At 35.9% G+C, this 72,089-nt stretch overlaps 1 protein-coding gene across 1 annotated transcript; it reads right to left on the minus strand.

Moving 5' to 3' along the window:
- Positions 1-11,954: 11,954 nt before the first annotated feature.
- Positions 11,955-35,155, minus strand: Rgs21 (regulator of G protein signaling 21). The gene is made up of 4 exons (XM_052736578.1): positions 35,145-35,155; positions 30,830-30,906; positions 26,575-26,741; positions 11,955-12,158 (listed from the first exon to the last, which is right to left on the minus strand). The coding sequence occupies exons 1-4, from the start codon at positions 35,153-35,155 to the stop codon at positions 11,955-11,957; spliced, it is 459 nt and encodes a 152-aa protein (XP_052592538.1).
- Positions 35,156-72,089: the final 36,934 nt, after the last annotated feature.

Below are 72,089 nucleotides of genomic sequence, written 5' to 3' on the forward strand. Positions count from 1 at the left end.
CCATGCAATTAAATCTAAATGAAGCCTTTGCAGAAGATTGGTATGTTGGTCTGGGAACAAACTTTTGTTTGGAAGAACTTATTTTAGAAAACACCTGCATTGTAATTAAAATCTATTTTTTAAATATGAAAATGTTCACTTTTAAGGAATGAGTAGCATTTAGAAATCTGACTTGCTTTTTTGTATTATGACAACAGGACAGTTATATTTTTTCATAGAAAGGGACCAGGACTAGCTGGGGTTCACTGAGGGTGAAATTCCATCACAAAGAGACACTTCTCCCCTATGATTGATTAGCTCAAGGACCCATGTGGACATATGAGGACTGAGAAATTATGGAGGGAGAGTGTGTGCTTTTTGGTCTGAATGTCTGAAGTATTGTCCTTTCTGGAGTTTAACACAGGCGATCGCCATGAGTAGTCTTAAGTGCTGACACCATACTAGATTGGGCTGTCACATTGGGAAGACAAGACCTCTAATAATTTCTACATTCAGATCATTTCTTTAAGTTTTCATTCCTTTAAAATAAGTTACAATGATAAACTGGAGCATTTCTTAAATGACTGACATGAAATCAAGAGATAAACTCTGTGACGCTGAACCTGAAAGCACAGAATCACCTTGTAAGAATCATGTTTTAGGTAACACATATGATTTACTAATTGCTATCACTTCCTAGTCAACCTGGAGCTGATCAGGTTTAATAAGATGTTTCACAGGCTGATAAGGAACATAATCATTAAGAAGAATAAAGGTATAGAATAGATATTTTGTGACCTTCTGTTAACCTTTGATTTCTTTTTTTTTCTTTTTTTGTTTTTTTTTTTTCGAGACAGGGTTTCTCTGTGTAGCTTTGTGCCTTTCCTGGAACTCACTTGGTAGACCAGGCTGGCCTCGAACTCACAGAGATCCACCTGGCTCTGACTCCCGAGTGCTGGGATTAAAGGGGTGCGCCACCACCGCCCGGCAACCTTTGATTTCATGACAGTTACCTGGCATCTTAATAAGAACTGCTCTTTATCATCACCTCTCATGCAGCAATTCGCAAGATACAAATGCTTTCACATAAAAGGAAAGAAAACTTTGAACCCTCACAGTTCTCTTTAGGAACTAAAGAGTTTTCAATTTATTAGTGGATTTTTTTTTTTTTTTTTTTTTTTTTTTTTTTTTTTTTTTTTTTTTTGGTTTTTCGAGACAGGGTTTCTCTGTGTAGCTTTGCGCCTTTCCTGGAACTCACTTGGTAGCCCAGGCTGGCCTCGAACTCACAGCGATCCGCCTGGCTCTGCCTCCCGAGTGCTGGGATTAAAGGCGTGCGCCACCACCGCCCGGCCTATTAGTGGATTTTTAATATAAATTTGGAATTCAGGTGTACTTATGGCCACTTGTGAGGATGCAGAATTGGATCATTTGCCAAACCTTTATCCATGTCAGCAGGCTATGGTCATAGAAAAAAATTGTTTTCAAATTCTGAATGGTCATAACAATTTCACCAAGGGAAGTTCAACATGGTGATATTAAAGAAGCAATAGACTTAGATACTTGAAATGAATTAGTCAATGATACAGGTCATATTTTAATATTAGCGGGGCATTAGATGGTGTTGTGGTGGAAGAGTGGAAGCAAAGTCAAAAGACGAAGACGATATAAACAAGACTTGTATTATTGGATGGGTTATTGCAAATTTAAAAGTGTAGCAATTATCTTGAGGAGAGACTGTCCACTTAAGATTTCAAGAAAGGAGAAGACCTGATAACATTTTCAGCTCAGAACATACTCTTAGGCAAAGAACGAAAGTAAAATAAACATGCTAAGAGTGTCAGAGAATGGGCCAATTAGTCAAGCCTTTAGAAAAGCCAAAGGAATGTGATCCATGACTATTATCATGGCACTGTTGGTGGGAGGGAGGTAGAGATTCAGTGGTATCTGTCGTTAGTTACGAATAATGTTGAAGAACCATGAAAAAATGACCACTGATGCTAAGCTTAGGAATCTAGGCAATAGGCAGCTGATAACGGAAGGAATGTTTGAGAATATCATATATGTTCTAGACTGAAAGCAAGATAGTAAATCACTTTCGGTTATGCACCATCGAAAGTCTTGAGTAATAACTACTTGTTGATGATCATCAGGTTACATAAACTTTACTCCTCAACTGTGTGCTTACATGGAGAGTATTTACAATATTTTTCCATGATGATTTTTTTGTAAAGATTTCAAAAGTTAATAAGAGAATACTGATCAGACAATGTTTTCATGATGCTTGTTATGAAGAGTGTAAACCAAACTGGTTATAGAACAGTGAGCAGTTTTATGAGAGAAGAGAGAGTCTCTTCACTCAAAAGTGAATCAATCATCTGTGTACTTCTAACTGTTGACAGAAGCTGGATATATTAGCTGCACCACACAGCTCTTCATACCCTTGTTAAGCATGCGATGGAGGGAATAGCTCAGCTCCACAAAGGAAGTTCAACAATTTCCTCGCAGGTGACATCATCACCTTGATTCTGTCAGCCTGATTCTCTACCAAGAGATTTTGCTATACTGCAGCATTATTATTCCATTCTTTCAGGGACAAAACCTACAAATCAACATTTGCTTGACTCGCTTGGCTTATTGCAGGATGTTTTTTGTTCATTCTCATTATTTCTTTCTAAGTCTGCCATCTTCCCACCTTCTGTATTCTGCATCCTGTGCTGCACATCCTGTTTCCTGTGTACTATGTCCTGTTTCCTTGTGCTCTGTATTCTGTTTCCTGAGCTCTATATCCTGTTTCCTGTGCTCAGTATTCTGTTTCCTGTGCTTTGTATTCTGTTTCCTAGGGTCTATACATTTTTCTCTGTATCTTTACGTTTTGCTCTTGAGTTCTTTGCTCTCTTTGCTAGGTAGCCACTGTATTTACCACACATTGATTCATAATTTCCTTTATCAGCTCATTTCATTGAAATGAGCTCAGTTCTTCATTGTTATATACTAAGAGGTGGCAACATGAATATAAAAATTTATATGCAATCATATTATGATCTTATTTTGGCTTTAGTTATTTTAGTGATATTTTTCTTTGAGCAGATATTTTAGACTATAACACAGGGCTTATTTGGTTTGTGGTATAATTTTATATTTTTTTAAAGATCTTTTGTAACAAGAACCTTAAAAGATCTTATTAATAAAAACAAACCTGGAGCCAGGTATTGGAGTGAACGCTGAAAGATCAGAGGAACAGAACAAGCTATATCCAACCTCACCTTGCCGATTCCTCAGCTGATCTTGTTTTCCTCAGACTGAAAGCCTCTGAATCCTCATCCAAATGGATCTCACCTGAACTGCTGCTAAAAGCTAAAAGCTCAGAAAGGTTCTAGTTCCTGGTTCTCATGCCTTATATACCTTTCTGCTTCTTGCCATCATTTCCTAAGATTAAAGGCATGTGTCTTTCCCAAACAAGACATGAGATCTTAAGTGCAGGAATTAAAGGTATGTGTCACCCCGCCTGGCTGTTTCCAGTGTGGCTTTGAAATCACAAAGATCCGGCTGGATCTCTGCCTCCAGAATGCTAGGATTAAAGGTGTATGTGCCACCATTTTCTGGCCTCTATGTCTGTCTAGTGGCTTTTCTGTTCTCTGACCCCAGATAAGTTTATTAGGGTGCACAATACATTGAGGGACACAATATCACCACAATCTTTTGTTATTCTTATAGCTTACCTCAAAAGTGTTTTATTAAGAAATTTTGAAGACTCAGAGTTGTTTTGATTTGCATTTCCCTGATGATTAGGGATGTTGAGCAATTCTTTAAATGTCTTTCGGCCATTTGAGTTTCCTCTGTTGAGAATTCTCTGTTTAGTTCTATAGCCCATTTCTTAATTGGACTGTTGGGAATTTTGATGTCTAATTTCTTGAGTTCCTTATATATTCTGGATATCAGTCCTCTGTCAGATGTGGGGTTGGTGAAGATCTTTTCCCATTCTGTAGGCTGTCGCTTTGCCTTGTTGACTGTATCCTTTGCTCTACAAAAGCTTCTCAGTTTCAAGAGGTCCCATTGATTGATTGTTTCTCTCGAGTCCGTGCTACTGGTGTTCTATTTAGGAAGTCGTCTCCTATGCCAATGCGTTCAAGACTACTTCCTACTTTCTCTTCTAGCAGGTTCAGAGTAGCTGGATTTATGTTGAGGTCCTTGATCCACTTGGACTTAAGTTTTGTGCACGGTGATAGATATGGATCTATTTGCAACCTTCTACATGTTGATATCCAGTTTTGCCAGCACCATTTGTTAAAATTCTTTTTTTTTTTTAAGATTTATTTATTTACTATGTATAGAGTATTTTGCCTGCATGTGTCTCTGCAGGCCAGAAGAGGGCACCAGATCTCATTACAAGTGGTTGTGAGCCACCATGTGGTTGCTGGGAATTGAACTCAGGACCTCTGGAAGAGCGGTAGGTGCTCTTAACCACTGAGCCATCTCTCCAGCCCTTACACCTGTCAGAGTGGCTAAGATCAAAAACACTGAAGACACCTTATGCTGGAGAGGATGTGGAGCTAGGGGAACTCCCCTCCACTGCTGGTGGGAATGCAAGTTTGTACATCCACTTTGGAAATCAATATGGCCCTTTCTTAGAAAATTGGGAATCCATCTCCCCCAAGATCCAGCTATACCACTCTTGGGCATATACCCAAGGAATGCTCAACCACACCATAAGAGCACTTGTTCAGCTATGTTCATATCAGCATTGTTTGTAATAGGCAGAAGATGGAAACAACCTAGATGCCCTTCAACTGAAGAATGGATAAACAAAATGTGGTACATATACATACACAATGGAATACTACTCAGCAGAGAAAAACAATGGCATCATGAGGTTTGCAGACAAATGGATGGATCTAGAAAAAATCATCCTGAGTGAGATAACCCAGACTCAGAAAGACAAACATGGTATGTACTCACTCATAGCAGGATACTAGATGTGGAACAAGGATGACTTGTCTGCTACTCACATCACCAGGGAGGCTACCTGGAAAACAGGACCCTAAGAAAGACACGGGGAACACCCAATGACAGAGAAATGGAATGAGATCTACATGAACAGCCTCGACATGAGTGGGGATAGTGAAAGGCGAGGGTCGAGGGAAAGAGAGCTTGGGGGAGCGGGAGATCCCAGCTGGATCAACAACAGAGAGGGAGAACAAGAAATAGGAGACCATGGTAAATGAAGACCACATGAGAATAGGAAGAAGCAAAGTGCTAGAGAGGCCCACAGAAATCCACAAAGATACCCACACAACAGACTGCTGGCAATGGTCGAGAGACAGCCCGAACTGACCTACTCTGGTGATGGGATGGCCAAACACCCTAATTGTCGTGCTAGAAACCTCATTCAACTACTGAGGGATCTGGATGCAGAGATCCCTGACTAGGCCCTGGGTGGATCTCTGCGAGTCCAATTAGCGAGAATGAGGAGGGTTTATATGAGTGAGAATTGTTGAGACCAAGGTTGGATAAAGCACAGGGACAAATAGCCAAATGAATGGAAACACATGAACTATGAACCAATGGCTGAGGGGTCCCCACTGGATCAGGCCCTCTGAATGGGTGAGACAGTTGATTGGCTGGATCTGTTTGGGAGGCACCCAGGCAGTGGGACCGGGTCCTGTGCTCATTGCATGAGTTGGCTGTTTGAAACCTGGGGCCTATGCAGGATTGCTTGGCTCGGCCTGGGAGGAGGGGACTGGACCTACCTGGACTGAGTCTACCAGGTTGATCTCAGTCTGTGGGGAAGGCTTTGCCCTGGAGGAGATGGGAATGGGGGTGGGCTGGGGGGAAGGTGAGGGGGACGGGAGGGGGGAGAACAAGGGAATCCGTGGCTGATATGTAGAACTGAATTGTATTGCAAAATAAAAAAAAAAAATTCTGAAGACTAGTTCGACAGTAGTTATTAAACACTGAGTATACTCTAACAGTCCTTAACGTTGACAAGAAGTGATCTCATGTTTCACAATTCATGATTGTTTTTTAATTATTCATAGAATGATAAAATGAATAAATTATATCCTATTTCTCTTATTTTAAGAAAGGAATTGAACAGGAAAATAGATCTGATTTGATTAATATTGTTTCATTTTATGATTTTCCTAAGGCTTTAATCTTATTTTAATTAGTACATTTTGTAAAGATTGAAGTCATTAACTTTCCCCAAAATGGAAACTTACATGTAAAAACTTCATTAAGTTACTATGTATGCTGTTCATGCATATATATGTCTTTAGATTTTTCAACAGGTTTTCAAATTTTTCAAAGTCATTATGTTATGACATCAACTTTCTACAATATAAAATCCATATTTGGAGAAATGAATTTTACTTGCCTAAAACATTGTTGGAGTTCAATCTGTATCCTTCAACTGTTAGGATTTATTTAAATTTTAAAGAGATTGCTTCTAGAAGAAAAACCTGAAAATATATCAATGGATTTATTTTACAAGAAACAATTATTTTAAGGTTAAAGTTCTGGAGCTCAAACTTAAATTCAACAATGTAAATCTTCCCTAATGTGTCCTGGTTTTTAAACTAAGAGTTGTGGCATATTTTCATAGATTTTAAACTCAAATTAATTACTTAAATGGCTAATATTAAAGCCGTACTTTTTCCTATATAACAATAGTGATTTTTCTAAAGTTCTGTGTAAAACACATGATTTTGAATTCAGGATTATATTTATAGAGTAAACAATACATATTTGGAAAGTAGAATGAAAACAGTAATTCAAAGATATTATGCACAAAATATTTATTATTTAAAGACCTACACTGACACTGTAAAAATAACACTATTATTGAAAACTACAAGGAATAATTTTAAGCATTCAGTACAACTAAATTGCAAAATCTGTATTATTTCTCATTAGCTTTTATTAAATGTACCAGCCATTTATTATCTTTGTCTAAGTCATCATCATTTCCAACATTAATGTTTCAAGTATTATAAACTCCTTTTCTAAATACATAAAGAAATAAAGTCATTTGAACAAAGAACCTACACCATTGGAAAGAACTAAATGTTTCAAAAAAAATTCTTACTTTTGAAAACAGAAATAAATGCTTAAAGTTATGTAAGTAAAACATGGCATTGAATAAGAAAATTTTCAGGGCTGTGGAGATAGTACAGTTCACACATGCGCTTGCCACACAAGCGTGAGGACTGTAGCTAAGTTACTCCATACTTACAAGTGCAGGGTTGGTAATGAAGCAGCTCCAGCCAGGCTAGCTAACTGAAGAGTGCTGGTTTCAGTTACAGATCCCCTTCTCAAACGTGAAAGTAAAAAGCATCAAGAGCCAATCCGTGGTGGAGCACACCTTCATCCCAGCACTCGAGAGGCAGAGGCAGGTAGATCTCTGTGAGTTCGAGGCCAGCCTGGTCTACAGCGCAAAATCCAGGATGGGCACCAAAACTACACAGAGAAACCCTGTCTCGAAAAACCAAAAACAAAAACAAAACAAAAAAAAAACCACAAACCTAACCAAAACAAAACAAAAAACCAAACAAACAAAAACAAACCAAAAACTAAAAACAACAACAACAACAAAACCCCAAAAATCCCGAAGAAAGATACCTGACATCACTTCTGATCTCCATATACATAAATACACATGTGTGCATTTACATGTACCCATGCACACATACGCACAATGATAATTTTTATTTCTTAGGAATATTCAAAACCTTTAATATTGATATAATGCTAAACATAGCTATTTAAATGGCAGAATAATAACTTGATTAAATGTCATTAGGATTTTTCTGTTACAATACATCCAGGAATATATATGCACACACACACACACACACACACACACACACACGCACACACACAATCTAACTTAGGTAGTCCTCAAACTTGAGCTCCTCCTTTCACAGTGGTAGAATTAATAGCATGTGTCAATGTACATGGTTTACAACCACCCTTACTTAAAAGGGGAAAACATGATGTGGTTTCTTAAAAGTTAAGATCTTTTGTGAAAATAGAAGGGGATGTTGGGGAGAGGGACAAGAGAGGATAGTGGAGGGTGAGATGACCAAAGTGATCAAGGTATGTTATACATCTGTATGAAATATCACAGAGAAACATAGTGCCTTGTTCAGTTAATATGCACTAATAACAAAGAGGAAAAACAGCCTTTGTTTCACTTATAGACAGTGTCTACGCATTTAAAATTAGAAGTAATTATGCATATATTCTGTATTCTAACACAATCTATAAATAGCAATTATTAAAACACTTTTTTTTTCTTCAATGGCATTCTCTAAGTAGCTACCACTTAACATTCATTCCTGATATTTACCCATTAAAATGCAATGGAAAAGCTGACAAAAAGAGGCACATGGCCTGTGTGACTCTTTATACACATAATAATTGATTACTGTTCTGACAACACCACACCTTTTTACATAGTTGTAGAAAGAGTTCATTTTAAATTAATTGACAGCGCTATGAAATAAATTGCTTTACTATGTGGCTGGAAAGTAAAGCAGGCCAATATCAACCATAATTGTATTCAAATTGCTATATAGGGCTTGTGTGGGTGAAGGCTAGAGACAGATTTTTTTTTTTTCATGGGAGGCAAATCTGAGATTAGTGATGCTGATACCGAACATTCTGTGTAGTTCTCAAAGAAAATATTTTTTTCTGTTGGTTCTCCTCCCCCTCCCCACAAAGGTTAGGTTTTTCTGTAGTGATCCAAACTGACTGCTTATGTTACAGTTACATTACTGTATATCATTCATGACTTGGAGTATCATCCAATAAGTATTTAACAATATTGTAAGGTTTTTTCTTTTCCTATTGTTAAGTTGAGAGAAACAGAATTAACACTTCCAATGTGTGCTGAGGAAGTAAGAGAGGCTCACTACTGAAGGTCTTTGATTGGGAATGCATGGAGTTTACCAACACAGAATAAGGGGGAAATTTATTCTAAATTTCAAGTCTAGGATAACAGAAATGATCTCCTCCTAAATTTTTATGGAAAAGAAAAAAATCTCAACTATCCTCAATGTTGTGGCCCTGAATGTTACTATTACTTAAAAAGCCAGGATGATGCTAATATTCATTAAAGGGGTACTGGAACCAAAACAGAACAAACAATCCTTTGCTTTTATTAAGCAACATACACCCTTATCAAGAGCACGTTGGAACACAAAATTACTAGGCCACACATCTTAAGAACTACTACAGAGAAAATGAAGCAATGAAAGTAATGGAGTGGATTCTCTTTATGATAGAGGAAAACAGAAATAAGTTTGGGAAAGTAATGTTGGAGATTACATCATATTTGTAATGCCAAAAGGTTTAGAATTTGATAGTATCCAAAAAAAGTCTGCTGATTTTATCTTGAAATTGGAATAGATATTTCCTACTTAGACATAAGAAACTACATTTGTGTAAGTGGAAAATTCCACATTAATCAAATTACTAATATTTGATACGTAAATAATCTATAGTAAATTTATGATTATTGTAACACATAAAATTATTAGAGTCTAAGGTTCTTTTAGAAAATAGATCATCTGACTTTCTTCAGTGTAATCTACTGACGGGAAATCTCTCCTGCTCACACATGCTCTGTAAGAAGTGTTGGAAAATAGAAAAGGCGAGGACGTGGATGAGATGGCTCCTGACTATGATCCCAGTAGTCAGAGGTCAAAGCATGAAGAGTGTGAGTTTGAGGCCAGCCTCAGGGACAGAAACCTTATCTCACAAAATAAAAGAACAAACATAAAAGCTAAAATAATACAAAGAACCCTCTTATAATATGAAAGTCATTTCTGCTCAATTATCTTGTAATGTTATTAGCTTAGTTTTAGATTTTAATAACCTCATTTCTTTAAGTCAGTGGAAATACTTTAAAATGGCATTACAGCACTATTGAATATTTGATTTCATAATCAAGATGTTTCCTTTTTTTCACATTTTTAAGGAATCTTTTCATCTTTCATTTACATTTATGGAGTCACATGATAACTATGGATTAAGTTTCATAACATGTAGTATGAAAGAGTCATGAACAGAATCATGTATAGAGGAGGTACTCATGATATTTTCCTAAAATCCTCATTACTGAATATTTCAAATTCTTGTCATTGAACTGTTTTCTGATTGGAAGCCCTAGAATTATGACTCAAGATAGAAAGTGAGCAGAGGTGGTAGAAAGAAGGGTCTTCTGTGACAAATCCTAGGTTGGTATTCTGTAAGAGGTCATTTAACACTCAGTTTTAAACAATCCATGCTGATCTCAGTACATTGCTATGTGATACATCTAGCTCCTATGGCCTCAAGGTGGTGAATATGGGATTGGAGGCTCCTTCACTTCATTAAAGCCAATGATAAAAGTTTTGCTGTTTGATAATAAGCTACAAACCGACTGTAGAGATGATTCAAACATTCGTGGCACCCTGCCAGAGTGTGGGAGGATTTGCAGGAGTTCAGATTCCACACTTCAGTGCAAGTCAAGTGGAAAGGGACGACACTGCTGTCTTGAATCAAGCGTCAGTGTGACAATGTGGTGACATCCACTGCTCTTACAGCTCTGCCACTCACCAGATGTGTGATCTCAAGAAACAACAGAGCTCTCGGGTTTTTTTTTTCCTCTCTATTTGGAAGTAAGAATATGATTTTATGATTTTTGGATGCCTTACATTTCCTGGAATAAGTAAAATATCCCATTTTTAAAAAGGTACTGACGTTAGAACCTCTAGAATAAATGCTGTTATAGTATAGATATACTACACTTGTGGACAAAAATCTCCAAACGTGTCAGTTCATTTGTATTACGCTGGGCTTGGAAGAATTTGCAAGTACCCAGGGAATAGTCCATTTGCATGTGTTTAAGTGTCGGTTTTCCGTGATGAGGAGGAGGCAAGATTTTTGTCTACCAAATGAATAGTTCATGGAAACAAAGTAAGTCTCTGGTGTTTTCCCTCCATTTTAAAACTCTCAGCCTCAAATAGATAATGGCAGTGGGCATAAATAAATCTGTGAAAATAAAATGGAAACACAATGATGTGTTGAATCATTACAACCTTTCATATACAGAAATAATTTATTGTTGTCACATTTACATAAATAAATCATTTAGGAAAATAAAAATTTTAAATTTTATTCGGATATTATGGGCAAATTCCAGCACTGAGTGAGCAAATAGATTCTTAACCCACAATGGAATAGATGATACTGCAATAACTTTTTGCTTTATGGGACAGTCCCTGTTACATTAATCATCATTTGCAGTTGATTGTGCCTCTTTCATCTCTGTTTCTCTTAGTAGAAGAATATAAAATCCACCAATCATAAGGTTCTTTTCATATACACACATCTATGTCAGGTGATTGTTGAGCCAAGCAATAGACTTTGAAAAAAATTGGTCTCTGGAACTATCAGGCTTAGGCATAAGTGTGCACACATCCACTAAAGTTTTCTTTTTAACTTGAAAGCCACAGTAGTTCAGACAATCATCACATTATCAATTATAGTTCACAAGGAACAGCTGAATCCAGCAAAGGAAAAATTATGTTTACGTTCAGAACTTTTCCTTTTACAGAAGTGAGGTTTTTGAATAATGCAAATGGTATTTAAAATGTTATATATGACGTTAAGCAGTCTTCAACTCTGTGACATGAAGATATGTATATTTTTCTTGAAATTATAATGTATAAAATTATTCACTTATGGTTGAAAGTATATTTATCTTCACGAACTCAATCTGTATTCTTCTAGTAGATTTCTAAGTACCTGATAAAGTGACTAAATTTGTAACACACAATTTAGATATTCACATATATATGTATGCATATATATTCATATATATATATGTATTCTGATGAAGTAAAAACATTTTCTAAACCCTAAAATGTTTTTTATTGTTTGTATATTTTAAATATTGTAGCCTTTTAGTGTACTATTTTCATTTACCTTCTTCACAGGAAAGGCAGCCATCTTTTATGATTTCCAACCTGTTGGCTATTTACAAGTTTCTTATAAATTTCTGACTTTAGAAAACGAGGAAATGAATCCTTGGCCATGAGACTATAAATTAGTTTCTGAGCCTCATCAAAGCATTTTGGAGTTGGTTCAGCAATATTCCTTGAGATGAGATCTCTGGTACTGAAGTCAATGTTAATCTGTAGAAAACAAGGTTGCATGTAATTACAAGAGATTTTTCAAAACATGCATGGCTTATCAGGATACATGTATTGCTGAATATTTCCAAACACAAACTTATTTGATGGAAAATATCAGCAAGATCATGCATTTTTTTCAACATGATAAACACGTTCTTGGTTTTAAAATTGGTCATAGCTTGAGAGGGGATGACATTGACAGGAAACAACTGAAGCTGACTTCTAATATTTTAAAAAGGCAAAATGAAAATGCACACAAGACACATTATGATTTGAAATATCTTTTCTTTCATACCAGTTTATTTTTTCTAACATTGATCTGAATTCCAAATGGGTACCTTACCTAGGAATAACTATAATGTGCTAGATGGTGTTTTACCACTCTCCATGTATTTAGCAAAACTTTTGGACTCCCATAGCAATGCTTTCCTATTTTGTTTCTTCCTATTTGGCAAAATGAAATCAGATTATATCTTTTCTTCACTGCCATTGTACCTCCTGAAGATCAAAATGAGCATATGTACAAGTATATACACACACACATACATACAATTAAAAACAAACAAACAAACACCACCACCACCACCACAGCAAGAAACCAAAGCCAATGTTGTGTCTCAAGAATAGTCTAAGAGTTCTATTATATTGGAACACATCATTCTCCAGAAGGACCTAGTAGAGTTCTATTATATTGGAACACACCATTCTCCAGAAGGGCCCAATAGGGTTCTATTTTATTGGAACACACCATTCTCCAGAAAAACTGTTAAGGTTCAGACCAACTTCTCTATCCATATTTGAAGATATTTTAGCAGCAGCAGTTTTATCCAAGGCTGCTGAATTAAACTAAAAATATTCATGACATATAAAATATATTCGAATCTTAATATTGTAATCTCCCCAAAGACAGGTGCTGTATCTCATTTATCATCATTTCTAGTACTTAGCTGAATACTCACCACATAATAAGAAATCAATAGATATTTATGGAATAGAATGAGAACATCTCAGGAGAAAATGTGAGAGCTGATAAAGTGTTACAATTTGGGAATTTGGTAAAGGAAAACTTATAAATTCCACTTATGTAGCATTGAAATGAGGCTAAGTGATAGGGAGACAGAGCTGCAATTAAATTCAATTCAGCCTTGTGTATAAGAAAATCAAATCTGTACTTTCAATTTTCCATGCAAAAAAGAGAACAATAAGGGCTCTTAAAGAGTTTTATTTATAAATGAATAAATATTATAAAATATTTTAGTGACTATTATTTTAGGGAAAAGATTAATAAAAAATAATGAATTGAGAAAGAGTCATCAAAAAGAGCATGATCAGGCCTCATATAGTTTCCTTTGATGAGGATTTCAGATACTCATTGGTCCCAGATCCATCTATAATTTTATCTTTTTGATCAGTTTTTTGGTCCTTCCTCAAAGATCCAGATAAAATGTTGAAACTTCATTAAACATCCTCAAACCTGGAATCAGTTGCTCCTTCTTCATTTACTAGGGCACATGATCATTTCAATTCTATCCTTTAACATTGATGCCTAGTCTATTGATAGTCAGATGATATAACAAGAGGGAGATCCATTGGTGGATCCAAATGATGGGGCTGTCTGTTATGTGCCAAATGTTTTCTCTATTTTTGCAACAGACATCTGATGAAATAAAATTTGTCATAGTTAAAACTGAACAATACAAAGTCAGATCTAAGAATTTGGTGAAAGATTTCTGACAGATCAACAATGCAAAATCCTGATGCAGGAAAGAATTTGAAGTTATAAAGAGATACTTGCCTGGTTTGCTGGTGTGTAATTTGCAAGAGAAGAAGCCTGACTTCTGTGTAGTGTGAGATTTGAAGAAGGCCAAGCCAGGTAAAGTATGTGCTGTGATAACGAATTTAGCCTTCACTGTAGTAGAATGAATGAATGAACAGTGACTACTCTCAGGAAATTGTCTTGCAAACACCCATGCTAACCTGTTTCTTATAAGTATCTTGTGTTATAGAAATATGTGAATATAAGTTACAATTTGTTTCTTCAATGCAGAAATTCTTCAACAGCATCTTTAGTGATTTATATCCCCCTGATGATATGTGGAACAACTTAACCTGTTATATTTAGACATTCTCCAGAAGAGGTTTGACTGACCGTAGCATTAATTGGTGCCTACTGAATAGTTATATATACTGTTTCCAAGTCACTATTATCAACACCTTCACTATCATCATCACCACCTTTGTAATCACAATCATGTCTGATGTATGCATTCATGACCTTTGCGGTGTAGTCCTGAGTTACCCATTTTGTTTGTTCTATATCCACTCTGCAGCCAACAGCTCTACCACTGAGATATACCCCCTGTTTCTATGTACACTTCATATTCTAACAAAACTAGAAAATTCCCAGCATATTCTCTATGTTTTGCTACTTCTGAACATGTTTTTCATATTATCCTGCTTAACAAAATGGCTTTTCTTATATAAATCTTCCACAAGACTTTTTGTCTTTCAGATTAAACTCAAGTAATATTTTCCTTATGGGATTATGAGCAGATTAAAAAAATTGTGATCTCACAAAAGGTTTTTCATTACAGAGAATCTGTCAGATATTTACACTTTCTGCATTCCTCAGATGGCTAAGGACCCAATAAACACATATTGTAAAACTCAAGTGAAGAAATGGTTGTGTATTTATTTAAAATCATTCCAAAGTTTAAAAAGAACTCCATTTAAATCCATTAATTCTAATTAATATTATTACCAAAATGTATTCATTTCTGATGTGTTTGCTTCCCAGCCAAGGAACTGCCAGCCTCAGCCATTGATAACTCAGTGATGAGCATATCTTTGTTCCCAGGAGATAATCAGTAGCGTTATGAAGATGTGTCTTAGCAATTCAGCTTAATGTCAGTGACAAAAACATCACACTCACATGTTTATATAAATGTCATTATTTTCTTCAACTTGTTCAAGCTTGACACACAGGAGTCATCCTTGACGCCTCTTTCTTCTCTAATTATTACTCTGTGTGTGTGTGTGTGTGTGTGTGTGTGTGTGTGTGTGTGTGTGTATGTGTGTATGTATGTGTGTGTTTCTGAGTCTGTGTAAATTGTGTCTTTGATCTTGGAGCCTCACAGTAATTTTTTTTCATTTTCACTTTTATGCCTACAGTTTAGGTTTTACTACTTAATGTCTTTCCTTTCTCTTTGATGTTTCATATAAGATCTTTTCTTTGCAACACTGTGTAATGTATTACTATATCATTTTTACCAAAATGCTGTTAATTATACAAATATTATGGAATTCCATTAATTTTCTGTGATATGTATGTGAAACAACTCACTGTGACATCTGAGTCACAGTATCACAGAAGAGATGTCTCTGTTGTTTTCTTGTTATTATGTATAATTTTGATGTAGAAGTCTTGAGAAATAAGGCTTATGTTTATAAACAGATTTGTGAATGAAAGCTTTAGTTATTGTTAAGAGTTTAATTTTGGTTATCCGAGAAAGGGAACTTGTTACAACAAAGGCATTCAACAGTTCAAGGGATGGAAATTAACCTGTCTTTTATTTTCTATCTCTTCCATTTTTTTCTAAATTGTTCGTTTTCTACATCTCTCAAAAATACCTGCAGAATGGATATTCATTTCCAGTAGACTGTCCTCTTTTCTTTCTAGTTTTATTTTCCTTAGCAAGTCTGTTTTATCCCATGACAAAAATTTTGAAAAATGAATTCAATTAAAAAATAATTTGCAAGAATATATAAAGATGATTTAAAATAGGGAAACAATTTCAAGTGGAATGTAAATACTGATATACTAATTGATCTCATGTGTATCTTTTATGTTAACTGTCACATACAACTATAAAATGATTACATTTATGTTATTATTGTTTAGGAAAATGTACCATATATTTTAAAGCTAGCCATTTTATGTATGATATTCCCCGATTTTAACTCATTTAGGGCATTTATTAAAGAGTTGTGTAGAACTGTGCTAGAATGTGAGATTGTGAAGAAAATCATAATGAGAAGTCAATCCAAAAGAAAAAAAATATGCTTTCTAGAAGCAGGTCTCTCCCAAGAAAATGAGATTTGAAACTGGCCTTTGAAGTATCTTTATGAGTAGGAAATATGAAATCTGGGGCATGCCTGTGGGAGGACTCACTGAAAGAAGTCTGCTGGGCTTCAAAGGGGGAGAGGCAAGAGCTGGGTGAGTTAAGCAGGTGGTAGGCCCTGGAGCACTCTACTGTTTTATGTATAGTGAGTGTAATGAGGAGAATTTTAAATAATGTGAACACGTGTTTGAATAGTGACTAACTCTGAGTGGCCCCAATAACAAGGTCTCAATACGGGGAAGATGATCTAGAAACCTTATCAGACAGGTGGGCAGTAGATGGTGGCTTAGAGAGTGACCCTGCAGGGACATCTCATGTATTTTCCAAACACATTTAGTAATAGGGCAAAGAGGACTTATTGCCCAGTTATTATGACCAGAGAAAACATCTTAAGAATGTCAGGGTTTGGGGCATATTCTAAAGGATGATAGAAATGCTTATTAGATATGGACTGTGAGAAAAAGAATGAAGAATAGAGAAGAATATAGAGATGTTTACCATGATCTAGTCAAAACAATGGCAAAACAGAGTTGCCACCAACTGAGATTTAAAAGATGTCGGTAGATGAAAGCTTTGAATGGGAAATAGCACTCAGCTTTCAATTTTCATATATATATATATATATATATAAATTTATTATATGTATTAACAATATAGCTATTGTTTATATCAAAGTAAATATATAGCAATATATATTAAAATATAAATAAATATTCACTTTTGCTAATATAGATACTCTTTGATTTCAGGTACTTTGAGAAACAGTTATTTTATTTGCTTACATTTCAAAATGTTATCTTCTTTAACTCAGAATACTACACTGCTAATCTCAGAAAACAGGACACAAGATTGTGATTTTTATGAAAGGACAGTTGAGATTTCTTCACAGCCACTTTAAGGCTTCTAAGTCCTTCTGTTTTTTTAAAAGGTCTTGGTGCAGTTGACATGGATAAGTCTGGCATTGAGATGATGGTTCTCAGGATGATGTTTGTTGTAGTTAAAACATTTTTATTATACGATCCAGAAAATTTTCATACTTATGAGCATTGGTTAGCTGAAAGCTATACAAGACAAATCCATTTTTGTTTTCTACACCAGCATTTTTATATTCTTTCAGCTTTCAACAAATTGTTTTCACAGGAAGAATGTCTTTTAAAGTGTACCTGTTAGCTCTCTCTTTTGACTCTAAACTGTGATTTATATATTTTTACATAATTTGAATGAAGTTTTCAGTTCTGCTCCCACATTCAAATTACGTGGCTCTTCCTCATTTAGGATGTATAGTGTAGCAGGAGACTGTCTTTAAGCAAAGGATGTAAGCATGCATAAGTAAAAGGCCTTACAAAGCCTGAGCAGGTACCTTCGTAGACCTCATTCATGGCAGCGCTTAAAAATCATTATTTAAATCAAAGCCATCTGTAATCATGTTTTTGGTTACTTAATTCTATTTAATCACCACTAACACTTCCTGTATTACTTCATTTTTGACATCATTAAAGGAAAATGAATACCCTGAAATACATTCTCAAAGTTGCGATTAAAGAAGGCATAGCCTTTTGCAGCATGTACAGGGAATCTGTGCCTGCTCAAGACTGTATCTGCTTGTTATCAGTGGTTTTGGTGACAGAAATGGATGACACAAGTTGGGAGGCATTGCTAATGCATTAAATTGGGGAAGAGAAAGCAAGAGAATTGAATTAAAAAGCACCTTGATTAATTAGACATGTAGTTAAAGCAAAGATGGAATTGAATAAGAACCAGATGCCTCTTCAACTTCCATGGCGAAAGGAGCTGACACATACGAAATCATGATGTACACAGATTTATAAATATATATGCTGGGACTTTTTGTTGTTGTTAGTATGGCCGGGCTGGGAGGGAGTCCAATTCATGACTTAATCACCAACATCAACTTGGTTGTCCCAGGTTAGAAGACACTAGAATACAGGGAAGTTTAAAGAATGCATGATGTTTGTGTTTTTAATTTGACATGCATGCTCCTGGGTCTTCTTGGGGAGGGAAAATAGAAGAGATCTCCTGGTTGGACTGGGGTGGGTGGGCCCGGGAACTTGAGAGATCTGGTTGTGGGAGTGAGAGGAGGAAGACGATACTGAAAGGATGACTGGAAAGGGGGCATTTTCTGGGTTACGTAGAAACTGTATACAAGGGAAACTCCCATAAATCTACAAGGACGACCCCAGGTAAGACTGCTAGAAATAGTAAGTATGTAGCCTGGACTGCCATCCTCTATGATCAGATTGGTGATGACTCTAATTGTCATCAGAGAGCCTTCATCCAGTGACTGATAGAAATAGATACAGAGACCCACAGCCAAACATTAGGCCAAGTTCAGGGATTCCTGCTTAAGAGAGGGAGGAAGGATTGTAGGAGCCAGAGGGATCAAAGACGTCATAAGAAAACCCCCTGAAACAACTAACTTGGCTCATAAGACCCACAGAGTCTGAACCAACAATCTGGGAGCCTGCATAGGACCAACCTCTAGAATTGTGAAACTTGGTCTATTGTATGACTCCTAACAATGGGGGCAGGGGCTGTCGCTAATGCTTTGGCTGGCTCTTGGGAACCTATGCCTCATACTGATTGCCTGGGCCAGTCTAAAACCAAGAGGAGGTGCTTAGTCTTATGGCAAGTTGATATGCCATGCTTTGCTGATACCCATGGGAAGCCTCTCCCTTTCTGAACAGAAACAGAGGAAGAGTAGATTGAGGAGGTGGGGAGAGGGAATGTGAGGAGAAAAGGGAGGAGAAATTGTGGTCAGGTTGTAAAATAAATAAATAAATAATAAAAAGATATTTGAAAACAAAGCTTAAGAAATGTACAATTAGAAGAAACATTCATATCACCCTTTGTTTCCTAATGTGATATTTGAGCCTGAGCTTCATAGTCTAAGACGTCAAACAAATTAGAGAAAATATGAGAGGGAAAATGAAATATTTCCTAGAAAAGAAGATAGATTTTTGTGTGACTGTTTGTTTTCTTCTGCCTTTAGGATAAATATCAAGGCTCCCAGTCTATGTAATAAGCACTTAAAAATGAGGAGCTGGTCTAGAGAAGGAATTTGAAAGCTAGAAGCATAGGCTGAAGGCATCTTTCCTTGCTGATCCTGGTGGCCGGGAGGCTCATCATCATCATTATTTTTTCTCAACATCTCTACAGTTTGGGACATTTTTCTCCTGCACCATAGATGCTGGTAACATTTCTCTAAGGCAGTGAATGAAGGTGCTGGTGAAACAAGACAGTCCTCATAAAAGCACTTGGCAAATATTCCAGTTTCTTTAGTCATCATTCTCTATTTTTGTTTCTATTATCAGTCTGTCTGTCATCATCTATCATCTTTTGCACATTTTTTTAAAGAGACCCCTTTAATTGACTATAGATTAAATGATAGTTCAGAATGAAAGGCGATATGAACAGCATAGTGGCTTTTTTTTACACCTTGACACACAGCCTCATGCTGCTTAGGTCAATTGCTTTGGGTGTAGATGGTCCTTTCCTTGACTCTTGTTTCTCCCATTCATCTGTCCTTTATTCTTCCCTTCTTGTTCTACTCATTTCCATCTCTTCTCAAATCCTAGCCAAGGTTTACCACTTAACTTTTCTGATATATATTTCCTGATCTCCGAGACTCAGAGTTTCCCATTACACAGTTTCCTCTTACTTTACATTTTCCCATAACGATGCTTGTGAAACCCACTGTAATTCTTTAAATCTTGAGTCTTCCCAATAAGATGGGTAGCTCATCTACTGAGGAATCAATAGTGTCTCTTTTCTTCAATATACCAACATAGTGTGTAGTATACAATATATACACAACTGTCAATAAATGATTAAAATGGAAGGCAACTAAGAAATGAACAAAACCAATATATTTGGAGATAATTATATTTGGGAGTAAACTGTTAGTTATCATTAACTAGTAAATAAAAATAATTCTCAAAGTGACTTCAATACATTGGAGAATTGACACTAAAATGAAATGTGAAAATGAATATAGGATGGAGAATACCAAGTGTCATTACAGTAATAGAGGAAAATACAGCTGCACACTTCATAGGACCCTCTACACCAACAAGGCACATACCTATTTCTTCCTCCAGCTTCAAACTAACTTTTTTGAAATAAATAATGCCCTTTGTCAGAATCATAAGTCTGCTCTGACCAGATATTCGTCTGTTTTATACTTACTCTTGCATTTTAAGCCAGTTTTCTATTTACATAAATTTTACTTTTAATAAAACTGGAGAAACATTATAATTAAATAACTTATTCTGTTTACATATCCTTATACCCATAGGTAAATGTAGTTCATACTTTTCCTTAGAGAGACTTTTTTTTGTAATAGATGAGATCCATGAGCAGTAAAATGCAGAGAATAAGTAACTGTGAAGTGCTTATTCCGAACTCATACACCTGCTGCAACCTGTAGCTAAGGTTCAGGGAGTGCTGGGGCAAGGGAATAAAGATTATAAGAGTCAGAGTATAGGACACCTGCTGTAAGATAGTGTCTTCTCAACATAACAGAAAAGTTGCACCTAATGACAACACTGGTTGACATGCCAGCATGGATGGAGGAAATTTCACACAGCCCCACCCTTAGATAAAGAACTATAGGCAATGAATGGCTGCGGAGAATGAATCAGTTTTCTTCAGGGATGGGCCCCACGAGATAATTCAAGCCCAAGTGGTCAGCCTTAAATACATGTACATATGAGCAACACTAAATGTACTCAGTAGTATGTGTGTATATGTAGAAGTAAAGATTAAAGAATGGCTTATGGATTTGAGAGGGAGTAGGGGGTGTGGAGGACTTGAAGAGAAGAAAGGGGCTGAAAATGGTGTAAATACAGTAGTCATATAGGAAATTGCCTCCAAAATTTAAAAAAGTAAAAGAAAATAAAATAAGGAAAGAATCTATTCCATTTTTTGATGATAAAATGATACTAAATTTTGGACATATTTATTGTAGAATATTATTTTAAGGTGTGTTACTTTTGTTTATGTTGCATTTATTTAACTCTGTGAAGCTGTGTTACTGTGCCTGTCTAAAACACTTGATGGTCTAATAAAGAACTGAATGGTCAACAGCAAGGCAGGAGAAAGGATAGGCAGGGCTGGCAGGCAGAGAGAATATATAGAGGAAGAAATCTGGAAAAGGGGATCAAGAGGGATCCAGAAAAGGGGAGGACATCAGGGGTCAGTCACCCAGCTACACAACCAGCAAGTCATGGAGTAAGAGTAAGATTTACAGAAGTAAGAGAATGGGAAAAGCCCGGAGGAAAAAAAGTAGATGGATAATTAAGTTAAGAAAAGCTGGCTAGAAACTAAGCCAAGCTAAGTCTGGGCATTCAGAAGTAATAATAAGACTCCATGTGTGAATTTATTTGGGAATTGGGTGGCAAGCACCCTCCCCCCCCAAAAGAGCCCAAACAATATAACAACACATATTTGTTTTAATTAGTTCAATTAGTTCAATTGCTAGCAATTTAACTCAGGGCCTTGTGCACGCTCATTATGCACTCTGACAGCAGGCTGCAACCTAGCCCCTGAATTTGTATAATTTATAAACACTCTACTGTGGTGTTACTGCATAGCTTTCTAATCTCACAGAATGGGAGTGAACTACTGGTTACTAGTAATAGTGGGTATAACAGTGGACTTGATGTTGCTCTTACTTTTTAAGATTTATTTTTTTTATTTTATGTATATGAGTGTTTTGCCTACATGTGTGTGTAAACCACATCAAGTCTGTGGAGACCAGAAGAGGTCGGATTCTGTGGAACCGGAGTAACAGAGCATGATGTGAGCTAATATGTAGCTGCTGGGATCAGATCTCAGGTCGTCTGCAAGAGCAACTGGAGTTTTTACTGCTGAATCATCTCCCCAGTCTCTCAATAACTTCTCTTTTTACTGATGACATATATAGAATATAATTTATAAATATTTCAAATATGTGAAAGCCATTGGTGGAAAATGAAGATAGTCTTTTAATTTTTTCTATGATTAACAGTCTCCCAAAGTTAATAAATATTTTGACTTTAACATCTCTGAATATATGAAATTAATGGTCCAAAATGAAATATGAATAAGCACAATCATGAGAATCATGTTTTTTCTACACTCAAGTGCTTTTTATGTAAATTAGTGAAACTTGAAAAAAAGTTGTCTAATAATATTCAGAATGTCTAGTCATTTACTCAAAATAGCTGGGTCATGCAATTTTCTTCATGAAACACTTCCCCCTTAGCCCATAATGGTGGAGTTCCTTCAATGAGTTTCTCTTTTGAGTAGAAGTTGATGTTTTGTTAACATATTTTGTGCAATGTATGTTCACATTTATTTTATTAAATCCTTAAAAGCCTGTCTTTACATCTTCAGAGAAATCTACAAGTGATTGCTTTCAGTACTTTTAAAATTTAATAGCTCACCTAGGGACACGCTCCTAGAAAACTGTGATTAAAATATTGTAAAAACTTTTCCACATGGTATGAGTCCTAATCTTATTATCTCAGTCATCACCATTTCCATCGGCTTCCTGTACACATGTTATTTTCCTGTTTTAGATGAGGAATATGAATCCCAGAGGTGAGATATTTGCACAGTAAAAAAAGAGGCACAGGATTTGAATCCAAATTGAGATCTATTCAAACTTTAGATTCCGTTCCATATCATCACATCTCATGATTAAAGGGGTGAACCAAAGAGCACTATAAGAGAGAGGGCATGAAGTGCAGCTGAGATTCCTACATATCTCACAGGAACCTAGAAGTCCAGTTCTTGTGTACAGCCTGTGAGGACGGTATTCTTACAACCCTGTGATCTCAGTTTGCAGACAAGATTCAGTAGCTAAGTTTAGTATAATCTAGATGCATTCAATGAAAATTGATGAAGGCTGTAGCAATTTTACAGCTGAAAAAATAAAGACATGGGTATTTGAAAGGAAAGAAGACCAAGTAGACATCTAGACTTGCTTCTGCCACTGTTCTTCAGTGTAGGGCTTTCTACCAAGAATATTGGCTATAATTTAATTCTTTATTAGAGTTAGTTACACAGCTTCAGCTGAATACAGAAATAAAGGAGAATAGTCTACTATGAACTCCTCTGAGACTGACTTACTGCTTATGAAAATTATTGTATTTTCTAACCTACTTATAAAAATGATCACATAGTCTTGTCAAGTTTGCCTTCCAGATAAATCTATACTCTTTCCTATTATGTTTTTATCTCCAACAATGGAGATAAAGATCTCAAAGCTATTCTCCATTCTTCTGCTGATATTAGCAATACCAAAATACTTGCAATATATGAAAATATATGGATGCTTTATATCACAGTGCTAAGCCAGTATCTTTAATCCTGAAATATTCTAGCTTTGCTTGCTCTTTTCATAAAATATGACTGATTTTTTTCATTACCTATTTCTTTAATCGGTGATTTACTGTACGAATCTATCCTATACCTTTTCATGGGGTTATAATCTCTCTTTTCTATAATGGCAATAATTAACTTTTAGTGTGTTTTATTATTATATGGTCTCCTTTATAATTGTGGAGTTTTGTTACAGGTCAATTACTTCTGTCTTCTTGAATTTATTATGTGAACAGATACTCAAAATTTCTGTTTAATAAATAAACCTACTATCATATGTATTACCTTTTATGTGTACTTGAAATACAAAGAGTATTTGGACTTAGCAACTTAGTTGGTAATAAAACAAAACATTGAAATGTCCTGAGACATTTGTATTAGAAACAGTGAATGGTAAATACTAAGAAAGACAGTGGGTGCATGTTTTGATAATACTTTGGAGTCATTTGAAACATTTTAACCATTACTTGAAAAGGAACCATAATTTTATTTATGTTTTATTTAGATTAATTAGATGTGTAAAATGTTAAAAGCTATAAAAGTTTTATATCCTAAAACAATAATTGCATTATTTAGCTAAATGATGTTTAGTTTAGAAGGAAAGCTTAGGAAAATAAACAGAGCAGTTTTGTCAAAATTATTAATTATAACTGAGTTCAGCTGTACTATTTTATATTTTTAATTTTTATTTTATTTCATATGTATAGATATTTTTCCCTGTGCATATGATTATGCATCACATGTGTGCCTGGAACCCTTGGGTGCTAGAAGAGGTCATTAGATTTCATGGAAAAGAAGTTACATTCGTGATCTGTCTTGGTGCTAGGAATTGAACCCAGGTCCCCTGCAAGAGCATTGAGTTCTCTTAGTCACTGAGCCAACAATTCAGTTACTTAGCTACAGTTTTAAGACTGTCTTTTCATTAGCTATTTTTAATGAATAGTGTTTACTAATGTTATCTTAAAGTAGCCACTGCTAATTAGATTTGTAAGGAAGGAAAACTACTGGCTTTTGAAGGAGGATTGCAATAAAATATATTTTTTTAGGGTTTCTTTCAAAACCTTTTAGAAAATGACACATTAATCAACCTGAAAAATCATATGTACTACCTTTCCAATTTTCCAGAATTATATATTGATTTTTTTCGGTGGTGACTTGGAAATGAATGGGGAAGGATCTCCACAGGAGTTAAAGTTCTCCACTCACTGTGAATTCCAAACCACACATAAGTGGTTCTTGTGTCTGTTAGTGTTATACTAACCTAGTAATAACTGCAGTAGTTAATGTCCATCTAAGAGTTGAGCTTTTATGTCCTAGCTTTTATCAATGTATTTGTAGTCCATGTAACTTATTCTCTGCCTATAAGGACTACCACTTTTCTCTCAGCACAAATCCTAATGTTGGATCAGAAACTGTAGTAACTGTAGCAGCTGTCAGTATTTTACCCCATTGCCAGTAGTCTGTTGTGTGGGTATCTTTGTGGATTTCTGTGGGCCTCTCTAGCACTTTGCTTCTTCCTATTCTCATGTGGTCTTCATTTACCATGGTCTCCTACTCCTTGTTCTCCCTCTCTGTTGTTGATCCAACTGGGATCTCCCGCTCCCCCAAGCTCTCTTTCCCTCGACCCTTGCCCTTCATTACCCCTATAGGAAAGATCACTGGTGCTATGAGCTAATTTGTGCTATTACTACTTTAATGAAGCTTCCTGTTTGCCCACTACTTACGAATTTAAACTTTTTGCTTCATGTTACAAATTTTCAAGGCATCTTTATGAAATTTAACATGTAAATTGTTTAAATACCAGTAACAATTAATACTAGACTACTTAGGGTCCAGTCTTTGTATTGATGTACTGAAAGTTAAGCCAAACACAAATGAACCTCTCCATAGCAGAAATATCATCTAGAGGCTCAGTGAAAACATTTTGGTACTAGTGTGAGGATCCGAGTTTGTATTTTCAGCCCCCAAGTCAAAGCTGGCCATGATTAGAACCCTAAAGTTGATGGGGTGGTGACACACGGATCCTCTAGCTTAGTTGGCTAGCCAGTCTAGCCAAAACAGTGAACTCCAGTTTCAGTGAGAGACTCTGCCTCAAAAATCAACATGGGTAATCACTCGGTGTGCTCTTCCCTGGGGAAGACTGTCTCTCTGCTCTGCTTTCCTTGGCTGTCTAGTTATGTTGAGGCCTCGTGGACTTTCCTCTGTCCGCTTTGGTCTGTATGAAAGAAGAAGCCATGAATTTGAAGGAGAGCAGGGAGGGGTATACGATAGGGTTTGGAGGAAGGAAAGGGAAGGGTGAAATATTGTAATTATATTGTAATTTCAAAAATAAATAAAATTAAAAATTAAGGTGGATGATTAGATAGTAACACACCTGGAAGTCAATGCCTGGTCTTTATATACACAGTCCAGTGAATCTACACATATCATTTGCTTGCAAATAAGCACCATCACACATGTGAACACAATAAAAATTAAAAATAAACACTGTTAAAAGAGATACTATCAGAGTAATTCTAGATTTCACCTTGAGACCCTTTGTATTTTAGTGATCTTTAAGTTGCACGGATGGAACATGGTCACTTCATAAATAGCTCTGGCTCATTTTCACACAAAGGCAAGTCACACCCCCTTTTGAACACAGGGCATTCCTGCATTCTCTAAGGCAGGCTTCTCAGACATTAAAAATGAAAACTTCTTATATTCCACTGGTTAGATGGTTTTCTTTCACATACATTAATTTATAAAATATACCAGTGTTGTGGTATATTTATATATTGTGGCCTACTGACATTTTCTATCTGGAAAGAGAAATGATTAGCTTACTCTTTAGATAGGGTTGGCTCTGTTTCTAACTGGGAACAGCCAGTGCGGGCTGCAACTTCCTTGTTCTCAAATACTTGACTCACCTCTTTTGGTGCATCAGCGACAATGAATTCAGAATAAATCATCTTGGCTTTGGTAGCAATCTTTTCTCTACTTTCAGTTTTCTTGAAGTCTTCACAGGCAAGCCAGAACTCAACATTCTCTTCACTGAATTCTGATTTTAGAAATGTTCGGAAAGCATCCAAACCAGCTACAAAATATTTAAGAAAACTTTGCATCATCTATAAGACATTAACATTCCCTGAATAAGTCCATTGTATCAAATGAGCATTTATTGAATGTTCAGTAGGCAAATATTTAATCATCCAGCCTAAAGTAATATTTACATATTATCAATTCCAAATTAGAAAACTTAGGTTTTAGGAGTAATCACAGGTCCAAAATATTTTCATTTATACTTTAAAAATCAACTTCATTAACAAGAAAATCTATGATTTCTATTTCTAGATATGACATGTTTCAGAGACTGTCTTGATGACTACGGGATAGGAGGCCCATGGGCCACTGAACTGCTTGGCTCAAGTTAATTATGTTATAATAACCAGGGAAAGAATATGTTTCTTTTCTATAAGCTTTGGAGACACAATTTGAAGCTGAGGGAAAAGGTTATGTTGGTTTGGGCTCAGAGGAGAAGAGTCAATGTTGACCTTAAACCGTTTGTGGTGACTACATTGGACAAATATGATCTTTAAGCCAAGAAAGTACTGGCAAGATATTTTGGGGTGAATATTTATTCTCCTCTTCTTTTTTGGTGGACAATTGTACTTCTGAAAGTCAAATAAGGGGGCTTTCCCTAATGTTGCTTTAAGCGATGTACTGAATGTGAAATCTGTCATATTCTGCCTCACAGCCAGATTTCCTTGTGAGCGTGCATTTCTCTGGTAACTTTGCAATAGGTGCTGCATCGGAGTTCATTTATTTTGTGGGCTCATTTCCTTTTACTTGACTAGGACATGTATTTATAGAAAAAATCAATAACCCCAGTTACATCTTCAACCTATAATGCCCTACTCCTTGTCCCCCTCATTATTATACATCCATTAAAATATGAGCCACAAGTCATTGCTTTGATGGATATTTGAGTCCTTGAATTGCTGCTTAGGTTTCTACTTTGCTGCGTTGAAATGTGCCTTCCAGAATTCTGTTGTGAAATATCCATAGCTAATTGTAAAAGGTGGTTCTTGCTCAATGTTTTGAGCTAACTATGGTTGAGAGTGTGCCTCTGGCTATGTGCCGTGTTCGAAAGATTATGTTCAGATCTCCTATTTTGACTAGACTGTTCTGGTATCTTAAGGTCATAGTATTCAGTTTTGGAGTTTGCATTTGGGAAGATATGCTTGTAAGTGAGGCTTTATGTCTGATAAGGAACATGTTCTTCAGGGCTTTTGTCACTCAAGAATTTGCCTTCCAAAACACTGGTGGTTTCCCCTTCATCAGTCAAGAGGGTCCCTTTTGCACATGCAGCAGGCGGAGTTACTCCCTTATGTCTCATCCTTTGGAAGAAGGAAGCTTATGGAAATACAGGGGATTGAAAGTTTGAATGGAAAAAAAAGAGAACATGAAAGCAATAGGACCTGTCAAATTTTTATAGGTTGCTGTAGAAGGGAAACAAAAGTGAAATTTAACAATAAAATAAGGCACAGCTTTTTAGAACAAAGTGTCTAAAACACTAAATAAAAGTGGCGTGATGTTTTTCACATGTGAAGTAATGTAAAAGTGAAATTTCATTGTAAAAATGACAAGATACTGATTAAAATTCTTAGAATAAATGTTAGAGAGTGTGGTTGTTATTAATGAATGAAAATTATTATTAACTATATGAAAATTAAATTAACTGTGCACTAAGCTTGTCTGCCATAAATTTAGACGTTAAAATTTGTAGTAAAAGGCAAAATTTTCTCTGAAAATCCAAACCATGATGCACTTTTGAAATCCAAACATGCAAGATATAGTATTCTTTAATAAAGAAATACTTTGATTCTTGCCTGACAATATTTTATGTGTATCATTAGGGCATGTGAAGCTTTTCTCCTCAAGGGATGTGTGAATGCCACATAGAGAGATGGATGTTAGAAATCAAGAAATGATCTTGTTTCCTCTGCTCTTCAGTTTCTAGGAAGGCCTACTCTCTGAAACAAGCGTTCCTTCCACACCTTAATTTGCATTCAAGGCACAAAATAATTAATTCTGGGGTCAGGATTCTCTGTCCTGTATTCAGTATTTCATTGACTTGCTCTTCTGTTCTAGACACATTTTAATCTGAAAACATTCCAGATAAGTCTGGACTAACACATTACATGCAATAAAATTGATTCTTGAGGGCAGTGTGCAGGATGGAATGACTTCATCTATTTAGAAGTTGTAGCGGACAGTAAATGGAATAGGTAGACAGTAGGAATAGAAAGCTACCAGGAAAGCCAAGTCTACATAGAGGCAAAGTTGGCAAAAATATTTAAGTAGTTTGCTAGGGTTACAGATAAAGTATACCACTATTAATTATCTTGTTTTTAAAAAAGCCACATCAAATAGCTATTTAGACAAATCTATGGCTTTGGTCTTTTATTTGAGTATTTGTTGTTTGGGGGTTTTTGCTCTTTTGTGGGGGTCCGCCACCCAGCTCCCAAGTAAATCACACACAGAAGCTTATTCTTTTTTTTTTTTTTTTTTTGGAAGCTGAGGATCGAACCCAGGGCCTTGCGCTTGCTAGGCAAGCGCTCTACCACTGAGCTAAATCCCCAACCCCAGAGGCTTATTCTTAATTATGAATACTCGACCTTAGCTTGGCTTAGTTTCTAGTCAGCTTTTCTTAACTTAATTTATTCCCATCTACCTTTTGCCTCTGGACTTTTCCCATTCTCTTACTTCTGTAAATCTTGCTCTTACTCTGTGGTTTGCTGTGTAGCTGGCTGGCTGACCCCTGGAGTCCTCCTCCTTCCCTGGCTGCTTGATCTTTCCCCATTTTCTCCTTCTATATGTACTATCTGCCTGCCAGCCCCACCTATCCTTTCTCCTGCCTTGCTATTTGCCAGTTCTTTATCAGACTATCAGGTGTTTTACACAGGCACAGTAACGCACCTTCAAAGTGTTAGACAAATGCAGCATAAACAAAAGTAACACACTTTAAAATAATATTCGCCAACAAGAATTAAATAAATGCCCAGAAAGTGTGCACATGAGAGCAATTGTCTCCATGTCAGGACCCTTCTCAGCTCTGTTCTGCATGGCTTTGTACAAATATCATTTTCTCTGCAGTCCCCACATTACAACCAGAAGAGGACTCTAAGAGACACCTAGGAAACTTAGCTTTTTCCTTTGGTTACACACTGAAGAACACAAGAAACTGCCCATTCTAACTTAGGGAATCTATTTTATATCCACAACATCTCTAATTAATGTCTTTAGCTGTACTTGAGCTGTAGGTGGATTGCTTCACAAACAAGTTTAGAACTTAGTCAATAAAGACAAAATATTCAGTGTATCTTAATGTATTTAATTCAATCAAACTTTAAGTATGAATAAACAGCAGTGCAAAATGTGCCTGGCTTTATTATTTTAAGCTTTTCTGATACTTTGTTACTTTAAAACAGAAATGTCATTTGGTAAATACAATGAATACTATCAATATGCTCTATCTTGTCTTTGTAGTCTCACATTTTCCTCTCTGGATGACCTTGATGTACTGCAAAGCAGATTGTTTATTAAAAACAAAAAACACAAAAAAACAAAGAAACAAAAAACCCCAGAAATTGTGGAAAACTTTGTGACTATTTTGTGTGCAAAATTTAAGGTCAATACCAAAATATTTTATATGATGGATCACAATTGCCATATCAGCACATATGCATTAATAAAAAATGACATGTTTTTGTATTCACTAAAAAATGAAGACCATTTAGTTGAAACCCACTAATATATTTCTATTTTAGCTCATGAGTTTGAAATTAAGTGCTTAATTTACATTTCCTGTTGTTGACAGTTTGCATATTTTTTTTCGTTTGTATTAATGGCAAACAGCAATCAAACACATCAAATGACAGTCTAAGAAAATGGCAAGCTTTTTGCTTATCATTTGTAATTAAATTTTCCTTGTACTCATAACTGAACTTTTGACAAACTTAATGTAGGCTCAAACAAAATCTGTTTAGACTCTGGGCCCTTAAATTCTTATTCTTCAAATGCTGATCAATATCAGACTTCATGAAATATTTGTCATTTTTCAAGGTTTAATGAATTATGTTTAATTACCATCTTTAAAATGCACTATTGCTTGAATCTTACCTTGGTTAGCTAAGAGGGAGTCCATATTTTCAGACCATGCCAGTGATTCCGTAGTTGGAGACCTGTAGAAACAGCATCTACCCTTGACAATAGCATTGTGATCTTTCTCTTTGGTAACTTACAGTAATACTAAAGCTGAAGATAGTATTTGAATTATATCATTAAAATGAGCCAATGATGAAACAGGAGAATGTCAGTAAAATTCATATCATATTTTTCTAATGTGTTAAAGTCATAGCAACATAATGTGGAATATAATTTGATATCAGAAAATTATTTATCTATCTAGCCAACAGTGTTTATATTTGTGAACAATGAAAGTAATGGCACAAGAGACATATTCATTCTGTGAAGCAACTATAAATTTTTCTGATCATAATATTAATTATGGGTCACTTTGTTTTGAAAAATTCTCTTGATTAAAACTAAAATGAATGAATGATTATTTTTAAGTTTTCATGGCATACGAATTTCCCTGTTTAATAATTGTATTTAGAAAGTGAAGAAAGGCTTTAAAAATTTCTAAAAATGATGATATAGAAAATGTTTGATTTTAGTATTTTGTTGTGTTTACCCTATTCTGAATCAGATTTTATTCTCCTTATGCTGGTAGATCAGTTCTGGACTGATTTATATAAATGTAGGAATCTATTCAGGGAGTATGATATATTTTTTCAAAGCAGTAAAATATTTATGGACTGAAGTTTTCTGAGGAAGGCATGCTTTGGGGGATATTATGTAAAATAATAAATCAGCTTTAAGATATAATCTTTGTGAGATATAAATATATCATGTATTATTTCTCTTAACAGATAAATATCTTGATGAAACCAGTCCCTATCCACAGGAAGCCATTCCTGGGCAAAGAGCTTGATTATGTAGTAGTGATGTACAAAAGGACAAGGGGCAAATTAATTTAAATCATATATTAAAACAATTGACAATAAAATAGAGATAGTCTCATATCTAGCTATCCTTATAAAATGTTGTATTGCATATCAAGATGATAATCCTAAATATGGTTTTGTGAAGTGCTTATTATTTCTTTATGGTCTTTTGTTCGTAATTTACTGAGGCTCTTATATGCCTTTTAAAGGATTGTCTATGTTCCCCCACTGTTTGAATATTTGTTGTATTTTCATATAATAATAAGAGGACTGAGGAAGAGAGGCTACTGGGTATTCATTTTTCTCTCTTAAATTATTGGCATCTTCTATCTCAAATTTCCTTTCTAAGTTATGTGCCGAAAACCTCAATCTTTCCTTTAACTTACTAATGAAGGCACAAGTTGTCTAGGAGACTTTTGCAATAGTGATCTCTAATTGAAATGGGTATTTAAAAAGATTTGCATTGTTTAGTTTTCATTGTTCATAAATTAAGTATTAGTCTTAATCCTAGATTTAATTTCACACTGAAGTGCATTTGAGCATTTACAACCTGTTACTTCACTAAGATTATGTTGAATCACATGACTCTCATACTAAGTTTTGTTGGAATTCTGAAAGTATCATAAAGGTCATTTAAAATGCACTTGTACAAAAACAGTCATTTGCAGACTGAAATGTGATGGTTGATGTAATATTTAAATGTTTAGAAATCCAGTACTGTGGAGTATATGGTAATACATAGGGCAGAGAGGAGCTGGGCCTTAAAGCGCATCCTTCTAAATGAGAAGTGGCCATCAGGTAAAACACAGAGAAACAGCGAATCCATTCCAGTACAGAAGTCTACTTCTCCGTTCCTATGTAGGTTCCTTAATAACAAGTGAAAGCTGTTATTTTCTAGCACCCAGAAGAGTGTGGCTAGGCTAAGAGATTACTGATCAAATCTCGATAAAGGCTGGTATAAGATCACCAATGGAAAGGAGATGTGACTTTCAGGATGCTGTGAGAATACAATGAAAAAACTTGTTCAAAAGTGTAGACAAATTGTTCAAGCTCCACATCCTACAGTGCTATGGGCAGAGGAATCAGAACCAGAGTGTGACAGTGTGCCTGGAGAACCACCGAACATTAGGACCTGACTGTCAACCCCGAGGGAAATGAGGGACAAAGGAACACAGCCTGTAGGTTGAGCCAGAATTTGATTAAGCTAAAGGCAAAAGTTGGGTCCCACGAAGACCCTTTTGGAAATGAAAGAGTCTGAGCATGGAGATGTTTTCAATAAGCAGAAGCCATTCCTATTGTTCGCATGATTGTGCATAAACAGGAAAAATGGATGGAAAAAAAAAAGTCCGGAAAGTAGTATGGAAGTAAGGACAAAACAAGAATGTTTTGAATTACAGAGATGTACTTAAGTACTCGTACTCTGTATTCTGTATATACACACATAGAATGTTAGACACCCTACAATTAGAGTTGCTGGAGTGTTCTACTATAAATTCTGGTCAAGAAATGTTGACTTTACTCTAAAGGGGTAAGGCGCTTTTCTGCTCTCTGAAGGGATACCCCAGTGGCTTGTGAAGATGCTGGGAATGCTTACTTTGCCAACCTATTCTCACCTAGAAGATACAGTTTTGAGTATTTATTATACTGAAAGGGATGGAAGTAGTGGAGTGCTTCCTTTTCAGAAATTAGGTTACAATGCATCTATTTTAATGATTAATCTTTCCTACCACTAAAAATTGTTAAATTTGGGTTTAAATTTGTAATCTTTGGGAGGACAAGTTTTGGTATTGAGAAACAAACTGAAAGCTAATATTTATCAGAACAATAAAATGTGCAACCGTACTTTGAATGTTTTTATGTTATTGCATTAAGCACGTTATATACCTTTCATCAGTTAACACTGACAATAATAGTGTATTGAATTCCGCTAATACCAATGACTAAAAGGGGTTATAAATGCTAGTAACTTGTACAATATCACAAATAGTAGTGGGTAGAGTTAATATTTAGACACAGATTTGTTTAGGACCCTAACTCTTTTAAAACTTCTTCCCCAAATGCATAAGTCAACATATATGTGCTCATTTTGGAGCACATGTAGTAGAATAGTTTTCCTGCAGTAGAATGTCACATACTTCTCCCAGACTTAAACAGTAGTTAAATTGTGGCAATTGATTACTCAATAGAAACCAAAAAAAAAAAAAAGAAAGTCTATGCAATACGTTATAAAACCTTGTAAATTATACAATAAATGTAGAAAAATTCTTAGGTTAGATGTGCATGAGAAATATAATTGTATATTTTATAAAATGCAGCTATAGAAATATCAGTAAAATCCATTAAATAAAAATTAGATTATAAGAAAATGGCAACTAATTTAAAACTGTACAGGCTTCATTGATTTCCTTTTTACTTGTATGCTATCTGAAATAAATGGACACTATGCCGTTCTCTCATTACTACTTTTCTCCTTTTCATTTTATATGTGTGTTGATTATATCCTTAATGGAGGTTATATGTGGCTCTTTTCCTGTGTGTGTGTGTGTGTGTGTGTGTGTGTGTGTGTGTGTGTGTGTGTGTGTGTGTATGAGAGAGAGAGAGAGAGAGAGAGAGAGAGAGAGAGAGAGAGAGAGAGAGAGAGAGAGAGAGAGAGAGAGAGAGAGAACTTCATAGAATTCTGGTGTATAAGCAGAGTAACTTTCCATGTGTGTATGGTTTGCCAGAAAATTCACTGTGTATCTGGAGCCAAAACTGCACTTAGTATTTCATGGGGTTTTGGCTGATTTCCTGTCTGTTTTCTTCATTAAGCAAGTGGCATCTAGGCCGGCAGTACCCATATTGTATGTCCAGAGAAGAGCCAGACCAGATGGGAACTGCGTGAAAGCTACCAGTTACCTTGCTAATTGTGCCAGCTAGAACCAGTTGTATTGCATTAAAAAATGTGGAATCCAACAACTTCGCTGTTCACACTCAATTAGCAGTGTGCTGGAGAATGGAAAATTCAAGCAAAGAGTTCATGTGCCCGAGGAAGTGACAGCTGCTTCCTTCCCCAGCACTTAATATCCATGTAAAAGTTTCTTAATAAGTACTGTGATAATGAATGATTTTTACAAAGATCATATACGTTTTATTTCTAACTCGCTATTTTAAAAACCTTGATGAAAAGAAAGATCAATGATCTGTCTACTTTCACATTCTTTATCTAGCAAACAGAACTTAGAACCAAAGCAAGTCACACATTGTTGACATATTTTAGAGAGAAAGAAAGAAAAAAGAATCAATAGAGAAAGGCAAAAAAAATTAGGATGAAAGGCAACAATTAACATTTTTATCATGAATGAAGGTAGCAAGTCATAGAGACTACTGAAGACTCAGGTGCTTCATTTATACATCTTCTGAGAGAAAAAGAGCTTTAAACAGCAACTCACTTCACTGGCATTTTGCGTCCCACTGTCTGCCTGTCACAGATGATGCAGTTTCTCTTTCTGACTGATCTTCAAGCTGAAGGTAACATGACAGCAGGAACATTACAATTAGTATGCAAATACCTGTCTCTGGGTTACAAGTTGGCATTTTTTAAGTCATGCTAGTCTCAGCTTTTATCATTTTGTTAAGATTTCTTCTGGTCAAAACATTTTAACTTCCAAGGAACAAATAATTCTTTGAATAAATGTGACATTTCTCTGAGTCAGGCATAAAATATAACTATCCCATTAGAATAATAATTCTGCTAGTTTACTTGCTAATTTTCATATGCATTCATTGCTATGACAACTAGTATTCTCAAGATGTTCAATATTATAATATTATAACATGCACTTAATAATCACCTTTATTATGTTTAAAGATCATTCATTTCCCTTCATTATTTGATTTTGCGAGGCAGGCTGTATCTTTTAGCACACGTAAACAGCCACTTAAATTAAAAAATTTTACTGGTATATAAAAATGTTCTAGCAAATGCCTTATACTGTTACCCTCAACTTGTTCAGCTGCTCATAGCTTAATAACATGATTATCTCTAATATTTTAAACTATGAATCTTATATAATGTATGCCCATATATCTTAATTCAACACTGATGCTTAAAATAATAATGCCAATATATTTATCAAAATAAAGTGTATATGCCGATGCTTTAGTAAACGGTGTTTGGTAACCCTATGTATGCTTTGTCAAGCTTTGATCGTAACAGTAGTATAGATAGGCTTCCTTTTAACTTGGAGTTGGAACATCCCCATTTGTTTGCTCTACAAAAATTCCCACTCCGTGAATGGCCCTGGAGTATTGAGACAAATGGAAATAAAAGCAATGACCTAAACAATCAGGGTGTCATTAAGCAGTGAAATCATCAATTAACTCAATTCATTTTGTTAGTTCAAGCACCATTAAGTAATGTTTTCATAATATGCAAAAACTGAATCATTAAACATGTTTTGGCTTTTGTTTTGCTGATTGGGGATAATACAACACTGAGTTTATAATGTATGTTTGAAGTTATTTTCAAAATACATTATATTAGAAAATAAGTTTAAAATTTAGATGTTTTCTTGGTAAAGTCAGTCAAAATATATAAGAAATAGGAGGCAGAAATAAGATTATTTTTTCACTGAAACTCCAAGACAAAATTAAAATTCATGCTTAGAGTTCAATGAAATTATTTCTTTTCTCATAAATCCTTCTAGAAATAGTAATCATAATTTGTTTATTTATGACTTCCTATTCCCTTTAAAAAGCTCAGTTCATTATTCGGGAATTTTTTTTTTTTTTTGGTTTGTTTTTGTTTGCAAGACAGAGTCTCTCTGTGCAGCCTTGGCTGGCCTGGAATTTGCTCTGCGGACCAGGCATCCTACTACCTAGCTAATATGAATATGTTATTTTACATAGCAAAGGGACCCAGTGTAATTATCTGGGGCCATTTCAGAGGAATGGTAGGAGGGATTGAGTGTGTAGGAGGATGTGTGTGAATGGAACATAAGACTAATGCACTAAGAGAAGTATCCAAGAGTGAAGAAATTCAAATGGCCACTAGACTTGAACAAAGGGTTAGGAACACATGCTCTCCTCAGAGAATCTAGGAGTCAGTCTATCCTACTAATATTTTGATTTAACCCAACAGGTCTAACTTTGGCCTATGATTCCCAGGACTTGACACTTACATATTTGGGTTATTTTAAACCATGAAGTGTACAGTTGGTTCTCATAGCACCAGTAGGCATTTGTTATAGCCTGGGAACTCCACTCCTTAAAGTCCTTAAAAGAAGATTCGCATATAATAAAATGAGTATAAATTTAGAGTGTAGACCAGTGAGTTTATGGATAAATGTGAGTTTTGAAAGTTTGACACACTAATTTTGACCTCTTTGCGTCTCATTTTGGTGAAATCAAATAATATCTACCTCACAAGATTTTGTTAGGAGAGTAATGAGAGATATGCTAAGTCAGTATGTTTGGTTGTTACTATAGATGTGTGATTGTTTTTTTTCTTTTCCCTAAATTTAACGTTCACAGAATCATTTTTGAGATGATAGAGAAAAGGAGATTTTGGGAATAGTCCGCCACACTGAAATTACTAGATGCTTCTGTGTGGAGAAAGGAAATAAATCGTACAAATTCTTATTGTGTTTAGCACTCTAAGTGTCTTGGAGATACTGGATTCTATATGATGAGTTTGAAGTTGATAATTTTGGAAATTAACATGGTTAAGGTATATGTGGAATAAATGGGAAGAATACAAAGGTCAATATAAGCAAATGTAAGTGAACATTATCTGTAAGTATACAGGCTTATCGATCAATTAAAATAATTTAAAAAGTCAGAAGAAATCAACAGAATCAGAGTTTTGTGTTTTGGCTTAGGATTTAAACAAGACTAACTATACTCATACATCCCATGTTTATGCTTCAAAATGGCATGGTTTGGAGAACTGAACTCCATTTAATTGCTTACTTTAATAAGCAGCATAGTTCTTTCTTCTTAAAATTTGAACAAAAGTGTGAAAGTAAAAAAGTCTCGTGCAGGGACTCATGGATAAAAGGACAAGGTTGGCAGGTCTGAAGGATGGGAAGGGAAAGAGTCATGAGTCTAATACAATGGGAGGGGTCAAAGGAACGGATTCTACTCCTTGTAGCCTGGGAAAATGGGGCTCTCACTCATGATTGTGATGAAGGCAAAACATGTTTAGGAAAGTAAATGTATGGAGAGAAGTTTAGAGATACATAGAATGTTTATGAATGTTTGATTAATTTTCCTACCAAATGTTGCAGCACTTTCACAGGCTACTCAGAGGTAACAAAATGATTTTTAAATTTACAAGAAACTTCCTATTAAACAGATATATTATTCCATTTGTTCCTCATTTTTTTCCAGGAGAAAAAAGTTAATAAAAATATTAATTCTGGCTTGTGTAGTATCGTTTCAATGGGAAATTATCCTTTAAACCTGATGCATCTGCTAGAAAAAAATATTCTTAGTTTTAAAACTATTTCTGAACTAGATGAATGGCATTCAGGGGAGAATGTCATGAGTGACTTGGGGAGGGGAAAATCTCAATAGCTAAAACAATGGAAGTTTTAAACTAATTCAGAGCTAAAGTATTTTGTGCATATATGCATCAGAAACTAGGCATTATCTGCTTGATCATTATTCTATGATCCAGGCAACATTTCAAAGTTCATTTTATATATTAGCAAACCAAGACTCTTCAAGGACAACAACTAAAGGTTTTGTAGACAATAGTGTGGGTGGAACAAGTTTAACCATGCAAGTTGATAGCACAGTGATGCTGACAGTGGCACCACTTGGCTTTGTTGTAGTTTTATAATCTCATAGTCTCCTAATATCTGCTATTAATTGAACTCAAATTTGAAATTTTCCTTAATATTGTTGAATACTCTACACACACACACACACACACACACACACACACACACACACACACACAGTCGTTTAATTGACTTCCTCTCATCCACTTTTCAAATATCTACATTGCCATTTTATGTATGCAGCATCTGTTTAACTCTTCTCTTGAGGTAACTTTCCCTTTCTTTAAACTCTCTGGTAAAGAGCTTAATATTCAATGCAAAACTATGCAAAGCAAGGTAATAGTCCTGGGAAATATTCACAAAGCTAAATAATATAATATTAAAAGAAGTTTGTAATTAGACTGTGTACATCCTTGGCCAAACTGACTATGTTAACTTTCTTGTGGTTCAACTTTTTGCAATGAAATTTTGATAAACTGAAAAGAGCAACTCTCCGTAAACTATTAATAATACATTTAATAGTGTATAATAATTAGAAGAAGCTGATTAGATTCTCTTTATATTTTGAAGTTTCAGTCTCCAACATTAAAGGAATAGACACAGATTAAAATGCACACAAATAGAAGGACACACACACATATGCACACACACACACAGAGGATTACATCCCAATATACTTAAAGCACTGAATATGGCCTGTTTTACTACTTTATAAGATAATGACTCTGATTTTTTATTACATAATTTAGAACAAAATAATATGCCATGGCATAAATTATAGCTTATTTTATTTTCTTACTGCAATCAAACATTTTCCTATCCTATGTACTAGTTTTGACCCTAATGAAAAATGAATGATCCAAAAATTCTTTCTCAGCCAATTTCAGCCAATTATCATTTTCCAACAATACATTAGATTATTTTCACATATTTTGTTCATGACCAGTTATCTCCCTTTATACAATAACTTTGATTTCACCTTTTATCTTTTAAAATTGTATATAAAATTAAATTTTCTAGAGTAGCAAAGGCAATAAGGACTATTCAGTCTGTTGTAAAGTACTGATTAAATACCTGGCATGCTGCTTCGGGATCCTCAATCATGTAACTTTTTTGACAGGCTAAATGGGTTTCTCTTAATTTGTAGATTATTGCTGAAGGAACTCCCTTTTCAGCATTATGAAGAAGGCAGGAAGTCCTCAAATAAGTGCCCTGCCGGGAATCCGACAGCAGTGAGTCTCCCACTGAATCTATCATCTGCTGACGAGTGGGCCTTTTAATCTTCTGATTAGTGGTGCTTAGGCCTGACTTATAGACTGGCTACAGGAAATTCAGAAATGTCATACATGCATTAATTTTCAATCAATTGGTTTTTAGGAAATATGCTCCTCGGGAAAGGATAGTGTACAATTTGTTACCCTAGATACTATTATAATGATATGGTTTCCTGAATAATCACTAAACAATAAATTCACTGGTTTCCGATTGCTTACTGACTGTGCCCAAAATTCTTAGTGCAATGTTTTGTAAATTATTTCTGTAAAAATATAGATTTTTTGTTTGTTCCTCTCATCCATATTGATTTTTCTGTTATTTTCTAAAAAGTGTGTTTAATGTATAACTATTAATTTATATTTTGTGGTGCAAGGGTCAAACCCTGGACTGTACAGAAGCCAGACAAACACCCTACCAGTAAACAGCTACATACCTAGTCTTTTTTAAAACGTTTATTTTCAGAGAACTCCAGATTCCAAGGAAGATGGAAGCATAGAAAAAAAAAAAAAGGTTTCTATGTCCATCAGATTTCTTAGTGGTTCACACTGTGTGTAAGTATATATAGTAACAAAAACAGAATTAACACTGATGTATGTGTATTTGTTTTTCAGATTTTAAAAAAAATTTTAGCATGTGTATTTATTTAACCCCTGTAGCAATCAAGTCAGAAAATTATTCTATTGCCTCAAAGCTCTGCTTTTATGATACTTATCTATATTACCTCGTTATTAATTTTTCTTTATCTTTATTTTCATAATTTCAAGAATTTTTGGTAAATGGTGTCATATAGTATATGCAAATGTAGGGCTGGTATGATCCTGAAGATAATACATACTGCTTTCTGTATGAATAGTCATTTTTTCCCATAGCATGGTTGTATTAGCATGGTTATATTGCTATCTTACCATCCATTTTTCAATGAACACTGGTTGTTCAGAGTTTTAATCTGTTAAAAACAAAGTTGCTAGAGTAATCATATGTATGGAGATGACTGTGATATATGTGCATATATATTTAAAACATTTGATCCAAAATTTATTGTATTGTTGTACATGTATATTAAAGAAACTGGGTAAGGACTTTCAGAGAGACCATCACTTTCTATGTCCTTTGCAGTATGTGTTTTTACTGCTTCCTGGATGTCTTGTTTGAATAACTCTGTTCCCTGGTAATTCTGTCCAGTGTTGTTGATGACTGACCCCAAGTCTTTCTTTCTTTACATCTTTATTGTTGATATCATGGAATATTTTTATGTTTTTCCTTATTATGCCTCTTTTTCATTTATTGATCTGGACACATGACATATCCTTTTAGTAGACTGTGATGTGTTCTCACCTGGGAATTTGCCTCTCATATTTCCAACAATTGCTATGTAAACCTCTACCTTTTATTCTCGCTGGACCTTACCTTTGCCAGTCAACTGCGAACATGTAGTGAGCCCTTGGTCTACAGTCTTGTCTTGCTTGCCTCACTGTGTAGTTTTGTTCATCAAATATTTTTCTCTAAAAAAAACTTACTTTTAAAGCTTAAGACCCTACTCTAACTTCATTATTGTAGATTTATGTAATATTTATTCCTTTAATATTATTTTAAAGTGTTTTGGGAAAGAATGGCAACTGTATTGTTAATATTATATTTAGCAGAAAGTAGAGATTCTTGAATTTAAAATTTAAAAAATTATCTAAACTAATTTTTGATACCATCTTCATATTTGCTGACAGTATTTTTCTAACCATGCTTTTAATAACTTCAAGGTACTTTAACCAAATGCCTCTACCTTTTTATTTTGTTTGTTTTGCTTTTATTATTTTGAGACAGGACATAAATACATAGCCAGGTTGTTTCAAACTCACTATTTGGCCAAGGCTAGCTCCTTCAGCAAAGGGAATGATTAGATGTAGGCATGTACCACTTTCCCCAACTTGTACATACATTTTAAATAATTAATTCTATTGTGGCACTTTTACATTTTTTAAGTACATCCACATTTTTGAAGTTTACTTCTCTATTAATTTTGTTTATACATTTAATTAAACTTACATTTTACATATACATAATATGCATAAAATATAAATGTTATGTTAAACTTATATTTTGAACAGAAACCCTTTTTTATCAGATCGCTTTATTTTCCTTTACTCTATATGTATATAGAAGATAGCTAATTTCCTTGGCTTGGAGTTTTCTTTCTTGTAACCTCTATAGGTCTGGAATTGTGGAGAGCCATCAGGGAAAAGCAAATCAAAATGACTCTGAGATTCCATCTTACACCTGCCAGAATGGCTAAGGTTAAAAAGACAAATGACAGCTTTTCCTGGAGAGGAAGTGGAGCAAGGGAAACACTCTTCCATTACTGGTGGGAGTACAAACTTGTACAGTCACTTTGGAAATCAATGTGGTGGTTTCTCAGAAAATTGGGAATAGATCTACCTCAAGATCCAGCTATACTACTCTTGGGCATATATCCAAAGGATGCTCAATCAAACTGTAAGGACACTTGCCCAACTATGTTCATAGTAGCTTTATTTTTCATAACCAGAACCTGGAAACAACCTAGATGCCCCTCAACCAAAGAATGGATAAAGGAAATGTGGTACATTTGCACAATGGAGTATTACTCAGCTGTTAAAAACAATGATATCATGAAATAAATTTGAAGGCAAATGGATGGAACTAAAAACAAAACAAAACAAAACAAAAAAACAAAAACGTCCTTAGTCAGGTAACCCAGATCCAGAAAGACAAATAGAGTGTATATTCATTTATAAGTGGATATTTGTTGTAAAGTAAAGGATAACCATGCTATAATCCACAGACCCAGAGAGACTAGGTAAAAAGCAGGGCCCAAGGGTGACACTCAGATCTCCCTGGAAAGGGGGAATATGAGATTTTGTGGGTGTACTTGGAGTGGGTGGGGATGGGAACATGAGGAATCAGGGGGGTAGACTGGGAGAGAGTATTGAAAGAGATGACTGGAAAGAGGGGACTTTAGGGTCAGGTAGAAACTGGTACAAGGGAAACTCCCAGGTATCCTCAAGGATGACCCCAGCTAAGACTCCCAGCAATTGTGATATATAGCCTGAACTGGTCATCTCTTACGGCCAGGCAAGACTTTCAGGGGAGGGACTGGAACACCGACATAAACACATAAGCGTCAACCTAAGTCTGTCCTGCTTGTGGGATGTGCTAGAAAGGCAAGTAATGGGTAAGGGTGGCGAAGATGGTGGGAGTGGTCAACCAACGACTGGTCCAGCCTGAGACCCATGCCTTGGGAATGATGCCACCACTGACACTGCCTGAGCACCAAGACCCAGAAGCTGCCTGGCCCAGAGACCTAGGATAGAACCAAACATCTAATAATATCTGCTGTACTCCCCCAGTAGACTGGGGACTACTCCAATGTAATCAGAGAGCCTTCATCCTGTAACTGATAGGAACAGATGCAGAGACCCACAGCCAAACATTTGTCAAGCTCGGGGAATCCTGCTGAAAAGAGGCAGGAAGGACTGTAGGAATCAGAAGGTCAAGGACATCAAAAGAAAACCCACAGAAACAACTAATCTAGTTTCTAGGAACTCGCAGAGTCTTAGACAACACACCAAGGACTGCATGGGACTGCATGGGACTGACTAAGCCTTCTACATGTATGTGACAATTGTGTAGCTTTGTCTATTGTATGACTCCCAACAGTGGTAGCAGAGGCTGTCCCTAACGCTTTGGCTGGCTTTTGGGAACTTATTCCTCATACTAGGTTGCCTTGCTCAGTCTTAATATGAGGGAGGTCCTTAGTCTTACAGCAACTTGATATGTCATGTTTTATTGACACTCATGGAAGGCTTGCCCCTTTCTGAACAGAAACAGAGGAGGATGGGGGGAGAGAAACAGGAAAGGATGAGAGGGGAGGAGAGAGGGGAAACTGTGGTTGGGGTGTAAATAAACAAATCAATAAATTTAATAAAAAATGAGATAGAAGAATATTAAAAATTTCCATGGCTATATTCATATCTATCCTAAAAAAGAATACTGTATCATATAGTCTTTTGTAAAGTGGTCTACATACTTACAGACAGATTACAACCGTTATACATACATACAAACTCCTATTGATACTACACAGACAGAACACAATATTCTATCATAATCACCCAATCCCCACTATGGGTCTTTGCTTTATTCCTAAGTACTCACATCTGTTTCCTCAGCTTACAAAATTGAATTATGTTTAAAAATGAATTCTCTATCCTTTTCTTCTTTCTCTCTTCTTCCTTTACCCCCAAACTTATTCTTTTTGTTTATGTTTAAAGTATGCATTAAGTCACTCTAATGTAAAATGTCAAAGTTATTAAAACAACAACAACAACAATTGAAAGACAGTACACTGTCAGGTTGTATTTAGAAATTCTTGGTGTCTGTCTATCATCGGAATTCTATCAGTGTCACTCTAGTCCATGCTTTTATTTTAACCAATGTGCTCTTTCCATGTTGTTCTCACTCAAGTCCATTCTGCACTCCTTCAAAGAGTCACACTGAATGGAGATATCATCCCAGAACTTTCTATAGGAAAACTACATATTATGTAAACCTCTTAGGACTTTCTCCAATATGTGGTTCTGGTGTGATTTTATAGACCATCTTCCAAAGTGCTTTATTTTTATTTACTTCTTCAAAGTTTATCTTTTCAATATAGGTCCCACTTTAGGCAAACAACTGAGGGTTAGACGAACACAATTAACTGGAATTCTGTACATCAGTCCTCACACCATTTGCACTCTGAATTTGTTTTGTCCTTAGCAGCTATAATCTTCTGATTTCTGTTCTTTCTCAAAGTTCGGTCTGAATGCTTTCCTGTCTCTCATCCACAGAGCTGGGCTGACCTCTCCTGCCTCTCATCCATGGAGCCAGAGTGAGCTCTAGCCTCTGACCTTCCATCATATCTGTAGGATGTTTAGTCACATTTTAATCATGGGTATTTGTAGCATATGGTCATGTCTTATCATGATTCTCAGCTTAAAAAAATGGATGTAGGCATCATTACATTGACATTTTCCTCCAGTCATGTTTGGTTCTATACTAGGTCTCTGGGCCATCCAGCCTCTGAGTCCTGGTGCTCCAAGCACTGTCAGGGGTGGGTTCATGCTTGTGGTATGAGTTTCTGGCTGGACCAGTCATTGATTGGCTACTACCTCAAACTCTACTCCACCTTACCTGTCTTTCTAGCACATCCCATAGGCAGGACAGACTTTAGGTGGAAGATTACATGGTTGAGTTGGTGTCCTAGTTCCTCCACTGGAAGTCTTGCCTAGTCATAAGAGATGACCAGTTCAGGCTACATATCTGCAATTGGTAGGAGTCTTAACTGGGATCATCGTTATAGATATTTGGGAGTTTCCTTTTACCAGGTTTCTACCTGACTCTGAAATGCCCATGCCCCCCTTTCCAGTCATCTCTTTCAGTACTCTCCTCCAACCCCCACCTGATCCCTTATGTTTCCATGCCCACTCACGACCTATCCACCCACAAAATCTCTTCTGTTTCCCTTTCCCAGGGAGATCCAAGTTTCCCCCTTGGGCTGTCCCTGTTACCTAGCCTCTCTGGGTCTGTGGATTATAGCATGGCTATCCTTTATTTTATAGTAAATATTCACTTATAAGCGAATACATACCATGATTGTCTTGCTGAGTCTGGGTTACCTTATCCGGATGATTTTTTTCAATGTAATGATGCCCCTAACGATATTCTGCTGTATTCATAGAATGGTTCCTAGCTCAATCGGTATCAGAGAGGCTTCATCCAACAACTGGTGGAAACGAATGCAAAGATCCACAGTCAAGCATTAGGTCAAGCTCTGGGAATTATGCCAAAGAGCGGGAGCAAGGATTGTAGGAGCCAGAGGGGTCAAGGACACCACAAGAAAACCCATAGAATCAATTAACCTGGCCTCATAGGAACTCACAGAGACTGAACCAAGAACAGGAGTCTGCATAGAGCTGACCTAGGCCCTCTGCATATATGTGATAGTTGTGTAGGTTGGTCTTCTTGTGGGACTCTTAACAGTGGGAGCAGGCCTCTCTCTGACTCTTTTACTGGCTTTTGGGACCCTATTCCTCATGCTGGGTTGCCATGCCAAGCCTCAATACATTCGAGGTACTTAGTCTTACTATAACTTGATATGCCGTGTTTTGTCATTATCCATGAGAGGTCTGCCCTTTTCTGAATAGAAATGGAGAAGGGGTCGATGTGTGGGGGGGGAAGGTAAAGGGGAGGTGGGAGGACCACTAAGAGCAGAGGAGGGAAGGGAAACAGAGGAGGGTTGTGATGTAAAATAAGTAAATAATTTAGAACTAGATTGTTTTTTAATTATATAGGCATGATTGCTTGTGTGTGGGAATGCAGATGCCCAAGGAGGCCAGGAGAGGCCTTTGGTTCCCTTGGGGCTGGAGTGATAGCCAAAGCTGTGAGCACTCTGATATGGTGTTGGGAATTAAACTCAAGTCCTCTGCAAGAGCCACATGTATGCTTAACCATTGAGTGGTCTCCCCAGCTGCTGCATTCGAATTTCTTGGTCCATGTGTACTGGTTAAATAGTTCTTCAGTCTCCAATTCTCCTCAACATCTAACACAGTACCCCACACAGAATAATAATATGAGCTGAGGTATGGTGTCAATAATAATATGGACCAGGAAAATTTAATTAAGAGAATACAATGACAATTAATATTTTTACTTTTCTCAGTAGCTAGGGGGCATCTTGCAACTTGCCTCAGATATGACTACAAGATAAGATTTGTTATTGTTTAAGTAAATAAATTTCTATACTTAATCCTGTTCATAATGTACAAAAGGAAAAAAAAGGTTTGTGTGTGTGTGTGTGTGTGTGTATGTGTGTGTGTGTGTGTGTGTGTGTGTGTGTGTGTGTTTGTGTGTGTCCCTTAATGTAGATTAGGAGTTTGAGGGTCTGATTTAATACTCTTCTCTTCTTTATCTGTGCTGTCCTCTTTATTTTTTCTTTCTCATTTATATTTTTGCTGAAGGCATTGATGTTAGATGATGAAGATTTGGGTACATTAATTGCATGATACACCTCATTTGAAAAGAATCCTTCTACTTTATAAGATCTAGGAAATTGCCCTCATAGCTTAAACCATGTTACAGATACTCGTTTAAGTTAGAATAACAAGTGGTCTCACAGTTTTATTTTCCTATATACCCAGAAGTTTGCATTTTTCTCAATAATATGATGATTTTTATAAAATTCCACACTCCATTCTTTGCAGAAATACACACTACAGAACCAGAAATATTTAAAGGGTGACTTCAGCAAGTCGTAGAGTTATCTGATGGGTCTCAGAGCAATGACCTTGGGAAATGAAGAGGAATGATGTTTTCCTTATGCTCAGAATGAAGCTAACATATCTTCAAGGGGGGAAAATGAAAGAGGTATTTGAATTTTATGTTCACACTAGTAAGGTGAGTCCTGTATATTTTAGTAGCCTAGTGTTTACTTTCCCTGAATTTGGTAAGATGTTGTCAATTTATTTCTAGTTGAATATGACAGTAGTAAGATTTTCAAAGTCTAATAAAAGCAAGGAACATTAAACTTGTGATTTATTGGTTCAGATTATGTGCATGTTATTGTGAGTGAAGTCAACTTACCTTTTGTCATTGAAAAAGAAAAAAATGAATGGCCTGTGAAACTGTAAGAGTCTCTGACTCTTACTGACATTTGAGATCCTACTCCTTATATTGGGTTGCCTTGTCCAGCCTTAATACATGGGGAGGTCCTTTGTCTTACTGCAACTTGATATGCTGTGTTTTATTGATACTCATGGGGCACCTGTGCTTTCCTGGATGGAGAAGACAGAGGAGAGGATTAGGGTGTGGGAGCAGGGAGGAGTGAAGAGGGAAGGGACTGGGAGGTGAGGATGGGAGGGATGCTGTGGCAGGGATGTAAAATAAATGGATGAATAAACAAAGAGTTGGTCTGTCAGAAGATATTTTCAATCACTAACATTTTCTCAAAGTGAGTTAATTTATTTTAACCATATTTATAATATGAAAGTATGATACTGATCATACTGACTTCTAAAGTTTTATACTAGTAAATGTATTTTTTAGTAATGATAGTGATGCCTACAAATAACTTTATTTTATTAATTATGTATATAATTTTTGAATACCTCTCCTAATTCACAATTATATATAATACTATAATAGATATCCTCTCAGTACACATATATTTATGTAAACATAAATTCCTAGAAATAAATTTGCCAGATAAAATTTAGTGCACAATTTACACTTTGATATGTGTTAGTAAACTGATTACAAATGATTACAAATACATTACTGATTTGAATTTTTATATGAAGCATTTCTCTAAAATTTTGTAGCAATTAGATTTTATTATAACATCATTTTAGTTGATAAAAATCAACTAAATGTACACATTTCCTGTTTTGTTGAGATTCTTATCTGGAATTGAAATATATCTAATTTAGAAAAATTTTGTAAACTGTGAAGACAATTATCATGCAACTACCAAGCACATAAATTACAGTAATAAAATCAGCTTATTTCACATAAATGGAAGTTATCTTTATTTAACTTTTGCCTCCAAATTTTATACCTCTAATTCTTATAACTCCAGTCTTAAAAATAGAGTAGCTATATCTTACAAATGAAATTAATATGACTATCAATAAGACTGTAACACTAAGTATGCCTTTCTTTTTAAAATTGAGCATATTGTATACATTTTTATATGGGCATAATTACAATGCAAATTGCTTGGAATTTTACTCTTTGAATTAAAGACAACCTTCTTGGTAAAGTGGGAATATGAATTAAAAATAGTAAGCATCCTTAATTAATTGCTACAGATACTGAATGCAGAGCCCTAAGATTTTTGCTCTTATAACATTTTTCTCTAATCATTTTATGCTTATGATTGGGTGTAACAGACTCTCTATATTTACCAAATGCTCAGTTAATTATTTAATAGACCTTTGCCTTCCAGATGGTAAACCTTTATAAGAATGCTTTCTGTTTCCTTTGTAGAATGCAGTGATTTTTCATTTCATACATTTTGTTTTAGACTCGGCGTCTTTGTCCTTGTACCTTCATGCTTTCTTGAATTTGATCTGTGGCACTGCAGAAGCCACTTGTTGCATGGGGTGTTTTGCTATTGGTGCTGATTTTTACAGAAACCCCATGTTGTTTTCCTAAGTTTCACTCATTTCATGCTGTACTTTCTTCATTAGTCCACGCTCTTTCTCTTTGCCAGTTAACTCCTGTCTCAAGCCCTCATCAAGACTTCGAACTCTTAGGCCAACTCTTTACAGCTTCTCAAGCAAGTTGTCAATCAGTATTAGATACCAAAATATAACATTGTTTGATGTACACTGAAATGGGTTATGTGTAATTAAATTCTCTTGTTATTTTTGAAGAAATCATTGATTATTGCTTTGAATATATCATCACCAAATTATTGATAATTGTCAGAAGACAAAATTTTCTCTCCTCCCATCTCCAAGCATAATGTGAAGCAGGATCAATGGTTCCTAAAACTGGAGCAGGCTGGACTTTGTTTTCTTTTCTTTTTGAGACTATACTATAATTACACCATTTCTCCCTTCTCTTTCATCCTTTTACTCTCTACTCTCTTCCTTTCTCTTTTTTAAATGTATGGCCCTCCTTTTTTTCTTTAATTGCTGTTAAGCATATATATGTTTATACAAATATATTTCTAAATATAGCCTGCTCAGTCTGTATAATGTTACTCCTTTGCATGTTTTCAGGGCTGACCATTTGGTAGATTACCATTCAGTGTGCTCTTTCCTGGAGAAGGAAGAGGGGGTAGAAAGATTTTTAAGAACCAGAAGATCAGGGAGTTTGCTGTGAGATTTTATCTTCTATTAACATCAAAAGTTACAACCACAGAAATCTCATCAACATGACTGCCTAAACATGATCTGACCAAGCGTGACACCAACAGATGTGCCAAAAGACATGGAGAAAAGCCCATAAGGCCTCAACCTTACACAGAACACTACAGGCAACTAAAGAATTTGTGAGTAGGCCAGGACTTGTTTAAAAGACTCTTTTGACTTCGATATCATGTTTAAAATACGTAGATATATGCAGTAATTTATTGACATTATCCCCTTGCTCTGAGCAAGTGGCTTGTACAATTCATGTCCCTCTTGACTTATGTGATGGGCGTATTGTATATGTGTAGATGCTATTTCTAAAGCTTCGGGGCCCCAGATGTATGCAATCCAGACACTTGAGAAGCAAAGCAACAGGATGACAGCAGGCCAGCATAACTACTTAGAGTGACCCTGTCTCAACAACATAAATAAGACTCATAGGAGGAATACTGAACATATTTAAGTGGAAAGTACATTAGTGTATCTTGCACGTGAAAATACTGGTTTTTACACTAGTGGAAGCCCATGAACTGTGGACTAATAGCTGTGGAGCCCCCATATGACTAGACTAGGTCCTCTAGACATGGGAGACAGTTGTTTAGCTCGAACTGTTTAGGGGACACCCCACAGGCAGGGGGATTGGGATCTGTCCCTGGTGCATGGGCAGGCTTTTTGGAGCCCAGTGCCTATGGTGTGACACCTTGCACAGCCTTGGTGCAGGGGGAGGGGCTGCTGAGTGTGCCAGGCTCTGCTAGCTCCCCATGGGAGACCTTGATTTGGAAAATGTAGGGTTGGGGGTTGGGTTGGGAGGAAAGGCTGGGGGGTGGGAAGAGGGAAGAGACGGGATTTTTGGTTGGTATGTAAAGTGAATAGAAAATTTCTTCGTAAAAATGAAAAAGAAAATAAAATACTGGTTTTTGATTTGTAATATTACTTGTCATTATCACTTACATGCCATAAAAAAAAACAACTTGGAGGTAAATGCATTACCTGTGCTTCTTCTGGTATGAAAATGTTTCACTCACTTAGGTTATAAAACTAGATGCTATGCAGTTAAAATTAGAAGATAAACATTGCAATCATATGGAAAATCTATTTTGAAATCATTCTTTCTCTGTTGTGTTCAGTAAAACAGAATAGTCCATTCTTTTTTTCTCATAACTATTAAAATATTAAAAAAAATTCCTCCAAGTGACATAATATTAAAAGACATCTCATTACTTTAATACCATGCCTAGCATTTTCACATTCCAGTAACACAAAGACTACCCAGAGTTGTGAATCAATAAAGTCAATAACCATTCCATTGTCTTGGTATTCAAGTGCAGTGATCGCAAGATCCATAGTTCAGGGCATTAATTATTAGTCATGGAATGGTCATTGTTTATCTCTGTAATATATCAATATTATAATGATCTCTCATATAGAGCATCACTCTTTTTTTACATAATAACTTTAAGAGAGTCAAGGTCTTCCTTTAGAATCCGTGTGTCTAATTTAGCCATATCAAAACAGACTATTTAAAATTTAAATGGCAAGATATTTATTCTACAAAATGTTCATTCTCATAGCAGTGTAAATTAAAGGCAGAGAGGAGGTAAATCTCAGAGGAGACAGGCAGATTTCTGTGAATCATAGGTCAGCCTGGTCTATCTAGGGAGATCTAGTTCAGCCAAACCTACACGGTGAGACATTGCCTCAAAACAAGACAAAAATGCAAAGAGGCTGTTTGTCCTTATCGTCATGAAATAGTCTTCCACAGCTGAAGAAGGCTTACTTTCCCTATCCACTCTTAGACGTATCAGCTTATTATTATTTCCATCCAACTTCTGAATGATTGAGCAATGAAGATATTTGTTGGCATGTGATAGATTGCATGTGCTTGCCTTTAACAAGTTACAATTTAACTTATTTTAATTATTAAAGTTAGAAAAATTAGCAGTATTTAAAAACATTAAACCAATATAATTTTTTATGGGTATGGGTTTTTAAATGTAAAAAATTGCCAATATATGTGTATACATGTATGTATACACACATAATATATTGCTCCGTGAATATTTCTATTTTGTTATGAGTAGATTTTCAAGTGAAATGTAGTCATGATTTCCACTTCTCTGTGAGAAATTCACATTGAGGTGAAATACTATTCTTTAGGGAGCAAGAGTCCTGTTCTTGACTCTCAATTCAATTCCGTAACTAGTGTAACAGGAAATCGGTTAAATGCAGCAGGCTGTGCCGATGCTTTTATGAAATAAATCTCCTTCACAGACAATTCTCAGGAAGGGAGAAATTGCACTCAAATGTAGAGCAATGATAAAACCCAAATAAAAACACATGTAATTAAAAAAAATTCTGTTATAATTTTGTAGAAGTTGTCACGATTCCACTACTTGACCAATTTAATTTTATCCAAAATGGAACTGCAAATAATGCTCATGACAAGACTCATTGACATCTAATTTTAAACAAAACTATGTTGATTTTTTTTCCTTTGGTGTGGGGTGTGTGTGGTATATGTGTAACTGTGTGCACTGCACGCATGTATGTGCATGCTCACGTGCACGATCATGAGCACATGCAGAAGCCATTGAGGAAACTGGCTCTCTTGTCCTGTGGCTCTCTCCCTTATTCTATCGAGGAAGGGTCTACAATTAACTCTTTCAGCTAGTCTGGCTAGTCAGCAAGCTCTCAGGATCTATCTGTCTCTGCCATGCAATGCTTGACTACAAGTTTGCACAGCCCTGCCTGGCTTTTTATGTGAGTGCTGGGGATGTGAATTCCAGCTCTCCTGCTTTCACTGCAGCCTACTGAGCCAATCCCTCCAGCCCCTACACTCACGTCTGTATGAATAGTTTATAATTAACCTGGGTAATGTTTCTATTTGTATTTAGCTGTGTATTTGCTTTATCAATTAGTTTTAATGGGGATGAATGATAAAGTAGAATATAAGCACAATAATCACTTCCCCATTTCCCCATCCTTTCTCCAACCTCTCTGATATCCCACACTCACTCTCCAATTGATGGCCCTTTTTTGATTATTTAAAACTTATATCTTGTCTACAGGATCCCATTTTTGGAATACATTCTTTCTAATGAATATCATAGTAAATAATCTCTTGGTTATGTATTTTTATGATTCACACCTTCATCGATTTCCCCTTTGAATGTATGTTTTCACTGTGGGTTCTCTTAGTACATAAGGAGTTTTACTAAATTTGCCTGTGATCTTGAGTGCTGATTATTCCATCTTCATGTGTTTCTCAAACACTCCTCTTGATCAATTTTCTTTGCTCATCAAACTTGTCATCTATTTAATTAACTCCTCCATTTAAATTTGCATGTTCATTGTCCACAGAGTTGACTTCCATAATAGCAATTTCTTTTGTGTTATGTGTCCTTTGACCGTGACAGCTCTTTTCAGTCATTGTTTTCTCCCATCTACTCAATATTCCGAGCGAAGATCTGTGAGTCACTTGCTTCCCTTTCCTTCCTTTCAACACATTCTGTTTGGTTTTGTATTTCCTGACTTATTTCACCTTGTCTTTCACTTCCCCGGAGTAAAGTCTCTACCCGATATTTTTTACAATAGATCTATAACTGCCCAGGTAGCACCCTCCTGTCCCTTGCTGATGGCCACACCCAATAACATAACAAGTTTCCATTTTCTGAAAAACAAATTGGAGCTTATGTCATTCCCTGACCAGATGCCATGCAAAGTAATGCAATTTCCTTCATGGCCAACCTTTATGCAAAGACGGAGAGAGGCAGCTGTGTCTATGACATAAAGCAGGGTGATTCTTTCTCTCCAACACAAATTTCTCACTTTGCAACACTATTATAGCTAATATTTCCATCCCTACTGTTTGTGTTAAAAGGTTGAGTTCGCTCTGATGAACACACAACACTGAAGTTTTTAAACAAAATGTGTTGAGGAGTGTCAGTTGTACATGGAAATTGCAAAGCTGGTACTGAATGTACACTGACCACCTATCCATTTTCATGCCTTAACATTCCTTTATCATGGTCTGTTTATCAGAGCTAAGAAGGGCTCATGGAATATTACTGTTATCTCTCCTCCAAATATTATTCATATTTCATTTGCTTTGCTTATGTTTTTTTTTCTGTTCTCAATATTCAATTTAGAATGTTTAAATACATTATTTCTTTAAGTAGGAAAAACTTGACTGTAGGAATTGAAAATGTAATTTAATATACCCTTTTAGAGGGTTGAGCAAAGAGAACAAGGGTGATGTTGGGAGTTAAAATGTGAGGGTATTTACTGGGTATGAGGTTCTGGGATTGAAGATTTTGTTTTTATGGGAATCCTGGAAAACGAGGAATTCCTTAAGCCCTTGACTTATGAGATTTCAAATGCAAGGAGCATTAGAATGCAAGCATTTCCATTATATTAAAGAATAATACATTTATGTTTCCAATCTCTAAAAATATTTGGAAACAATAAAATATGAACCGTTGACTATAGCTGGAGCTTGAGTGAATGTTTACAAATTCCTTCCTAAAGGATTCTCTCTGTGGCCTTTGGATGAGCTTTTAGTATGGGAATGGGCTTTGGTACTCAAAGTTTTGGAGCAATTAGGTTTGATTAAGGCCTTGCAATAGGGTTTTGTTTCTCATTACACACAATTTATAATCAACTTAAGCAGTCTGAATTTTGTGCATCCATGTTTACATAGATCTTTTCAAGTTTCAGTAGGGGCTACTGACTAAATCTTCTCCCTAGCACCCTGAGGGAAAAAAATCTGTGTGGCTGTCTGTTTTCCTGGAAGAGTCTCCTGTAGACCCTGAACAGTCAGGAAATTGGATTAGCTGGTCCACTTTTGATTTCCTGGGAACATATTGTGTAGTTATGAGTACATTTAAGAAAAAATGGTGTTAAATGCCTTTAAAATATGAAACATATACAAGATTTATTTGCTGAAGTATCTGTGAATGTGTATTTATGATTTTGGCCTTATTTTTAAAGACATATCTCTCTCCTTGATATAGTGTGAAATAAAAAAATTGCTTAAGTATTAAAAATGAAAAATTTACATTCTAAATGCTAATTGTCTTCAGATCAGGGCTCTTGTTATTATACAAAAGCATGTTTATATAGGATTCATTAGAAAGTAGTTTGATTTATACTGCTCTACATCCAACTAATAAGTCTTTTACTTATCATGTTCTTATAATATATGAGTATGCAAATATTTTATGTAAAAGCACTTTAAAAGACATAAAATCAATAAACACTTGATTTTTCTTATAAAGTGCTAATAACTTCCTCAGTTATTGTTTTTTTTTGGGTTTTTTTTTGTGTGTGTATATGTGTGTTTAGTACCTGAAGTTATAATTAGAAAACAGCAAGGACCAGGAGGATTTTACATGAGTTGCATTTCATCAATGTGCCTTGGGATTAGAAATTCCCCAAGTCATAAACCTTCCCTCTACTTCCAATGGAAATTCAGCCATAATGTCAAGTCATTATAAGTTTATTAGGTCCTTGTCATAATACCAGTTATAAATTAGATCATTTTATAGTCTCAAGAATGGAAAAGTAATTAAATTGGTGGTTTTATTAGTTGATGGACAGTTTCAAAGAGTTTATTTCTCTTGGAAAATCAAGGTATATTGTTCTTTTATCTTCCAAAGAAGTGGCTAGAAGAAAAAATGGAGCTGAACAGAATTCTAAATGTAACAGCACAAGGTAATTTTAGCATGAATATAGACTTGATTTTATTAATAAGTATTAAAATATGTATTTTAAAGATGTGCAGTTTTGCTTTAGAATTTAAATATTAGGATCTTCCTTAATTAGTATGTGATTTCAATTTCAAAACATATTTTATTAGGTGAATTAGAGGTAGTCATGTTAATATTACAGTCTATTCTTTGAAAATATGCTAATTGAGGCTTTATAAATGACATGGAGATAAAATCTTTGTAAATTCTTAAATGTTATAATTAGTCTTTATGTTTTTTTGCTTTCTAGACTCAAAAATACAAATGATTAAAGTCAGTTAAATTGAAAAAGAAATCTTGAGTATTTTCATTCAGTTAGCTAATTCTAAACTTGTCTTCTTCTCTCTCAGGTTATTTATTATTTTCATTGTATTCTGGAAATCCTAATAGAAATACAGAAAATTAAAAGAACAATATATTACATCATAAAAATCATGTTCCAAAGTGTCTTGAACCCATCTTTCAGTATCTCTGTTAGAACACATGTGTTTTCTAATGCAAAAATCATGGACATGTACAACTCATTGTCTTACACACTAAGTTCCATTTAAATTTTCATTGTCTGAGCTTCTTCATGATAAGGTACTCTGAATCTCAGCTTCCCATGACACAATTGTAATGCAGAGTGTTGTGTATGTATATATTCTTATAAAATGTGTTTTGTTATTATTCATTCACTCATAGACTAATTTAAATAGGTGACATCATGTAGAAAACTTCATTGTGTTTCCTTAATGTATTTCAACCACCCTTGCACATTTGACAATGCTTTACCCGTGTTCCTGTATTTGTCTTATAATATACTTTACTGAGTGTGCCTTCCTTATATTTTGTTTATCCATACAATTTTACATCCCAGCAACTAAAGTGAACAGATCCCTTTAGATCCCCCTTATTACCACTTCTGTAGAAGGCATGGACAGTGGAATAATCTTACTGTAACTATACAACAACAATTAGAAGCCTGGGGTTTTGCTGACCAATTCTATCACTCTCTCAGCTTCTACATGGTGTAGTTCAGATTTGGTAGCCATGAACACTGGAAATGTTTCATATATATATATATATATATATATATATATATATATATATATATATATTCCAAGTAGTATGATCTGAAACAACTATACTAACTTCAACTTTGACTTTTGTCTACAGTTTAAGAAGAATAATTCAGTGACTAAAACATAAATCTAAATTCTGTTAGTCTCATACTAATCCACAGACTATGGAGTGCAAGGATAAAAATTCTGATCAAAACTGAAGTGGCAAGAGAAACATCAGTTAGAAAATGTCAACTCTCCATGATGCACTGTAGCAGAATTTTGTTTCTAATAATTGAATTTACCCAGCTAAGTGCCCTGTGACACCTAACTAACAAATCAGAAAAAAGATATGGCTGGTCATGAGTGAAAACTGTGGCAGAATCAGAGTCAAGCATTTACTTAAAAATTGGCTGGCCTCAGGTTTTTTTTTTTGTTACTAAATCACAATTTTTCATTTTCATGAACATAATTAAATAAATAAGCAAGACTGCTTCATTATACACGTGTTAATCTAACTGTAACTGTATCCCTAGTCTTAGCAATAATTCTATGCTGTCTTGCTCTAATATTAATTTTGTATGTTTATTTTCTTTTTTAAAAAAATAACTAATGGAAGAAAAGTAGAAATACACATTTTATATTTCATTTTATATAGAAGTTGATTTTTTTCTAGAAAAATGATTTGAAACTGCATTGATAAAGTTGAAATGAGTTGTCATATTTAAAAGTTTATTTCACTCCAGAAGTTGTTTGACTCTGCCTCTCTTTTGTTTATTTGTTACAGATGGATTCCATGACTGCCCAAAACTTTACTTCTGGCCTTATTTTACTCTAAAGTGTGAAGGTAAAGAGATAGTTGTTGTTGATGATGATGGAATAGAATTATTTAAAACTTTTAATAGTTCTTTAATAAGTTACTTTTTCAAAACAGTATTAAATAAAAAAGTCTTACTTTTTTAATAGGCAATCTTTTTCTTGAGTGTGAACAGTGATGAAGCCATTTCTGTTAAGGCACTGGAATGACCTTTGAAAGAAATTACCTATAGAAAAATAGCTTCATTAGGAACTAAATTATACTTGACTTAGGAGCGTTTCTTTAAGTCACACCTTTATCCCTGTGTTTCTGCTAGAAAAAAAGTCTTAGGAGAGACAATATCAAGGCACAGCCAAAATAAAAAACAGCCTCCACACAAAAGTTTTGACTGACTCTGCTGCTCTGGGAGGGCCATAGCCTCACCTCAGGAGACAGGAAATCTTAAGCGGGCTGATGGGGTAAGAGCTTGTGATGTCCCTTAGCAGACCAAGGTTTAAGTTTTACTCCTTTCCCAGTTGCTCAGAAGCAATTAGTGTAAGTAATTAATACTGTTACTCTGTGAATTCCATGGCTGCTTGATTTATTTTCAAATCATATAGACAATTGTAGTATCCCTTCAGCATATCTGTATGCATAATTGATATTTCTAGGGTTGTTGACTAGGTTTCTTTTTAAGATAATGCAAAATTTAATATTTTCTATTAATTTCTTAAAAACAGACCTTAAGTGGTAGATATATTAAAACTTATTATTTTAGAATATAACAAATGTTAGAAAAAGATCAAAAGAGCTGTCAGAAATTTGGCACATGATACAAACTTCTCAATGTAATTGTGAACACATAAGTATTAATGTAGCACATTGAGGTAGAGACACAGATATAAGAACCATTTCATCTTGAGCCAGGAGTGCATTTATTGACTATCAGAACTTTATTAAGTTCAGAATTAGACATGTATGGACTACTTTTTTAAACTAGAAATTGCATGGCCTAAGTCAATTAAGTTGGAAAAGTAACTATGTAAGATTTCACATTGTGCGTACTATATGCTATTTATAATCCCCTTTTCACATTTAAAAAAATTAACTTATTATTTTGGAGTCTGGTAATTATTTTCCTATGTCCTTGATTACTTATTCTATGCCTTTTTTTTCTTGGAAAAATAAAGGGAAAATTATGCTATTTTCCTTTTATCCTTGCTCTACCATTCTCTGGGTTCGTTCTACCATTCTGCATCTTGTCTCTTTTTTCCTTCTGTGAAGTCTGATATCCTTTCTATTCAACTTTCCTTTTCAAATTTGAATCAAACTGTTTGGCAGAGTGTCAGGGCTCTGACAACCTGGGACATTCTATTATTTGTTACCAGATGATGAGCTAGTAAAAGTTTTTCATTTTATGATTCTCATCTTGCTGAGTTTGATGAATATGATCTAATATCTGGAACTTTTATCTTTAAATGTCATCATTTTCCTATTTGAGGTAAGTTCATTTTTCTAACACAGTTTAAATCGCTTCATACTCACGCAAATGTGCCGCCGTGGAAGCCACTTCTTGTTCCCTTGAGGTGGCCCTAGGTCTCGAGGAAGATACGAAGATCCCTGCTTCTTCAATTGGTTCCTTTCCAAATCAGTAACTTTTCTGTACTAACACGCTCCCTACCAAATATACATACTTATTTTCGAAACAATCTTTGAATAACCACATTATTCTTTAGTTTAATTTCTGAACACCACTGAATCCATTCCATGCTCAAGATATTTACATTTTAGTTTGAAGGATTTGGGTGGTGTTTCTATCAGGTTGTAATAAATCAAATCCGCCCATTACCCCAACTCTTCTGGTCTCTTTTTAATGAATTACTGCCTGAATATGTGTCCTGAAATCTTCACACTGTGAAGTCACTTACTCTGTGATATGTAAATTATTTTTCAGTCAAAAGAATGTAAATCTTTATTTTGCAATTGTACTCTGATGACAGAGATCAATTTGAAAAAAATGTAATGACGAACGTTTTTCCTTCTGAAGGCTGTATTTGCATGGCTTTATATGGTCTAAATGTTTGCATGGGAAATTCATCTTTCATTTTACATCTGCATACCTTATTCTTTAGTTTCATTCATTCAAAGTGCATCTGGAGGGCACTTAAAATACTTAAAAGCTTTTGGTATATAAAGAACATCCTTATCAAGAGAAGACATTGGAGAAAATTGTCAAAGTATTTAAAAAGATTTAGTGTAATAGGAGATACTTGAAATGTGAAATAGAATCATAGTAGTTACTAAGGTCATTTGAAGTTTTTTTTTTTAATATCAATATACCAGCTACTATAGTGTGATCATCTTTAATGACTGCTCTACTGAAGAACTGGGGATAAACCAAACCAAATCAGTACGGATTCTTTAAGGCATGGGTTAAAAAGTAGCAAACAAGCTGATAAAGTGGTGAGATGGCTCACTTGGTAAAGACACTTGCTTCTACACCCGATAACCTCAGTTTTAATTCCTGGGTACAAGAGATCTGACTTCAGCAAGTTGTCCTCTTGCCTTTATATGGATGAACAAATCAATAAATGTAATAAAAATGTAGTAATCAAGCAAATCTAGAATAAGGTTTCTTTTTACGTTCTAACAGTTTTGTGTTCTTAGTAAAAGTACATAACCAGGGGCTAGTAAAATGTCTTGGATGGCAAAGCATTTGGTAGACAAATATGAGGACCAGAGTTTGGATCCCTACCAACCACACAAAAAGTACAGAGGTCCCTGAGGTGGACTCCTATACTCTAGTGCTGAGGGAGTGCAGACAGAAAGATCACTAGGTCTTTCTTGCCAGCCAGTCAAGCCAAATCGATGAGTTTCAGGTCCAGTGAGAGATGTGGTCTCAAAATCTGTGGTGGAGAGAAGTTAAAGAAGATGCTCAATGCTGATCTCCAACCTATACACATCTGTATACCTGTGCTCTCTTCTTACACACACACACACACACACACACACACACACACACACACACACACACACAAGCACACACACACACAAGCACACACACACACTCACACACATATGTAAAAATGCATATTGGTGAGTACTTAATGTTCAGGACTTGGTGCTGATGTAATCCCAGGGGCTTGAGAGGCTGAAACAGTAAGATCACAAGTTCAAGACAGCCTGGGCAATTAGTGACTTCCTATTTCAAAAAAAAAATTTTAGAAAAGGACTAAGGATGTACTTCAGTTGTAGGGTATTTTCAGTGGTAGTATTGATCAAATACCTTATCACTGAAGTGCGGGACTCTAGGTACAGTCCTCAGTTATGAGGGAAAAGTTTAATTGTTTGAAATGAGATTAAAGAGCATGATTTAGTTTTGAATCTCAAAGAATCACGTTTGAATATTGATACTTTTCTCGAAGTAGCCAAATTTTAGTCTAAATTTCCAAACCACTTTCAACTTGGAATTTAGTCCCCAGATATAGTACAACAATTTTGTAGATAATTGATGAATTCTGTTAAAAAACAAAACAAAAGCTTACATTGTTTTCTTTAAGCTTTTAATGTACAGTAATTGCTTAGAGAAAACAGAGCGTCAAATATGGATGTACTTCAATGCGAAGCAATGTTCAACCACTCAGCATGTATGTCCTTGGCCTAGTTATTCTGTCTTCGGAGACCTTCAGACCTTCATGTTCTGTCTTTAATATACAGGCAGAAGGCTGGAACTCTTATGTGTGTAGTGAGGAGTAAATTCAGTAGTGCATTTACGTATTTTCCAAACAGATTGCTGTGTGATAAATACAAGCAAATGTTACCTATCCCTACTGGGAGAAGCATATTTTAAAATACAAAATCAAGATGAATATAAAGGCTGACCTAGGCACTCAGCATAAACATTACAGTTGTGTAGCTTGGCCCTCTTGTGGGACTCCTAACAGTGGGAACAGGGCTGTCTCCAGACTCTTTTACTGGCTTTTGGGACCCTACTCCTGATGCTGGGTCATGTTGCCCTGTCTTGACATATTTGGAGGTGCTTAGTCTTACTGTAACTTGATATGCTATATTTGGTTGATAACTGTGGGAGACCTGCCCTTTTCTACACAGAAATGGAGGGGGAGTATATTGAGGGCTGGAAACAGGGCTGGAGGTGGGGAGAGACTGAGAGGAGAAGAGGAAGGGAAAACTGCAACCGGGAGGTGAAATAAATGAATGAATAAATAAATGGAAATACAAAAAAATCAGGGAAAATTAAAGGGAAAAAGATTAACATGGGAGTCAAATAGAATTTAGGATATGACTTTACTTACTAGTGAAAAATAAACTACAGAGTGACACAAATATAAATTAAAATAGACACGGTGACATGGATGAAAAAAGGTGACAGTCACAGTGTGTTATAAAGTGAGATTATTTCACTATATTGAAGGAAAGTAACAGAAAATTGGCAAAAATCTTAGTAACCTAATGCTTGCCATGTGAACAGGCAAAGCCTTGAAACAGAGACGGTGAATTCTCAGCACAGGGTTCGGAAGAAAGGTCACCCGAGTGATAGAATTATGCATATTTTCTCCAGACACTGGGTTTTGAAACTGATTTACAGAGTTTATGGAGAAGGCAGCCAAGGAAAGAAGAACTAAAGATATGGCTGGAGGTTTCGATGGAGGCATACTTCAGTCAGGGCTATGGGTGTTGTGAGGGAAATTTTAAGGATGAATGTGGTAATATATATGAAACACTCTCTGTTCCCTGGAAGAAAGGTTCTATAAAAAACATAACGTATTGCTGATTCTTAGAATGAATGGTGAAGGTTGAAAGATTTTCAGACAGAGGGAAAGGGCACATTCACAATCCAGTGAGAAGCAAAGGATATTGAAAATGGAAGTTAGAAACAAGAAAGTGAAAGTGAGGTAATGTTAAAGCTCCTCAGGAGCTTAGGTGTACACATACACACACACACACACACACACACACACACACACACACGCATGCACACATTTTAAACACAGTTATCAATATTTTTCTTACTTTGTAAAATTAGTTTTCTTCTAAGGTGCGTTATTTCTGCAAAGTAACTAATTTAGGCATATAAAATTTAAATATTATCGTGGACAAGTAGACCAAACCAGTGAATTTGGGATGTCTGAGAAACGAAATATGAAGCAAGTAATATAGTAGGGACAGTAACTAAGCAGTCGTTTAAAAGGGCTGGGGGTGAAGTTCAGGGCTACGTTGCTTGCTTCTCAGGCAGGCAGGAGTTGTGGTTTCAATCTTTGGGCTTACCCCAGAACAACAAACAACACACATAAAACAGAAGGGATGTTTAGATAAAAATGATTTTTTTCCAAACAGTTCAGGGCGGTGTTTCCAGGATGCAATTTGCTGGAGCACTGCTCCACACACGTCTGCATATAATGGATAACCGTTCAAAGGGATTTATGACCCGTTTCCCATGAATAAACAGCATCGGAGGGAAGACGCGGAAATGAGAGGGTGCCACCCACAGTGTCTCACGTGGAGCTGCTGATTATAAATCTGGAGCTCATAATTGACGCAGAGGCGGCTCACAGGTAACTTGGCCAGCAGAATGCGTTTGAAACAAACCAAATATCCGCATTGCAAACCCCAGTGAAAAGTACTTCCCCTGAAGGTCTGCACTCCTTCACGCAGGATCCAAACCTGACGATGGTGTTGATGGGCTCGTTGGCTTACACTATTATGTTGTTACTAAGTAGTTTTATCAATTAGAATTTCATAGTTAAATGGTACATGCATCTAATAAGTGAAGGAGCCCTTTGACCTCAGGGAGAAACTTTGGGGAACATGCTTATTAGATGATCACAGAGCATAATTCAATTGTATAGTGTTATGATAAATGAAACAGTTTTGCTATGCATCTGAAATACACTTAGAAAGTTAACAATACTTCTTATTTGTAGTAATTCTGGTCATATAAACGGTATGGAAGCAGGAATTTCATGCTCTTCAGTTTAGAATTTTGTCAGAATCATTCATCAAACTATACTTAAGTGAAAATAATTGATAATACCTGGCTACCCATTAGAATTTTGTTGTTGGTGGTTTCCATTTGCTTTGTTTTGGCTGTTTTTCTAGATGTGGAGGAGGAAGAGAAGAAGGGGGCAAGGAGAGGAGAACAAGAGAGAGAATTAATTTTTAGCTTTGTTTATAGGCTTTTCCTTTAGCTCTCTAACTCTTATCTTTCTCATGCTTCCTTATTTCAGTCACCCAATTATTCATAAATTTATTTTGAAGAGATACTCATTGTGTTATCTTTCCTCTGTCATATTAATCCCCACCATAGTAATTCAAACCTAAGCCATGCCTCCACTGGGTTGCACGGATATTTCTGAGACATCTTCGTACCTTTTTTTTTCCCTTATATAGAGTCAGTTACCACAATGAAAACTTGGAAAACATGACTTCCTTCTTCACTCACAGTTAAAGCGTATCCTTTAGGGGACACACAACACTGTAGACTCTGTCCTTTGTCTCTTCTCTGGTATTGTCTCCTGTAAACAGAATGTTCGTTCTGTCCTAATAACATGGGTCTGTTGACTGGTTTAACTTTCCACAAGTCCTCACTCTTTGCCATCTTTACACTTGCTTCTCCCTCCTCCGGAATCCCCTTTCCATGGCCATTCCCTTGGCTTACTCTCTCTCCATTTTCACTTCAGTGTCAAAGAAGAATTAATATGACCAGGAAATTTGTCACTGCTGACATTATGCAGCCCTTATTCTAATTGTTTCTATCCTCTTTACAGCTTTATTTTATCTACCAACATGCAATAACACTGCCCTGTGCTGATCCACTTGTATCATTTATTTCATGTTTTCTATTATTTTCTCTTAAGTTGTGGGTAAGCTGGGATTTCAGTGTGAGTTGATTACTTTTATGTCATAATGCATCATACTGTTTACAGCATCTAATAATTAAAATTATTATTGAAAGTGTGAGTGAATTATTCCAACAGAAGCTGGCTAGTGTAAAGCTATCATATAGTGCACTGGTATCTTGAAGAGATTGATTCCTGGGAACTGTAAGGATAAAAGTCATGGAAACCATACTTGGCGGGAGAAAACTGTTGGGGAAGGAGTTTGAATGTGAATGAGAGCTCATGAATATACACCAAATGAAAACCTCGGTGATTTGACTGGCTTGAAAGTATTGTTTTTTTATTCCTTTCTCTTAAGAATGGACAGCAGTATGCATTTGCTGTGCTTAGCCTATCCGTCCTGTTAAAATCTAAATCTTCTTCTCATAACAAATGTTGTTCTTAGTTCTAACTGTACTCTTGATCTGAAGACAAACAAGGTTATCTGTTCAACTTTAAGCACTTCACTTCAATATTTGGGGTTCTGTGTTACGAACAATAGGGGTCTTACTTTACCTAAACTGTCGCTAAACATCACTTTTAAGTCAACATAACATTTAAACTAAGATAATTTTAAAAATCCTGTCGGTTTTTACATTACCCAACCGTGTGTAGCTTAGTTTTGCCAATAGATGTCAGTGGTTGACTACATTAGCAAAATCATTTCAGGCTCACTTTTTTGTGCCACTGTTAAAGGCTAGTCTTTAAAGGGGTATCTAATGTCAGATTTTCTTTTATTATTTCAACCTTAGAAGTGATATATATTACAATGTGTTAAGTTTGACAATAGGAAATTTTAATAAATTATAATTTTCCGACATTATTAAAATATCAAGTAACAGTAAGGACTATTTAAAAAATAAAATTATTTTTAAATGATAGCCTTTTTATGGTTTTATGTGTATTTCTTTAGTCATGCAGTTCCCAGACTACATGAGGAATTTTTGTCTTGTTGTGTTTTTGAGACATGGCTTCATACTCAGATGGGCACCAAACTTGATATGTAGATGACGATGACCTTGAACTTCTAAATCTTCACATCCAACTTCACTTCCTGAGTGCTGGGTTATAAGCATAATCAGGCTTGATGAAATATTTTAATAAAGATCATGTCCCATCATTTATTTATTAATTCTACACATTTGCTAGATGCCAGGAGTTTATGTTAAATACACGATTTCTTTCATGAGGAAAAGAAAATAGGAGCCATAGAGTGAGAGAAAATATTTCCAAACTTAATGTAACAGAATCTGTGCAAACAGAAAATGCAAGAAACAGTTATGTGTCAGAAAGCTAGTCACAGACCATCTGAAATCATGTGAAGAAGAGCCAAGTAAGCAGCAATAAAAGTAAATGTGAAATGGCCACTAAATAGATGAATGAATCTTTCCCCTTATTAGTCATAGAAATAAAGGAGCAACCACTATACATACCACAGCCTAAAAAACAGTCAAAGATCGGTAGGAATGCAAAATAGGATCTTCACCTGCCCACTCTTGAGTGCTTGGTGCCAGAGGGCCTTACACATGCTCCGACCCCTAGCTACATTCTCAGCCCCGGGCCTTTCATGACAGAGTCTATTTGTGTACCTTGGATTAGCTTTGAACTCACTGTATAGCTGAGGCTGGCTTCAATTCCTTTATCCCTCTGCCTCTGCCCATCACGTATGTGCGATATCATGCCCTGCAGCAATCTTCAATTTTATGACCATGCAAAATGCCATGTTTTGCAAAATTAGTTGAAAATTTATTTAAATTTGAACATTTGCAAACTTTTTTATGAGCTGATAGCTTGATTTCTAGACTTACATATACAAGAGAAACAAACACACATGTACAAACCTGTACAATTGAATGTTATAATATACATTGTTAGTAAAAAGTACACAGTAGAGACAAACTGCGTGTTCATTTATAGTGGGAAGGATATTCTTAAGATTGTAGTCTAGAGCAATGTAAAATAATGAACTACTGGAAACATGCAATAATTTAGATATATAACACAATCTTATCTACTGAGAGACCCTAGCTACAGATGCATGTGGGTAGTTTAATCCATTTTTACAAAATCAATGACAGATAAAACTAATCTGTAATTGTGGAAATAACCATGGCTTTGGGGGAATAATGAGTACAATGTGTCTCAAAGGAGGTATCTAGAAAAATGGTAGTCTTTTTTTTCCCACTTGTATGGTTTTACATAGGACTGTACTGTGCTTTTTCCAAAACACAGGAGGCTGAGGTAGGAGTGTTTGGAGTCTGATGCTAGTCTGGGGTGCCCAGAGAACCTAAGAATAGCTTGGGATATGTAGTGAAATAATGAAATAATGACTCAGAGAGAAAAATCTAATTTTCTGTTGTTCTATACATATGCCATCATCCAATATAATATTTATTTGATATTCAAACTGATAACTTTTTCACAACAGTTAACAGAGAGACATTGATACAGCTCCATTTTTGTCAAAAATATAATTGCTATTCTGGATACAGGATTCTTTGAGATTTTTCACAAGATACAGAAACATCTTTCTTCACTCTAGCAACTGACATTTTCAGTGTCTATAGCATGGTATCAGACAACAGACAAGATCACAGTGAGAGGGGAGGAAGTGAAATATAGAATCTGAGATCATCGTGCATTAAAGAAGCACAGCCTCATGCCTGAGTGCCTTTAAACTCCCTTCATAAGCAATGTGACGACACAGAATTGCTTTGTTTTCACTCATTACAGTAAGGCATATGGAAGAAAAAACAAGTTTCGCTACCCATTAATTCTGAGTCACTGTTACTGCACATTTACCTTACATTTAGCACAGTACTCATCTGACTAGGATGATGGTGATTCATAGCATTTGCACACACAGCTTCCCAAGTTCCTCCTATGCTTTGCAGTGGGTGTTTCTTTGCTGTGTGTATTTCCTCACTCCTAATAAAAGCCGTTCTTTAAGGTCTGAATCCCCCATAGCTACCTGTTATGTTCAGGATTTTTCCTGTCTTTTAATTCTAATTAGAAGGGAAAATGAACCCAATCAAGACTCTGAGATAGTGATATTTTGGGGACATTATCTCTCCTCTGAGTACCAAGGAATCATCAAGCTGAGTATAAACCATGCCAAACCTGAAAAGGATAGGAAGGTGTGACTGTTAGGTGCTGACACCCTTCCCTCACCCCCAAAACAGTGCTGATAACCCTTAGATGTTTCTTCTTCTAATACTAATATTTACGTATCTTAGAGAGCAAATTAGGCTATTTGGTGACTAGAAACCTATGAATAGAGACTAAGACTCCACTGTTAACCTGAGGCCTGGCTCCACAGAGATGTTACCTCACACTGATCCAGGTGCTGAAAGGAGGGCTATTCCTTAAGATGATTTGGTAAGTCACCCTTCAGCTGGAGACAGACAAAATGTTTTTAATTTACTGAGGGCTTACATCTTTCATCCTTCCCTGTCTCTTGTGTAACCCTGAGAAAGAGATAGGACTGCTATTGTTCTGAGCTAGAATTTGTATGATGGCTAAATTTCTTCTCCCTCCTTGCTAGAAGCTGTCTGAGAGAGACCTCACACTGATTCCAGCTACTCTAACAGCTATGCATTAACTCTGCTTTCTTGAGCTGAGATCATAGAATTCTCCCCTCTGTTTCTTTCATGTGATATTTAGGTCCTATCTGCTGAGGCTATAGGTACTCACTCCTCTATGCATACCAACCTAACTGAAGATTTTTTTTTCTTTCATTTATTATAGAGAATAGATGTACTGGCCAGCATTTAATCTGTATAGCTTCCACAGGGTCTTGTACCCTGATGGGGGGTGGGTTCAGTTTACTATGGATCTAATTCACCATGAACAGAATGTAGGTTTGCTGCCATTTTGGCTGGTAGCCTCTTTCTGATGGAGGCAACCATATGACACGGCCACCATCTTAGCTAATGATAACTTACAAAGGGCAAAATCTATGTGACTTCTCTGCCATCTTGGTTAATATAACCACATGAAGTAAATCAAATGACAGCATTTACTTCCCAGTTCCACAGAGCTTTGGATCACTGCATCCCTTTTTACATTAGACTAAGGTGAAATACCAGACTTGCAAGGGTTTTTTTTTTTTTTTTTTTTTTTTTTTTTTTTTTAGATTTTTGTTTTACTTTACATTTGAACTGTTGTTTTAGATCATGTCTTCACTGGTTTCTACAGGTTACTTAAGGCTTTTCCTGGCTATGTGCCTCCAACACTGATTTACTAACATAGGGAGTTAGCACTCTGAGGTTTTTGGCAGCTCAGGGCTGAGTATTTGTAAAGCACCAATCCCCCACAGGGATGTAAAGGATAAATTGCCAGGTGCTAGACAAGCTGTTGCCAGTAGTAGACAGCTGCTATAGCCAAGGCAGGAGGTTACCCTGGACAAAAGGTTGGAGATGTAGCTTCTGCTGGGCCTTAGTGCCTTCGATGGCTGCTTGTCGCTCCAGGCTCATTTTCTTGGTGAGATATAATGTTCTTTCTCCAGCTCCACTCCTTCGCTTCACATTCGTCTGATTTTCTGCCCCATGGTGCTTTGCACTCTCTTGCCTTTGCTTTCACCTTTCAGTCAAAGCCACAGAGACAGTTTAGGGAAGAAAGAAAGACTCCAATGCCACCCCTTTCTTAGTCCTTTTGGTTTTGTTTGTGCTGTTGAGTTGGTTTGTGCTCCTGTTGTTTTCTGTGTGTAGTATTCTCTGGACCAGGGCTATTTGAACTGAGTGTACATGTGGTAGATGGCAAGGAGGCTTTCCCAATCTAGATAGCCCTCCCTTTAAATAAAGGGGAGTTGCCATAAATGCTTTTCATGTTTTCCTCTCTATCTGGATTTTAAAAATGTAGTATGACTTTACAGATTAAGAAAATGACCACGGGATTAGGGAGACCCTACAGCAAAGCAGCTTCTTTTTCTATTTCTTCAGGAACAACATGTACCTTTCCCCTCTCCCTTGACATGTTTGAAATTCTCAAAATTTATTTCAGGCTAAAGGCCCGGTATTTTCTCATTAGCTATGATTTGTCCCAGCTACTACTTGTAATGTTTTGAGGTCCCACTCCCATCTGCATGGGACAAGAGATTTTTTTAGTTTACATCACTTAAACACCAGGACCTTAAACCTTTATGAAAGAGGAAATGTTTTATGTCTTTTGCTAGATGCTTCTCAACTTGATCTGTCCTATAGACAAGGTTAAGAGGGAACTGGTGTCCAGGCTTCTCATCTTGATATCTCTCAATGGTAAGATTAGAAGAGAACTCAGATACTTTCAAGAATGGTATCGAGAGTGTAAGTGAAAACAGGCAGGGAGCAGAACTGCGGATTTGGATGAGCTTGAATCAGTTCTACACTGGGAACCAGTCTTAGGCTGTTTGAGTCTTCCAACTTCCCCTTCTATTGCTAGGAGATGCCTGTCTCCAGATGGCCTGAGACACTCAAAGATTAGGCTAACCTCCCTCAGTCTCTCCAAATCCTTTGTGCTTTACAGGTGGGGGATGGGTGCCACTGTCAGGGTCCCCATGGCTTGCTTCCTGGAAAATTATAGCAAGTTAAACATCCAAGGAGTTAGGAAGAATATTTTTTTCTACCTGTTCATCTTTTCTGTAAAGGACAGGAAAAATCCAGTGAAATTCCTTTTGCCCAACTTTTCTTTTACCTACAATGCCATCCAGAGCACACTAAAACCTGCAGAACGGAGCTATCAAACCCTGATACCAAATTTAAAAAAAGAATCTCTCTAAAAATCCCTTGCCCATAGAAAAATGAATCCCCAGAGAAACACCCTGACCTAAATGTTCAAAGGCCTAGATCTCTGAATATCCTTGCTGCCCTTGCTCAAAGGAAGGACAAAAGATAGAACCTTGTTTTGTACAGGAGGAAGTGTATATGTTACACTTGTTAGGCTGTCTGCCTCCATTTTCACGCACACACACACACACACACACACACACACACACACACACACTGACTGTAAGTACAGGTTTTCAAGCAGTTGGTCACCCTAAGACCTGTCCGAAAGAATCTCAGGTTAGACACTGATAAGGATACATACCTCTGTCAGCTTGATCATGAGTAGAGATTGCCACACACCAATGCCATCAAAGGTTAAAGAAACCAGAGGGCAACCCTTTAAAAATAAAATGATCTGTCTCTTATTGTACTCTAAAAGGAAAGAGAATGCTGTCTCTCTCCTGTCAGTTCCTATTCCTATTGCTAGACTTAGAAGGTAAGACACATTTGGGCACCTCTGTTCGGGTGATAAGGAGGCCAGGTGCTTTGGGTCCAGACAGACAGACAATTGTCACAGGACTCAGCAGCATGTTTCCTATCCATTATAAGCTACTGAGTTCAGTTTTACAGAGAAGCAGATGTCTTTTATATATACACCTATTGCCAAATTGCGCTGGGCTGTTTAAGTTGAGAAGCTGGATCTGAAGATTGGATTCAGCCCTTCCACTTCAGATTCAAGCATTTTTATCTCAACATGTCTTCCAAAATCCCTGTCCTGGGTCAGGCTGACCCCTGACTTTGTGACAAGGAAAAGAAGAACAACAAAACAACAGATAAAGGCATTGTGACCTCAAGGCTAGCTAATGGGTGAACTATTTCCAGCACAAGTTATCGTTCTTCTCATGATCTAGAGATGCCTATGGTGTTCTTCTTATCCATGGAGAAGACTTTCTGCCTAGAAGGTTCTCAACTACTAACCCCAGTAATAGTTTTGACAGGGCTTCCTAATTCACTCTAGGAAGGCTGTAAATATAAATTGGAGAATGTTTTGCTATGTATCTGCTGATTCTCTTTATTTGGTACTTATGCTTACACAAAATCAAAGACATGTCTATGCTAGATCTTTTTCTGGACTGTATAAACCATGAAAGAGATTAAAAAATAAAACAACAAGGTGCAATTGACCTCAATATCTTCAATAAAAAATTTAGGGGATTCATGAGTCCATTTTTATTGGGTTTCACCAAAAATACTTGATAGATTTCAAGGTGGGACTGGAGGGAGAGAAAATGAATTTTCTCGCCATGGCCAGTAAACCTTCCAATAAGGCTGCTTTCAGGTCACCCATTCTCATCTCAGTACCTCTTGCCCTTGTAAGTAAGTAAGTTGTACAAACTCATTGGTCCCCCAGGGTGATCTTTGGTTAAAAACAAAAATTGTATTTGTAATTGAGACCTTCTAAGGAGGTAATATGCATTGTTAAATTCTCCCAGAAACACAAAAAATTTTCCAACAAATGTTAAATGTACTTGGTAAACTTGTACAAATGTTATTATGGTATTTAAAAAATTCTGTAAGATGTTAGGATGTGAAAATGAAAATATTTTTAATGAAGAAAGACATATATAAAGATTAAGATGTCTGGATGCTTTTCCAGAATGGGGAAGAAATCTGGGAAGCTTATGCAAGTTACAAGTGTCTAAATAAGTTATTTAGGGTATGTGATAAATGAGACTTAAATAGCAACTAACTTAAAAATGCAAGCCTATAAGCTTTCTTCCTTCCTAATTCTTCCTTCCTAATTCTTCTTCTTTTCCCTTCTGGTTGTGTTTTAATGTCCTTGAGCTTACTTATTCTTCCTAATGTTTCATCTCTTATGTGTCCCATTGTATTTTAAATTTCTATTAGCATATTTTTCAGATAAAGGATATCTGGTTAATTTTTAAAATTGCTTTTTATCTCTTTGCTAAGTTTCTTTGCTCAAGACATGAGTTGTTTCTCTGAGTTCTTTAGAGTGTAAATTTTTCTTTAAACAGTTGTTTTCCATTCTTCATTTAAGCCTTTGATGATAGAATGATTAGTTCTTTCATCATACTGATGATAGGATGGTTATTTTCTGTTGCCTTGTCCTCATTAGGTCAGGTTATGGCTACTTGTGTTGCTTACTGGTGTGTGTCAT

Source organism: Peromyscus californicus, unplaced genomic scaffold (genome assembly GCF_007827085.1).
Source record: "Peromyscus californicus insignis strain IS unplaced genomic scaffold, ASM782708v3 Scaffold_14__1_contigs__length_90479793_seg_2, whole genome shotgun sequence".
In the NCBI taxonomy this organism is placed as follows: Eukaryota; Metazoa; Chordata; class Mammalia; order Rodentia; family Cricetidae; genus Peromyscus; species Peromyscus californicus.

Excerpts from the sequence above, each read along its gene's own strand:
- Rgs21 (XM_052736578.1), bottom strand. Across the intron at positions 26,742-30,829 it reads CTCCCTCTTAGCTAACCAAG|CTGGTTTGGATGCTTTCCGA; the intron begins GTAAGATTCAAG and ends AATATTTTGTAG. Across the intron at positions 12,159-26,574 it reads TCGCTGATGCACCAAAAGAG|ATTAACATTGACTTCAGTAC; the intron begins GTGAGTCAAGTA and ends TGTTTTCTACAG.